Here is a 72089-nt window from a genome sequence, read left to right on the forward strand (position 1 = left end):
TTGTGGGGTTCCTATACTGCCCTGGCATTTTAGGGGCCCTAAACCGTGAGGAGTAGTCTTGAAACCAAATGTCGCAAAATGACCTGTGAAATCCTAAAGGTACTCATTGGACTTTGGGCCCCTTAGCGTACTTAGGGTGTAAAAAAGTGCCACACATGTGGTACCGCCGTACTCAGGAGAAGTAGTATAATGCGTTTTGGGGTGTATTTTTACACATACCCATGCTAAGTGGGAGAAATATCTCTGTAAATGACAATTGTTTGATTTTTTTACACACAATTGTCCATTTACATAGAAATTTCTCCCACCCAGCATGGGTATGTGTAAAAATACACCCCAAAACACATTATACTACTTTTCCTGAGTACGGCGGTACCACATGTGTGACACTTTTTTGCAGCCTAGGTGCGCTAAGGGGCCCAACGTCCTATTCACAGGTCATTTTGAGGCATTTGTTTTCTAGACTACTCCTCGCGGTTTAGGGCCCCTAAAATGCCAGGGCAGTATAGGAACCCCACAATTGACCCCATTTTAGAAAGAAGACACCCCAAGGTATTCTGTTAGGAGTATGGTGAGTTCATAGAAGATTTTATTTTTTGTCAAAAGTTAGCGGAAAGTGACACTTTGTGGAAAAAAACCAATAAAAATCAATTTCCGCTAACTTTCGACAAAAAATAAAATCTTCTATGAACTCGTCATACACCTAACAGAATACCTTGGGGTGTCTTTTTTTTTTAAAATGGGGACACTTGTGGGGTTCCTATACCGCCCTGGCATTTTACGGGCCCAAAACCGTGAGTAGTCTGGAAACCAAATGTCTCAAAATGACTGTTCAGGGGTATAAGCATCTGCAAATTTTGATGACAGGTGGTCTATGAGGGGGCGAATTTTTTGGAACCGGTCATAAGCAGGGTGGCCTTTTAGATGACAGGTTGTATTGGGCCTGATCTGATGGATAGGAGTGCTAGGGGGGTGACAGGAGGTGATTGATGGGTGTCTCAGGGGGTGGTTAGAGGGGAAAATAGATGCAATCAATGCACTGGGGAGGTGATCGGAAGGGGGTCTGAGGGGGATCTGAGGGTTTGGCCGAGTGATCAGGAGCCCACACGGGGCAAATTAGGGCCTGATCTGATGGGTAGGTGTGCTAGGGGGTGACAGGAGGTGATTGATGGGTGTCTCAAGGTGTGATTAGAGGGGGGAATAGATGCAAGCAATGCACTGGCGAGGTGATCAGGGCTGGGGTCTGAGGGCATTCTGAGGGTGTGGGCGGGTGATTGAGTGCCCTAGGGGCAGATAGGGGTCTAATCTGATAGGTAGCAGTGACAGGGGGTGATTGATGGGTAATTAGTGGGTGTTTAGGGTAGAGAACAGATGTAAACACTGCACTTGGGAGGTGATCGGACGTCGGATCTGCGAGCGATCTATTGGTGTGGGTGGGTGATCAGATTGCCCGCAAGGGGCAGGTTAGGGGCTGATTGATGGGTGGCAGTGACAGCGGGTGATTGATGGGTGGCAGTGACAGGGGGTGATTGATGGGTGGCAGTGACAGGGGGTGATTGATGGGTGATTGATAGGTGATTGACAGGTAATCAGTGGGTTATTACAGGGGAGCACAGATGTAAATATTGCACTGGCGAATTGATAAGGGGGGGTCTGAGGGTAATCTGAGCGAGTAGGCGGGTGATTGGGTGCCCGCAAGGGGCAGATTAGGGTCTGATCTGATGGGTAACAGTGACAGGTGGTGATAGGGGGTGATTTATGGGTGATTGATGGGTAATTAGTGGGTGTTTAGAGGAGAGTAAACGCTGCGCTTGGGTGGTGATCTGATGTCGCATCTGCGGGCGATCTATTGGTGTGGGTGGGTAATCAGATTGCCCGCAAGGGGCAGGTTAGGGGCTGATTGTTGGGTGGCAGTGACAGGGGGTGACAGGGGGTGATTGATGGGTGATAGGTGATTGGCAGGTGATTGACAGGTGATCAGTGGGTTATTACAGGGAAGGATAGATGTAAATAATGCCCTGGCGAATTGATAAGGGGGGGTCTGAGGGTAATCTGAGCGTGTAGGCGGGTGATTGGGTGCCCGCAAGGGGCAGATTAGGGTCTGATCTGATAGGTAACAGTGATAGGGGGTGATTGATGGGTAATTAGTGGGTGTTTAGAGAAGATAACAGATGTAAACAATACATTTGGGAGGTAATCTGACGGCGGGTTTGCGGGCGATCTAATGGTGTGGGTGGGTGATCAGATTGCCCGCAAGGGGCAGGTTAGGGGCTGATTGATGGGTGGCAGTGACAGGGGGTGACAGGGGGTGATTGATGGGTGATAGGTGATTGGCAGGTGATTGACAGGTGATCAGTGGGTTATTACAGGGAAGAACAGATGTAATGAATGCACTGGTGAATTGATAAGGGGGGGTCTGAGGGCAATCTGAGCGTGTGGGCGGGTGATTGGGTGCCCGCAAGGGGCAGATTAGGGTCTGATCTGATAGGTAAAAGTGACAGGTGGTGATAGGGGGTGATTGATGGGTGATTGATGGGTAATTAGTGTGTGTTTAGAGGAGAGAATAGATGTAAACAATGGATTTGGGAGGTGATCTGATGTCGGATCTGCGGGCGATCTATTGGTGTGGGGGGGGTGATCAGATTGCCCGCAAGGGGCAGGTTAGGGGCTGATTGATGGGTGGCAGTGACAGGGGGTGATTGATGGGTGATTGACGGGTGATTGACGGGTGATTGACGGGTGATTGACAGGTGATTGACAGGTGATCAGGGGGGATAGATGCATACAGTACATTGGGGGGGGGGTGGTCTGGGGGGGTCTGGGGAGAATCTGGGGGGTTGGGGGGTGATCAGGAGGGAGCAGGGGGCAGGGGGGGGGGGTATTAAAAAAAAATAGCGTTGACAGATAGTGACAGGGAGTGATTGATGGGTGATTAGGGGGGTGATTGGGTGCAAGCAGGGGTCTGGGGGGTGGGCAGGGGGGGGGTCTGATGGGTGCTGTGGGCGATCTGGGGCGGGGGGGGGAGAAAATCAGTGTGCTTGGTGCAGACTAGGGTGGCTGCAGCCTGCCCTGGTGGTCCCTCGGACACTGGGACCACCAGGGCAGGAGGCAGCCTGTATAATACACTTTGTAAACATTACAAAGTGTATTATACACTTTGTATGCGGCGATCGTCGGGTTAACATCCCGCCGGCGCTTCCGTATGGCCGGCGGGATGTTGCGGCGAGCGAGCGGCGACAGGCGGAGGCGGAGGATCGCGTCACGGATGACGCGATCGCTCCGCCCATGCCCAAACAAGGACCGCCGCATTTTGTCAATACGGCGGTCCTTGCGGCGTCTGCTTCCCGGCCGCCATTTGTCTATACGGCGGTCGGGAAGTAGTTAAGAGATCATTTCTCATTTAACACTTCTTAAATTGCATATTTTTCCTCCCTTGCTGACCTCAATGCATTTTTATTTAATTAATATTAATATTCCATTTGCAAAGTGTTTTAAAATTTGAAGAAAAGTATGTGAAACAGAATTGATCAAATTCACTAAACTTGTAAAAAACTGAATTTTCCTATATGCAATACATGGAGTTGCAAAAAGGTAAACATTTGTATTTTTCTTATCCTTTAAAATCTTAATCCAAAACTAATGTTCATTTGACTTACAGTATGTTGCCACTTGCCAACTCCTTTTCAGCCTCTTCCTGGGTATGTTAATTGATCATAGTCATTGGTAGGATCTCAGAGTACTTAAAAATCAAAAGGGGCAATATCCTGCCCACTGCTGCCTTTTCTTATAAAGATAAAGTTTGATAACATAAACTTAAAGCCAAAAGCAATAGTTGTAACAATCATGTGTGACATACCAGGTGGCCCATAATGCAGCTGTCTTCACCTGTCACATGATTGATTTAATATCCCAGCTGCGACTCTAGCCTGCTACGCCAGTTACTGGTTGTATTCAGCATGCCTTCATAATGATGCTAGACCAATAACTAGCCACAGATAACTTGAACATTTTGGCATTAGTATATCCAATGGTGAGAGCTGTACCAATGACTGTAGCAAATCCCATTAGTCTCTACTGAAAAAAGAAACAGCACAAAATCCATTATTATCACTGGCTGTAGATCACTTCAGTGCAATGTATTACAGCCAATTTTTTTTTTTCAAACCTTCTTCTCAAAATATGTAGAAGTAGTAGTGAGAGTCATAGAGCAGAACACAATGCATGTACCACAGTTTTTTCAACTACTGCAGGAAATGTCCAATGGAAAAGAAAGTTCCGCTACACCAGTGGCTGGGTGCAAAAAGATTTCTCCGTTTATTAATACATCAGTGGGTACAAAAAGTTAAAAAAAAGCTCACGCGTATCGGAGCTCATGGCCCCTTAATCATAACTTGCACATTGTATCAATGCTTCAGTTTAAATAGTACAGGACACTCCCACCACACTAAGGGGAGGGAGGTGTGGCCAAAGGCCTTAAAGTGACACATATATATATACACACCACATTAAAAATTGCAAAAAGCAAAGAATATGGAATCACATAAAATCATGTACATATACTACCATACGTAACTGAACTATGTCACATTGTCCAGATGCCCTAAAAACACAGACATGGCAAAGAAAAGCAGGGTCCAAACATGGATGCTGCCATTAACTAAACGATTATGACACTATGGACTAAAGTCGTATGTTAGATTGACATCCATCCTAGAATTCAAACCCTGCGGAATCCTGGTCCCCAATTTCCAAATCCAGAAAGCCTCTCTTTTTCGCAAAACTCTGTACCTGTCACCCCCTCTAGCAGAACACAAAACCCTCTCCACCCCCTGGAAAACAAAGCCCCTCATGTCTCCTTGGTGTGCATGCAAAAAATGCCTGGACACACTGGAGGCCTGGGAGATGTAAGATTTATTCTTGAGGCATCTGGAGGCTCCGTTATAGTGTTCGGAGATGCGTTGGCGTAGAGGTCGTGTGGTACAGCCTATGTACTGTAACCTGCAAATGGTGCAGCCGACAAGATAGACCACATAATTCGTATTGCAATTAATGTATTGCTTAATCGGAAAATTGGTCCCATTAGACGTGGAAACTATCTCGCGGGTCGCACCATGTACGGCGCAGTATCTGCAGGTGTTGTACCCACATTTGAAAGAACCTGTATAGGTCAACCACGTAGGAACCTTTTTCTCTAGACTGGAGAAAAGGCTTGGGGAAAGCTGAGACCCCAGGGTAGGAGCACGACGTGCAGAAAAACCGCAGCCTTGACTCAAAATTTCGTGAAGTTTTGGGTCCGAGTACAGAATGGGTAAATATTTCTTAACAATGTTAACGATTTGGTTGTATTCTAGACTATATGGGGTTGTGAAGGTCAATCCCCTCTTTTTACGTCCCGGTTTGCCATCGGAACCTGTGTGCAGCAAGTCATTGCGGTTTTTGTTAAACACTTGTTTTTTGGCTTTGTTAATTAAACTGCGGTCATAGCCCCTATCCTGAAGCCGCCGCTCCACCAATGCCAACTCACTCTCCATATCCCTAGGATCGGAGCAATTTCTGGCTGCTCTCAATAATTCGCCATAGGGGATCGCCCTCAAGGTATGTTGGGGATGACAACTATTTGCCAAAAGTAAAGAATTGCCGGCACAGGCCTTACGATAAGTTTTGGTGACTATTCTGTTTGATGCAGATGAACCACAGAGGGTCAAATCCAAATAATTGACCTCTGAAGGGTCACTGCAAATAGTGAATGACAGATTAAGGTCATTATTATTGCAATGGGTAAGAAACCGTGTGACAAAGTCCGGGGGGCCCCCCCATATCAACAGCAGATCATCTATGTATCGACCATACTGCAGGAAATAATTCAATAAATACCTAAAATCATAGTCTTAGCCTCATACACAAATTAGACTTAACTTGGCTGAGAGGGACATTTTGGGGCTGCCATAGTTGATAATTTAGCATGTACACAGGTGTCCTCCTGCACTTACTTAAAGATCAAGCACACTGGGGCCCATATGCAATTAACTTTTTCACCTCACTTTTCTCCTAGGACATATTTTCAATCAATTTCTTTTTAAAATAACTTTTCAGCATTTTGTAATCAGGGTTGCTCGGATAGAACTTTTTAATACCCGCTCGGATCCGGATCTGGGTACCCAGATATCTGGATCCAATTCGGGTATCCGTATCCGACCTTGCGGATACCCGAGTGAATTCGGGGATCCGACCAAATGACCCGCGGGTACCCGACCTATTCGGGTATCTGGATAGAAAAAACGGAAGTGCCCTTTAAATAGCTTTAAAAAGGGTTTTCAGGGAAAATGATGCATGTGGCATCATGTTTTTTTAAAGGGAAACACTAATTTATTATTTGGTGCACATAAAATGAAAAAAAAAAAAAAGCTGTCAATTAACATCAGGACTAGGTCCCAGACAGCGGTCGTGCAGCCCACATAGGGCTCGATTTACAAAACGGTGCTAACTTTAGCACTGGCTCTTAGCACGTCTAAACTCAGTTTAAATGTGAGAAGTAGTGATCATGCGCAAAGTACAGCGCGCAAAGTTTTGCACGCGCACTGCACAGAGCACAGGGCGCTCCGCGCGAAGTGCCCACTAAAGTCTATGGGACTTAGCGCGCATAGGACTTTGCGCGCGCAAAACTTTGTGCGTGGTACTTAGCGCGCGATCTGATTGAGAAAACCGGTGCTAACCTACTTAGCACCCTGTTTAGCATGCCTAAAGACTTTGGACGTGCTAAGTAGGTTAGCACCACATAGTAAATCAAGCCCATTGTGTCCAAAGTCCAATCACACAACTGGGACATGACAGTTTTCAGCCCAGACACCTCCAAAAAATGACACTGCAATTGTGTTTTGGGTTGAATATAGGTGGTGGTATCAGCAGCAGTGGCCTGTGGCACCGGGGTGGTGGGAGCCTGCGCCAGCTTGCGTCAGCCTCTTAAACTCCTCATGCTCAACAGCATGTTTTTTGGCCAGATGGGTGATGAAGCTGGAGGTGCCATACTTGTAGAGGTCACAACCTCTGCTCATCTGTAGTTTGCACACATTGCATATGGCAAACTTGCTGTCCAATGAGGGCAGAGTGAAAAACCGCCAGATTGGGGAGGTGAAGATTCCCCTGCGGCCTGAATGGGATGCTGCAGCTTTTCTCCCTGTGGCGGTTGGGGGTTGAGTGGTGCGGCTGGTGGTAGCGGCAGAAGGATGGGGTGGGTCCCACATTCCACGGCCACTGTCTGCAATGCTGATCCTCCATGCCAAACCCACCGACGCATCCTCCTCCTCAGAGTCAGAGCTGACATCCCCATCCTGTGGATGGTAGTCACGGTCCTTCATCCCATCATCAACATCATACACCCCCTCCTCAAAACCCAGAACATCCTCCTCAAACTCCTTGCGGCTAACAGCCCTGAGTTCAATTGTGGCGCCTGGAGTTAAAAGCTCGCTGACTGAGGGTAGGCTGCCCGCTGGGGTCGACACTGACACGGCAGACCTTCTGAGGGTGGCCGTAATGTTGCTCTCTGTCCTCTTGCCCTTGCTGCCCCTCCCCCGGTGGCCGGCGCCAGCAGACATAGTACAACTTATACGTGATGATGTCACCAGATGATGTGGGGTACTTTTACTTTAATTAAATCGGGGTTGGACTTTAAATCAAATCAGCACGGAGTGACAGACCGCAGAGTAGAGGACAGACAGTGCACACTATCTGTCTAACTGTCACACTGACAATGCTCAGCACAGCAGCACTGCAGTAATCTGTAGTAAGCTAACACAGTACTACTCTCTCTAACAACTAACTGCAGCACTAACTAACTATATAATACAATACAATAACACAGTAATCCTATTCCCTAACCTATACTGTCCTGCTGGCCTGCACAGCACACACAGACACAGACAGGACCTAACTGAGTGAATGAAATCAAACAATTACACTAGCTAGCTAAAAAAAAAAATAGAACAATAGTGTAGTGAAGGTGTTTAGCGCTCAAAGCTTTAGGTTTATCACTGTATACAGGCAGCACTTGCTAAGCCAACAGCACTGAAGCAAGACTGTCAGTGACCAGCCAGCCAGCCACACAAGCAAGGACGATCTGTCTCATCATGCCAGCCCTCCTTCAGTGGTGCTCACCGCCAGGTCGTGATCACGCTTACGCGTGGATTCACGACCATTTTGACGCATTCCGCCTCGGACACGAAAATCCGTGAATAGATTTTCAACCACGAAAATCTACTTCGGCTTCGCGTGAATGCGAACAGAAATCTGCATTCACGCTCGTGAAACCCGGCGCTGAAGTCGTGGTTTGCGGAAATGCGTCAAACTATGCGGAAGTGACACATTGCAGGCCAATCAGAGTGCCCCAGCCAGGCCCTAGCAACCAATCACAGGAGGGGAGCTATGCCCTCCCCTCCTGAATATAAAGCGGCGGCCATGATGGAAAAGCTCTGTCCTTGCTAGACTGTGGTGCTGAGAGGATTATCTCCAGGCCATTGTTGTTTGAGCAAGTGCATTTATTGTGTTAAAAACAAAGCGTTTTTTTTGCTAACACTGCTCTTATACTGTACACAGTTAGCTAGTCAGTGAGTGATTGCTGTAGTTAGTTGTAGTCAGTGTAGTGTAGTGGGAGTGTGGGAGTCTAGTGATTATTTAACTGTGTGTAGCGCAGGCAGGTTCAGTGCTGCAGTGTAGTCAGTGTAGTGGGAGTGGGGATTATCTGTGTGTAGTGCAGGCAGGCAGGTTAGTGCAACTGCAGTGTTCACTTGTATATTCCAGTGACAGTTATACACTTGTACTATTTGCAGGCAGCCAGTCACACCGCCGGCGCCGCCACTCTCTGCCAGCGGTGTTCATTCATTCTGTCAGTGACCTTGTGCCGTGCCCAGTGCCCACTGCTCGCTCGCTGGCATATGAGCATCTCATTACACAGTGTGACATCCTTGTGTGCCCACTGCATCCTTCAGTGACCTAGTTGTATATCCAGTGCCCACTGCTGTGCCCACTGCATCCTTCAGTGACCTTGTACTGTGCCCACTGCATCCTTCAGTGACCTAGTTGTATATCCAGTGCCCACTGCTGTGCCCACTGCATCCTTCACTGACCTTGTACTGTGCCCACTGCATCCTTCAGTGACCTTGTACTGTGCCCACTGCATCCTTCAGTGACCTAGTTGTATATCCAGTGCCCACTGCTGTGCCCACTGCATCCTTCAGTGACCTTGTACTGTGCCCACTGCATCCTTCAGTGACCTAGTTGTATATCCAGTGCCCACTGCTGTGCCCACTGCATCCTTCACTGACCTTGTACTGTGCCCACTGCATCCTTCAGTGACCTTGTACTGTGCCCACTGCATCCTTCAGTGACCTAGTTGTATATCCAGTGCCCACTGCTGTGCCCACTGCATCCTTCATTGACCTTGTACTGTGCCCACTGCATCCTTCAGTGACCTAGGTGTATATCCAGTGCCCACTGCTGTGCCCACTGCATCCTTCAGTGACCTTGTACTGTGCCCACTGCATCCTTCAGTGACCTTGTACTGTGCCCACTGCATCCTTCAGTGACCTAGTTGTATATCCAGTGTCCACTGCTGTGCCCACTGCATCCTTCAGTGACCTTGTGCTGTGCCCACTGCATCCTTCAGTGACCTAGTTGTATATCCAGTGCCCACTGCTGTGCCCACTGCATCCTTCAGTGACCTTGTACTGTGCCCACTGCATCCTTCAGTGACCTTGTACTGTGCCCACTGCATCCTTCAGTGACCTTGTACTGTGCCCACTGCATCCAGTGATTCATTACTAGCAACATGTCTGGCAGGGTTTCGCGGGGTGAGAGGAAAGGGAGTTCAATTGCCTCAGCCACTTCTGGGACTGCTCCACGTCCAGGGAGAGGACGCCCAGCTGTACGTGGTCGTGATGCAGCAGAAAGGGGGGCAGCAAAGCCTGGGCCGAGTCAGCGGACCCCATTGTCCAAATATTTTAAAGTTTCTGGTCCCCGTGTGGTGGTTGAGCAAATGGAACCTGACGTACTCATGGACATCATGACTTCCTCCCAGACCTCTACTGTGAGCACCACTCCAAGCAGCAGCAGCTGCAGCAGCCAACGTCCCACGCTTGTTGTGACATCCACCCCAGCACCCACTGGTCAGCAGCCCTCCCAGGATGACAGCGTTCTGTCCCTCAGTCCGGCTTCTGGGAACCTGCTGATGCAAGAAGCTCAGGACTTACTGGGGACTGATGTGGCAGAGATTGAGATCGGGCCACAATCACAAGCGTTGTTGAGTTCTGGTGATGAAGAAGAGGGGTCTGTGTCTGGGGATGTAGGGACAGAAGAGGAGGCAGTGGAGTCAGAGGAAGAGCTGGATTATGAAGATGCTGCTGATGATGACGACGTTGTGGACCCTAACTATGTGCAGCCTGCTGAGTCCGTGGAAGAATGGTCAGAGGCAGAGCAGGATGACGAGTCACCTCGGCCTAGGCAAGGATATCGCCATATGTCAGGCAGGGGCAGGGGCATCGGCAGCAGTGGGCGTGGAGGAAGTAGACAGGACACTGCTTCAGCCGGCACCACCACCATGCAACCCCCGGCAACTACTACCACACATTGTTCCGCTGCACCCTCTGCTAGTGGGGGCCGCAGTAAATTAAAGTCACCAGTGTGGAATTGCTTTGAGGAATGTACTGATGACAAAAGGTATGCGGTGTGCAGGTTATGCAGCAAAAGATTGAGCCGTGGGAAAAGTCTGAGCAAGATGGGTACCTCATCCCTCCAGGGCCACCTGAGAAGCCGCCACTGCCGCGAGTATGCGGACTTTAAGAGGAAGCAGGCACTGCTGGCAGGGGTTCCTGAGAGCAGAAGGCCCACCAGCGCAGCAGCATCATCCCTCCCTCAAGGTCGTGAATCCCCCACAGCAGCAGCAGTAGTAGCATGCAAGCGCTCTTCCACCTCGGCTACTCAGGACACAGACATTGAGGCTGGCAGCCAGTGTTCGTCTCTCTCCTCTGTCTCCCCTGCATCCCAGTGTCGTCAGACCCTGCTGAGCGACACCTTTCAGGGTCTGACCAAGCCTCTGCCTCCAAGCCACAGGCGGATCCGCAAACTAAATGGCTTGCTGGCCCAGGCTATGGCATCACAGCTGCTTCCCTACTCCCTGGTGCAGGAGGGGAGCGCCATGCGGACGCTGCTCCAATTTGGCATCCCCGAGTGGCAAGTCCCCAGTCGCCACTATTTCAGCAGGAGCGCGATCCCAGCACTCCACAAGTTTGCAGTGGAAAACGTGGCCCGTTCCCTGGACTACTCTGTGGGCAAGCGGGTCCACGTGACCATGGACTCGTGGAGTAGCAGATTTGGGACAGGTCGCTACCTGTCCTTTACGGCCCACTGGGTGACACTGATGGAAGGGAGGGAGGACAAGAGCGCATCAGCCCAGCTAGTGGTGCCACCACGCGGGATCAGGGGGGATGCAGAAGGGTCCTGTCACGACACTCCCTCTGCACCCGGAAAGCAAGCCCGCCTCGCCAGCAGCAGCGCCAAGCCTCGGCACTGCCAAGCCCTTTTAAAATTGGTGACCCTGGGGAAGGAGAGGCTTACGGCCACCAACGTCCTGGCCGCCCTCAGGAAGCAGGAGCGGAGGTGGCTGACCCCCAGAGGCCTGGAAGTGGGGTATGTGGCAGCCGATAACGGGGCAAACCTGGTGGCAGCAGTGCAGCAGGGAAACCTCCAGCACATCCCCTGCTTGGCCCACGTGCTCAATCTTGTGGTGCAGCGCTTCTTGCGCACCTACCAGGAGATGAGCGAGCTGCTGCAGGATGCCCGGGCGGTGGTACGCTTTTTCCGCCTGTCAGCCACTGCCTCTGCACTCTTGTCCACCTTACAGCAGCAGTATGGAAGGCCACAACACCGGATGATCATCGACATGCCAGTTCGCTGGAATTCGACTCTGGCCATGTTGGAGCGGCTGTGTCAGCACAGGCTGGCTCTTACGGCCTACATGCTAGACCCAAGTGTCCCCAGCAACCAGCAAGTCCCCATGATTACTGCCACTCAGTGGACACTGATGCAGCAAGTATGCCTGGTGCTGAGTCCCTTCCTGGAGGCAACCAAGATGGTCAGTGAGGAGCGGGCCTCTGTGTGCCAGTGGGTTCCCTTGGTTTGTCTACTGGAGCAGGCAATGGACAATTTAATTGAGCGTGGGGATGAAGCCCTGAGGCAGTTGGAAGAACAGGAGCAGATGGCAGCACAGTCCAGCTCAGAGGAGGGCTCACAGCAGGTAGTGGAAGAGTTGGAGGTCCCTAACCTGAATGAGGAGGAGGAGCAGAGTGCAGCAGGCAGTGTACGTGGATGGTGGTTTGAGGAGGACAATGACATGGCACAGGAAGAGGACAGGCATGCGTTATGGGACAATGGCGAGGATGAGGAAGATCTTGCTGGCAGGGCCCACTTGTTTCCCATGGCTGTGCACATGTTGTGCTGCCTTCGCAGGGACCCCCGGGTGATCCAGATGCGTTCAAGGGAGGACATCTGGATTACCTTGATGCTTGATCCCCGTCTGAAAGGGAAGCTGGGAGACTTAATGACGCCATCCACCACCGAGCAACGCACAAGGGAGTTGAAGGAGGCCCTTGTGCGCAGACTACTGGAAGCATTACCCCAGCCTTCCACCCCCACTGTAACTGCTCTCCCAAGCCAGCAAGAGGTGCCTGCCATTGCCACTAGCAGCACAACAACAACCACCAGCAGCAGCAGCAGCAACTGGCACCCCGGAGACCTGAAGAGCCTAAGCAAAAGCCTGTATGCAGTGCAGCAGCCCAGAACAGAGGTGCCCGCCACAGCATCCACCACCAACCAGCACAAGCAACGACTGACCACCATGGTGTCTGACTATATGGGGTCATCCAGCGGGCTCAATGACACCGACAACCCCGTGGACCCCTTGGAGTACTGGGTCAAGAGACTGGACATCTGGAGCGAGCTTTCCCAGTACGCCCTGGAACTCCTATCCTGCCCTCCTTCCAGTGTCCTCTCAGAGAGATGCTTTAGTGCGGCCGGTGGCGTGGTCACAGAGAAGCGCTCTCGGCTCTCCCACGCCTCTGTGGACAAACTCACCTTCCTGAAAATCAACCAGGCTTGGGTGGAAGGTGAGTTCCTGGCCCCTATTGTCGGACACAGGGGGACATGAAGTGGCTGCTGCATGTGCTGTTGTTAACTATGCCTGCCTTTATAAAGACAGTTACTACCTGCCTAGTGCCTACCTTAGTTAATTTTTTGGTGTTATGGTACTACTACCAGTAAGTTGCCATGGTCCTCCTTCTGAGCTGCTGAACTGACCGCCCGCTTTGTCCTCCTGACTCAGTCGCTACTACACTCTGCGTTCACACTGCCCGGGTCACTGGGTGCATTTAATTTTTTGGCCAGCACTATGACGCTGTGCTGCTACTACTAGCACCAGTATGTTGCCATGGTCCTTCTGTGCTGCTGCTGCTGCTGCTGCTGAACTGAACGCCCGCTTTGTCCTCCTCCTCCTCCTGACTCAGTCGCTACCACGGTACCACCAATGTACTCTGTCTGCGTTATCACTGCCCGGGTCACCGGGTGCATTTAATTTTTTGGCCAGCACTATGACGCTGTGCTGCTACTACTAGCACCAGTATGTTGCCATGGTCCTTCTGTGCTGCTGCTGCTGAACTGAACGCCCGCTTTGTCCTCCTCCTCCTCCTGACTCAGTCGCTACCACGGTACCACCAATGTACTCTGTCTGCGTTATCACTGCCCGGGTCACCGGGTGCATTTAATTTTTTGGCCAGCACTATGACGCTGTGCTGCTACCACTAGCACCAGTATGTTGCCATGGTCCTTCTGTGCTGCTGCTGCTGCTGAACTGAACGCCCGCTTTGTCCTCCTCCTCCTCCTGACTCAGTCGCTACCACGGTACCACCAATGTACTCTGTCTGCGTTATCACTGCCCGGGTCACCGGGTGCATTTAATTTTTTGGCCAGCACTATGACGCTGTGCTGCTACTACTAGCACCAGTATGTTGCCATGGTCCTTCTGTGCTGCTGCTGCTGCTGCTGCTGCTGATCTGAACGCCCGCTTTGTCCTCCTCCTCCTCCTGACTCAGTCGCTACCACGGTACCACCAATGTACTCTGTCTGCGTTATCACTGCCCGGGTCACCGGGTGCATTTAATTTTTTGGCCAGCACTATGACGCTGTGCTGCTACTACTACCACCAGTATGTTGCCATGGTCCTTCTGTGCTGCTGCTGCTGCTGAAATGAACGCCCGCTTTGTCCTCCTCCTCCTGACTCAGTCGCTACCACGGTACCACCAATGTACTCTGCCTGCGTTATCACTGCCCGGGTCACCGGGTGCATTTAATTTTTTGGCCAGCACTATGACGCTGTGCTGCTACTACTAGCACCAGTATGTTGCCATGGTCCTTCTGTGCTGCTGCTGCTGCTGCTGAACTGAACGCCCGCTTTGTCCTCCTCCTCCTCCTCCTGACTGAGTCGCTACCACGGTACCACCAATGTACTCTGTCTGCGTTATCACTGCCCGGGTCACCGGGTGCATTTAATTTTTTGGCCAGCACTATGACGCTGTGCTGCTACTACTAGCACCAGTATGTTGCCATGGTCCTTCTGTGCTGCTGAATTGACCGCCGGCATTGTCCTCCTCCTCCTGACTCACTCGCTTCCACCAATGTACTCTGTCTGCGTTCACACTGCCCGGGTCACCGGGTGCATTTAATTCTTTGGCCAGCACTATGACGCTGTGCTGCTACTACTACTACCAGTATGTTGCCGTGGTCCTTCTGTGCTGCTGAACTGACCGCCCGCATAGTCCTTCTCCTGACTCAGTCGCTACCACCACTGCACTCTGCGTTCACACTGCCCATGTCCACTGACAACTCTGCTGCGATGTCATTGCTAATTGCTGCAAAAAAAAACAAAACAAAAAATTACAAAAACCTCTCTGGGGCCTTTTTGGCGTCAGCCACTCATCCTCCTCCAGCGAACCTTCGCCGCCAAGTGCCATTGGAACTCGCCTTCACCTCTTTGACTGCTTAACGCGTATATCCCTTTTTAAAACCACTTATTACCAATTAATAGCCCCATTTAAAGTGTTGATTTCACTTTAAAATCCATTTTCTCTAGAAAAAAAAATTTGGGGGGAATTTTTTATGTTGAAGTTATGTTGCCCCTTATCACCTCGATAATCCATGCAATTTGGGGGATTGTAGCATGTATGGGGGCTTTGTTATTAACGTTAAAAGAAAATCCGCCTCCGGGCGGGAATCCACGCATGATTACGCCATTCACGGCAGAAAATCCGCGTGGTTGCGTGGACGCGAACGAAAATCCGCATGCGGCGGGGCCGAATGTGGAATTTTTTTTGCAACCACGCGGATTGCCGAATTCGTGGATGAGGCACATCCGAGCACCCCTGCCCTCCTTATTACACAGGGGGGCTGGCCAGGGTTACCTTCTGTGATTGGGTGCCAGGGCTTAGGCTGGGAGGCCTCTGATTGGCTCAATGAGGTCAGGTGGGGCTGGTCAGAGTTCCCCTCTGTGATTGGTTGCTAGGGCTTCTGCTGGGAGCCCTCTGATTGGCTGGGGAGCCCTCTGATTGGCTGGGAGCCCTCTGATTGGCTCAATGACATCATCTCCCTTGTTACAGCACACAGATCCGGATATCCATTGGATATCCGCGGGTACCCAGATTATGTGGCCAGATACCCGCATAGAGCTATCCAGATATTGGCCCAGGTATCTGGATCTGGATCCGACCCGGATAGTGTAAAAATGGTCAGGTACCCGGGTTTACCCGGGTACCCGGATCTGGATGAACATCCCTGTTTGTAATCTAAAATGCACCAAAAATTAAAAAAAAAAGTACTATCAGAATTATTTTGAGTATTTTCTTGTTTGCTGGTAGCTTAAAAGGGATTTTATGACAAGGTGTGAAAATGTCAACTTGGAGAAAAAGTGAATTGCATATGGGCCTGGGTATTTTAGGCACGAGTAATGGATGAGGGCATTATTCCCCTCCTCCAACCACCATAACAACAGTATGTGTCACTCAGTTGTAGTCAGAAGACATGTCTGTATAAGCTTTTGGCCAGAATTGTTGGCTTATGGGCCGAGCCCCAGTCTCTATAGGCGATAGTTGTGGCAAAATTTACAGTTTGAAGCACACATTCATATACTATATTTTCAGAAATTAACCCATTCGCGCTCCGTCGTTTTCACTTGAGAAATGTTCACCTCCCATTCATTAGCCTATAACTTTATCACTACTTATCACAATGAACTGATCTATATCTTGTTTTTTCCGCCACCAATTAGGCTTTCTTTTGGGGTACATTTTGCTAAGAGCCACTTTACTGTAAAAGCATTTTAACAGGAAGAATAAGAAAAAAACGGAAACAATTATTATTTCTCAGTTTTCAGCCATTATAGTTTTAAAATAATACATGCCTCCATAATTAAAAGTCACGTATTGTATTTGCCCATATGTCCCGGTTATTACACCGTTAAAATTATGTCCCTATCACAATGTATGGCGACAATATTTTATTTGGAAATAAAGGTGCATTTTTTCCGTTTTGCATCTATCACTATTTACAAGTTTAAAATAAAAAAAATATAGAAATATATCATCTGTACATTGATATTTAAAAAGTTTAGACCCTTAGGTAAATATTTACATGTTTTTTTTTTATTGTAATGTGTTTTTTTTTTATATATTAAACATTTTAATTGGGTAGTTTTGGGAGGGTGGGAGGTAAACAATAGGCTTAAAATGTAAATGTGTGTTGATTTAAATTTTTTTTTACTTTTGGTTGTAGTATTACTTGTTGGCCACAAGATGGCGGCCATGAGTTTGTTTACATGACGTCACTCTAAGCGTAACACACGCTTAGAGTGACGCATCGGGGAGGGAAGAGCCAGAAAAAGCGAAGCTTCCGAGAGAAGCTGTCGCTTTTTCAGGGGGGGAGAGGAATCAGTGATCAGGCACGCGCGCGATCGGCCGCGGGAGCGCGCGGTAGCGCACATGGTTCCTGGACGTAGTTTCTACGTCCAGGAACCAAAATAGGTTAAAGAACAACTATTAAAGAATCAATTTTTTTGTAACCTCCAGAGGTCTCTCAGAACAGCTTGTGAAAAAAAATGCTTTGTTTATAAGCTGTTTGTAACAATTTTGTGTCGGAATGGGGGAAGGGGGTGCAGAGCTGTACTATGTAGCTAGATTACACTTCTCCCTGGCTGTGAACTATTTACTTTACACTGCTGAGAGAGAGAGAGAGAGAGAGAGAGAGAGAGAGAGAGAGAGAGAGATGATCAGGCACACAGCTGCAGCTGATAATTATTTACACACAATTTGAAGGTATATTTCTGCTTTCTATCATTCTGAACACATTATACTGCTAGTGGGGACTGTCTCTGTATGCTGGATGTGCTGGACACAGCCCTCCATAGTAATGCCCACAGTGATAACTCTTCTCTGTCCTTTTTTTGTTCACACAAATGAAAAGATGAAAAAAAAAAACATTGAATTGCTATTTGCTAGTAATTACTGGAAATATATGTGGCATTTAGAATTTTAGCTAACTTTGATAGTCGTCCTTTAAGGGGAACCTCAAGTGAAAACGAACTTTGTGATAAATAATTGTATCTACCCTCCCATTCCTGAAAATGACTTTTAGATATCCCACAGTTTTATGTTATGTTTAAAAATGTAAAATCAGTGATAGTCTCTACAGTCCTACTGTGTCCCGAGCGGAGAGAAACTGTCATGCAGAGAAAAGGGAATATGAACACAGCATAGGTATTTGCATGCTTGTCACTGTACATATACATGTCTATCTCATCATGTCACATGCCAATTAAGGTTCCCTTTAAGTCCAAATTTACCATCTTCTTTGCAGTTCGTGTTTTAAAAATTCAGGATCCAGAGAGTCAGTTTAGATCCTGATGCATATACCTAATATATAATCCGCTGCCTCTGAAGTAGCAGGTTCTCTGCGAAACGGCTGTAAGGCCAGGATTTATTGCTTGTATGTTTTGAAGGTGTTGGGAGCAAATAAATAGGTGACTTGCAAAGCAACTGGTGCCCGGAGTTTCTACTCTTTTGTTTCCTAAATATAAAAGACTATGCAGAGTAGCCACATTTTTGGGGCTCTGAGCACATGCTAACTGTGAGGATCCGTGTGGCTGCCTGCGCAGGCAGGCAGCCTTTTGACCACTGTTCAGGTCTGCATTCTGCAGGTCTCTGGAAGAGAGACCTTTTGTCAGTTGTGCAGCTTGCTGCTGAGGAATTTGCATACGTATGTCATGCAGATTGCCTAGCCACATCCCTTGTGGGCTTGCTCTATAAAGAGCTATGTTTCCCACAGTAAGTTGCTGGTCATAAAAGTTAGTCCTGTGGAACACTCGCCTGGAGTGTCAGCCTTGCTCTTTGTTTGAAGATTAGCCTAGAGTAATTCCTGGAACTGCACTAAGCAGTTTCCCTAGTGCAGTTAGGATTGCATTATTTGTATTGCCTGTTCTGTCTGTCTGTGGGGTGCTAACCAGAGCAGCGGTTGTTACTGGTAGGCCCCTCTGTTCTGTTGTTGCCTTACTTGGATCACACTCGCTCTGACGGTAAGAGCAGTGGATCGTATCTCTTACGTATTCCTGTTTCCGTGTATCTGTCTTGTCTGCTACGAACGCTTGCTGGAGGCTCGGTGAGGTAACCATTAAGCAAGCGCTCGCGTCCTCTGTTTTATGTTTGTCTGTCGGTGGTTAGTTAGGCGTGCTTGTCCCTGTTGTGCTTATCACGCGGGGTCCGCGCATAAACGCGTGCACTGTTGCGAATGAGTGCGGTGTTCGCGTTTAGTTAGCGTTTGTTATTTTCCTTATCTCCTCATTGTATGATTTGCTGTGCCTTTGCTACTCTCGTGCTCTGCCTTGCTGTAGGCTTGTGTCACCTCTGGCAATCGCCTCTCCCGCAATTGCGTTCCTACTTCATATCTGCTGTTGTGTATGCACCGTCGCGGGTTGGCGACTAGTTTGGTGCACACACATACAATCTGTCCCTTTGCTCAACCTCTTTCAGGGCTATCTTGCCCTGCGTTTCTTCCCTTCAAGCAATTCCTGTCTGGCGTGTGTGGTAGGGCAGAGGAGCTGTTCCTCTGCACTCCACAGCTCCCCCTGTCGACAGGAATTTCCCTCTACAGGTGCATTACACCTTTTGCTGGGTTCCCGCAAATTATACGCTTGTGGAGGATTTCCGCAGTGTCAGCGCACGTCTTGTGCGCTGATCACGGAGAGAATTCCACAATCGTTACACTAACATTTGCATTATAACATTAGGCTAATTTAGCCATACAGCAGTCCACACACATCATGGTGCAGAGGCTAAACTATGGCCAGGTGGGCAAGAGGAGGACATGGCTATGATCAATATCTTGAGACTACCACTAGGGATGCTCACCGCATTCTGCGGAATTCCATTTTTGCATTTCTGGACGGAATTTGTCGGTTCCGTTCTGTCGCATTGGAACAGAATTGCTATATTGTTCCGACAGAATTCTTAAATTGCTATGCGTAATTCCGCCGGAATGCGGATTTTTGTATGCCAATCACAAGGAAGCCCCTTAAAGTGAAAACAACCCGATTTCTGCATGAAAATAGCTATTTCTGCACCAACTAGAGGCTTACAAAAACCAACCAAACGGATTTGTGCATGAAAATCGGAATTATTTCAGCACCAATTACAGTCTTAACAAAAAACAATCAATAGCAACCAGCTCCCTAGCTATCTCAGCTATCCCAACCATTTTCTATAGGTCCCATAGTCTACGTGACACCTCCTGCGGCGCCAAAACGACCACCATGGAACCACCACCAGGTCCCATAGCCTATGCGACACCTCCTCCGGTGCCCCTACGACCACCATGGAACCACCGCCAGGTCCCAAAGCTTACGCGACACCTCCTGCGGTGTCCAAACGACCGTCATGGAACCACCGCCAGGTCCCAAAGCTTACACGACACCTCCTGCGGTGTCCAAACGACCGTCATGGAACCACCGCCAGGTCCCAAAGCTTACACGACACCTCCTGCGGCGCCAAAACCACCACCATGGAACCACCGCCAGGTCCCAAAGCTTACGCGACACATCCTGCGGTGCCAAAACCACCGCCATGGAACCACAGCCAGGTCCCAAAGCTTACGCGACACCTCCTGCGGCGCCAAAACCACCACCATGGAACCACCGCCAGGTCCCAAAGCTTACGCGACACCTCCTGCAGCGCCAAAACCACCGCCATGGAACCACTGCCAGGTCCCAAAGCTTAAGCGACACCTCCTGCAGCGCCAAAACCACCGCCATGGAACCACCGCCAGGTCCCGAAGCTTAAGCGACACCTCCTGCGGCACCAAAATCACCGCCATGGGACCACCACTAGGTTCCATGGCTTAAGCGACACCTCCTGCGGCGTCAAAACCACTACCATGGAACCACCGCTAGGTGCCATGGCTTACGCAACAACTCCTGCAGCTCCAAACCACACTTATAATGACCGGCGTGGAACCCCATGGCTTACGCGACACCTCATGCGGCGTCAAAACCACTGCCATGGAACCACCGGTAGGTCCCATGGCTTAAGCGACACCTCCTGCTGCCCCCCCCAAAAAAAAAAATGACCAGTGGAACAGCCACTAGGTCCCATGGGCTACCATTTAGCATAAGCGAGGTTTCCAATGAACTTCGCCTAACCGCCCCCCAAATCACCCAGTCCCATGCACGCCTCCAGGACTTCTTAAGAGCTGCTCCAACACTATGTAACTCCCTACCTCCACCCATTAGGGCAACCCCCTCCTTCAACATCTTCAAGAAAGCCCTCAAAACTCACCTTTTCCCTCTGGCCTACTACCCCTCACAAGTGCCCTAAACCCACAGTTGAACTCTGGTCCCCTACCTTTCGTGTCCTTACCTCTCCCTCTAGATTGTAAGCCATTGGGCAGGGTCCTCCTCCTTTTGTGTCCTACCTGATCATGCACCTCCATTACTGTGAACCCATGCTATGCATCTGAGTGAACCTAACTTGCCTAATCTCGATGCTCCATCCAGTGACTGACTAAGCATTACCTTGTACTCATACTATGCTGTGTGATCTGGTTTTTCTTGTATTCCTGTATTGTCATATTGCTGTATGTCACCCCTAAATATTGTCTGTAACTTAAACTAATGTCCAGCGCTGCGTAATATGTTGGCGCTTTATAAATACGATAAATAAATAAATAAACAAGGTTTCAATTGCGATTACTTTAATTTTTCTGCCGGAATGCGGAATTCTGCAGAAATTCGCAAAATTCCACGGAAATGTAACGGTTACGGAATTTACCGCTGGCGGAATTCTGGAATTCCAGCGGAACGGAATTTCCTCTTTCCGATCATCCCTAACTACCACACCAGGAAGTCCTCATTTTTAAAATAAGAATTGCAGTGAAAGTGGTATGGCTGCATAGTATGGACTTTGACCCCTAGCTTCGACCGCTTTGAGAACGTATGACATAAACACATTTTAAGCTGACCAAAGAGGGAAGTGTGCAAACTGACAGCAAATGTTTACTATCTAAAAATATGCAGTTCAAGGAATAGGTGACTTGTCTTTATACTAGACAACCGGAAAATATGAAGGCAGTATGTATTTGCGAGTGTGACACTTACACACCGAATGATTGCTCTAATGCAGAAGCTAGCGGCATAATTTCTTCGTAATAGACTGATGAGATTGTGTTTAACTCAGAGGAAGCTAATAAAGGTCAGGGAGTGATTGTTTTAAATAGTACAACAGATAGCAAGAGAAAGGGGAAAATAAAAGCCCATGCATATAAGCATCTTCTAATGCAGCAATCCAAATTCATTTTGGCATTAAAGATAATTAGGTATAATCATATACTGTGCTTCTGATCTACACAGCTCGGGTTTGTAAATCTCTGGCCCTTGCCACTGTCTGCATCTGCCGGAGAGAGAGTATGAGCTCAGAATTTTAAACACCCCAGCGAGCCTGCACTTTTATTTCCAGGCAAAACTGTTATCTCTTTTTTTATATATATCGTGATTTATATATATATATTTTTTTTTTACATCCGTAGTACTCTGCAACACATTTGGATTGCTCTATCCAGCAAAATTGTTCTTTCTTTTATTTTCAAATGCCTTTGCTGACGATTTCAGGGAAGGACCGGTCTCATGTTCATTTTGGTAAAAACACAAGACTTAGTGCAAAATGGCACAAGCAGAAGAACATCGCGGACATTTTAAAGTCGATTTTCTGCTAATCTGAAAGCCATCATTTCGGTAACGGAGCGCTGCCTCATTTTTACTGTACGAGGTAAATCATACGTGCTTGTTCAGATAAGATCTGTTTCAGAGACTGTTGAAATGACATTGCTGCAGGATTTTATTATAGTTACGGGAGTTAATGCATTTGAAATGGGATTTTGTAATTTATTAAATTTATATAAGGCCAAAGTGACAACACACCTGAATATATTTAAAGGACCAATACACCTAAAAACGTAGTCCAGTTTATTTAATCAGCCAAGAAATAATGCTGAAAGGATCATAGCCTCTAACAACTAGTCATGCTGATAAAGGTGGAAATGTAATGATTTATGTTATTATTCATTTATAGCGTGCCACCATCTTTCATGGTGTTGTACAGAAAAAGCCATAAAGATAACTGGGTTGGTTGCCCAAATATATACATTTACTGGCCACTTTATTAGGTACACCATGCTAGTAACAGGTTAGACACACTTTTGCTTTCAGAATTGCCTTAATTCTTAATGACATAGATTCAACTAGACAAGACAAATACTGTAACATTTATATTGCGCTTTTCTCCCGACAGACTCAAAGCCGAGCTGCAGCTGCTAGGGGTACTCTCAGTGGGCAGTAGCAGTGTTAGGGAGGTTATCCTCAGGATTCCTTACTGAAAAGGTGCTAGCTTATTGAACAGGAAGAGCTGGAGATTAAAACCCAGGTCTCCTGTGTCAGAAGCAGAGCCCTTAACCGCTTCACAGTACATGTCAAACTCTGCCCCGTGGGCCAAATCTTGCTCTCAGAGCCATTAAATTTGGCCCTCAAGTTGTTTCCCCACCTTGCATTATGTTTGGTCTACTCTAGACCACCAGGGACGCTATATTGGAGGTGAAGCCCTAGATCACCAGGGAAGCCATATGAGGGAGGCAGGGGGAAGCACTAAATACTAGGGAACTGTATAGGGGAGGGAGTAGGAGGACCACTAGACACCAGAGAACTGTATAGGAGTTGTAGGGGGGCCATTAGACACCAGGGAACTTTATAAGGTGACCGGAAATTGAGGTTGGCCCGTGACTAGGTCTAAATGTTCAATTTCGTCCCACTTTGTATTTGAGTTCGACACCCCTGCGCTACACTATCCAGCCACCAACAGTTATAAACATTCCTGAGACATTTTGGTCCAGGGGCACAGCCAGCATACAAGCAAGCCAAGCCCCCGCTTGGGGCCTCACACTGCGGGAGGGGGGGCTCGCTCTGCTGCTGGTGGAGTGCATACGGGCACTGGGCGGCAGGCTTGCAAGCATCAGATGGAGCGGCGGGGAGAGAGAAGTTCCCACTTACCTTCCTCAATCCTGACAGCTTCTATCTACTTCCTGTCCCGGGGTCTGTCGCTATGGTAACAGCGCCCCCTGTGATGACGTAACCGCATGTCATCACAGGGGGAGCTCTTACCAATGCGATGCATGCTGGGAAAGGCTGAAGATAGAAGCTCTGTGCAGGATCCAGGCAGGTAAGTGGAAACGTATTTCTCCCCACTCCCCCGCCGCTGCGCCCACCCTCTACTGGAGGCATATACCTATCTAAACTATAGTGGGGGCATATACCAATCTAACCTATACTGGGGACATATACCTGTGTATAGAATGTACAGATCACCCCCTCCCCAAGTATGGAAGTCAAATTTGTGTATCATAGCAGATTAACCCCCCCCCACACCCAAGATACAACTCTCCCCCTGGAGAAAGGCAAGTCCTTTAGCAATGCCTGCCCCCTTCATCCTCCGCTGCATCGCCCGTCACCCCAACTTGCTTAATAGACCTCCTGCCATGTCTGCCCTCCTCCTCTCCCATACTGTTCTGTCCATCCAAGCCTGAGCGGCGGCTGCCCACTCCGACATCCCCCTCCTCTGGCGCATACTGCTCTATTCACGCCTGCGTTATGCCTGCCCTCTCCTCCCCACTGTATCCTCTCAGCCAACCTCACTCAGACCTCCTGAAATTACCATCATGATCAAGTGACAGAAGAGCGGCTCACAGTTACTGCGGGTGCGCTTCAAATGCAGGAAGTGACATCTTAGTCACTTCCTGCATTTGTAGCACACCCGCAGTCACTGTGAGCCGCAAGCCTCTCTTCTGTCTCTTGATCGCACTGGTAATTTGAGGAGGTCTGCGTGAGTTTGGCTAATGGAGGACGCATTGGAGAGGAGAGGGCAGGCATAACGTGGGTGCGGATAGAGCAGAATGCGGCAGAGGAGGGAGACGCCGGGGTGGGCAGCAGCCACCGTTCAGGCATTGATGCACAGCAAGGGGGAGAGGCGGGGCAGGCATGGCGCCCATGGCACAGCAGCGCCCATGGCACTAGCCATGTCTTCACCCTTCCAAATACGCCTCTTGAGCAGTCAAATAATTAGGATATGCATTGTGGCAACCAGGACACACAAGTAAAAGACAAAGAAAGACTTCTGGATGCTGGATACAAATTGTGCTACACAGAGAAAAATTAAAAAGTATTAAAAAAGAATGGGGGGGGGGGGTGCTGACCCAACTTTTACATTACTCACAATTCTACTCTGTGGTATCAGTCAATAAATAATACAGATCTTGAAAGATTTAAACTATGTTGATAAGTCTCCAGTCTATCCAGCCACAATAGTAGAGAAGCAATTCTTAAAAGTGGCATGGTGATAGCAGAAAAGCCAACACATGTGCCTCAGTGGCGCTTAGTGCTTGGCTGTTCAAACTGCACTGAAAAATGGCCTGAAGAGACGGATTCTATATCCCCGCAAAACACATCGCCAGAGTGTAAATACAATTTTTGTATTTTTTTTATTAATTCTTTGTCATCTCTGAGGTAAGCCACCACCTTTTTCTTCTTTTATTGCTTTTAACACAGTTTTATTACAACCTAGGCACTTCTTTCCCACTGTTTATACTGTCTTCTTTCCCTTGGAGGGAGGCCTCTAACTGCACTGGTGACCATCCTTTCACCCAAGAGAGAGACCACAACTCAAGAGAGTCCATCTAACCCCAGTGGAGACGGGAGTTCTCCACATACCTTATTGCTTGGTTGCTTACCTAAGTGAGTACCATTTACCTATTCTTGCCAGGGCTGGTTCTAGACTTTTTACTGCCTGAGGCAAACTTGTGATGATGCCCACCCCCCCCTTCCCTATTTGTAATGATTGCATAGCACCCGACTAATTACTCTGCTTCATTTAATGTTCTCAGTCAGCAAGGGAGCATATGCAACAACTTGAGATATATGCTGCAGCTTAGCACAGTAACCCACTGGCTGGCTGCCTGCCTGGCTGGCTGGCTGGCTGCGAGTCTGTGACAAAGAAACTGCTCACCCTCAGCCAGTCAACCTGTCTCCATTTCTCTTCAGTCAGGACAGCACTGCCACCGCCAGTGACGTATCTAGGTAAGACAGCGCCCATGGCAAATACTAAAATTGCGCCCCCCCCCACATACACACACACACACACACAATCAACAACATCCTGCCTAACCTTTTTTGACAGGGTAACTCCTTTACGCAATCAGAACACATGCGCACACACAAATACCAGAATGTAACAGTTACTATGAAATAAATGAGGCTATCCTTCTGATCCTCTGCCTCTAATACTTACAGCAGGGAACATACTTGACTGTTTTCATACGCGTTTTCTGCACAGAACTCCTCATGTTAATCACAGGGCTAGTTCACACTTAACCTCCTTAGCGGTAACCCCGTGTGTGACACGGGGTAAGCCGCCGGAGGGTGCCGCTCAGGCCCTGCTGGGCTGATTTAAATATTTTTTTTTTTCTGTACGCAGCTAGCACTTTGCTAGCTGCGCCAGCACCCCGATCGCTGCCGCCGCGCGCCCGATCGCCGCTATCCGGTGCGGCGCGCGCCCCCCCCCCCAGACCCTGTGCGCTGCCTGGCCAATCAGTGCCAGGCAGCACCGAGGGTTGGATCCGGAGTCCCAATGACGTCCCGACGTCGCTGATGTCGGTGACGTCATCCCGCCCCGTCGCCATGGCGACGGGGGAAGCCCTCCAGGAAATCCCGTTCTTTGAACGGGATTTCCTGATCGAAGGGGGCGGGGGGATGCCGCTGAGCAGCGGCTATCATGTAGCAAGCCCTGGGCTCGCTACAAGGGGGTTAATGTGTTTTTCTTGCACAGAAAAAAACTGACATTCTGTATGATAATTCTGCACATTTTGTGTCAGTTTTCTGTATCAATTACATTAGCTGTTGTGAAAAAAACGCACGTGTTTTTCTGCATAGAAACACACTTGGTGTGCAGGAAATGTACGCAGAAAGACAAGTGTGATTCCTGCCTAAGCCATAGACCCTGAACAAGCATGCAGATCAAATGTCTATAACACATCTGACAAGATTAGCTGCATGCTTGTTTCAGGTGTGTGATTTAGACCCTAGTGACCGGAAAGATCAGGATTTCCATGCAACTGGTATAGTTTAAAAGGAAATACATATGGCAGCCACCACTCTCATATGAATGAAAGCAATGAAACATTTGCAGCAAGATTATGACATAATAAAAGCCTGACAACCTATTAAATATCAGTAGATATATACTGAGCTAGAAATATAATGCATTTTAACTATTGAGGTACACTGTACAAGAGATAAGTTGTTAAAACTGGCCACAGAGATGCCAGCAGGATAATGGTTAAAGTGCAGAGAGTGTCATAAAAAAAAGTAAGTAAACAGAACATTGAGAAAAGGCTGAGGAATGTGTGAATGACAGAGAGGTGAATGAATGGGGGATCCTGTAACCTCCAGAAAAAAAGCATCTGCTGCTATCTCAGGGGACTGAGATGTGATCTGTGGTAGGGAGAGAGGGAAAAGTTCGGAGCTCACCTCTCAATAGCTTCCAATGTAGATATATGACAAAGACTGAGACGGCCAGGCTGCTCGATGATTGTTACTCCCTTAGACTCAGGAATGCTGTCAGCAGCACTGTGCCCCCCCTGCTGTTTGAAGAGGGAGGTCGCCTGGGGCACGTGCCATGCCTGCATCCTTCCAGATACGCGTCTGGCCACCCCCTCCCTTCTGCTGTGCAAGTCAAAGGAAACACTGCTGCTCTCCTGCCTCCCCCCTCCTCACTCACTGTCAGACTCCACACAGCACAACAAGTTGCTTTTCCCCAATGATGACTTCGTTACCTCCCTTGCTCCCCTCACATTTCTCCTCCTACTCTGACTGCATGCTGTAAGTGGAAACATACAGTATAAACATGCTGCCCCTGTAGGCCTGTAATCTCTGCGCCTGATGCAAGTGTTTCACCTTGCTTCATGAGAGAACCGGCTGTGACTCTTGCTCGGTTATTGGTATATACTACACTAGCCAAGCTCCCGTTTTTTCTGTGTTTATTTTTCAAGGTACATCCTATTTTTCATATTGTGCTAATCTCATATCATAGTTAACTTTGTCTGTGTAACTCACACATACACCCAGCCATACAGCCACAGGTCAAGTGCAAACGTATCACTGTCCCCTCCCTACACACATTGTATATAACAATCACCAAAACTGGGGAACATACAAATTAGGCATGCATTTGATTTTTTTTTTTTTTTAAATGGGCATGTACAAATTTATGGATACTAAAATATCTTTAATTTTACCAATATTCCACCATCACCTTCATTCTTACTCTCACACTAACTTTCTGCTAAAACGGCCTTACACTAACCTCTCCTACCTACCTACACCAAAAACGAACCTACCCCTACCTACACTTATAAATCCTCTACTACCTGTACACAAAATGTGTGCACCTTCGACTTCTTTTTAAACCCCCCTGCAGCTACTTATATTGCAGGCTATGGAGGCACCCAAGTTCCCAGTCACACTTTTCACCCAAATTGCTAATTCACCAAAACTAATTAGCATTGTGGTCTATGAAAGAACCAATATATTACATGTGCCTGTGCTCCAAAACTCCATGCTTCACCGTTAGCTAATGCAGGTGGGAAAAATAAGTGTCACAGGATCCCTCTCTGTTCAGTCAATTACTCCTGTGGGGAGATGAACATAGCTAAGCAGTCTTTACTTTATCCTGGCTGTTTGCTTGTTTGTTTTATGGGTAATTTATAGTTACCTGCAAATTAAAACAGAAAGGCAATTGTTAAAAAAATTAACTTATAAAAAAGAGCAACCTTAATAACTACAGCATTTTTAAAATAAAAAAATGAAATTGTACTGAAAAGAAAAAGAATATGGAAAAATATCCTCTGAAAGAGAAAAAAAAAAGCTTTTGAAAACAGGTCAAGCTGTGGGCTTATGAATGTTTCTTGCAGTCAGTCAAGATGAGTATCTGAATTCACAATGTGTTAAATTGTTGGCTAATATCCGTTTTTTCTGAGGGAGAAAACAAATGAATTTAAATGTCTGCCATTTTTATTGAAGCTAAATTATTTATAATGGTTAAATTTTAAACAAGCGCCATATACGCTTTACATTACATCTCTGCATTATTCATAACAAGTTAAATTCTACAAACATCATCAAAATGCAGTCAGGATGTATTTCTTCTGCAAATCACTCGGGGTTTCCCTGTGTGGGTGAATTTCCATAACAGAAAAATGCAGTGAAAAGTTGCTGTTGAAATCCAAGGGCAACATTTTAGCCTATCCTTCCTCTTTTCATTTACCACATAAAAGACATACTAAAAAAATGAGAGATAAAATCAGATGATATATAATACACCATCTGGAGTTGAATTACATCCAACTGAGCAATGTGATTGTTCCAGAGACATTTTCCAGCAGCACCAGAAAGGAATTTTGTGTTCATCTTCTTAAATTCTGTTTATCCTGCCTTGTTAAACCCAGGGCTCTGTTTATGGAGATCCAGCAGACCTAGATAGATATATTCTAAAGTGAATCCACTGCCACTGGCAATTCTCAGTACATGATCAAAATGCTTGCAGGTATTTGCAAAAATGTGATCGTGAATGACTGTGTGTGGATGATTAGAGATGTTAATGAATGCTTTGGTCGGTCTAGGTTTTGAATCTTGAGTGACAGCTCTGTCCATGAGTAAGTGATATTTTGAGCTCTGGCATTGTTGACAATGCCCTGCTTCACTGCAGGCTTGTACTGATCCATATGGCTCTGCAGGTGGTGGCAGTGGTGTAACTACAATTCATGCCCCCCTGCAAAAATTTGATGGCCCCCCAATGCTCACACCCCTTTCCTTGCCTCCCGTTGGTGCCCTCCATGGCCTTGGGGTCCAACTCACAAGGTTCATAAATCAAGTATGGCCATAAGTGACATAGATAGATATTATGGGGCCTCATTGCAAAATTCTCATGGGGCCATCATATCTAGGCGCTCTTGAGCAATGCTACCTGCCCCTACCCTATGAATATGTGTTGATTGGCCAATTTTCATTCTCATGCAATGCATTCCGTGTATAGTCCATGAGCACTGAGACAACATTAGAGAGTGGAGCAACAAAGAAAAGTTAATACTGAACACATCAAGTACCATCTGGCACCCCCTCTTCTCCAGGGCCCCATAGCAGTTGCTATGGCTGCTATTACTATTGCTACAACCCTGATGACCCTCATGATCTTCACACTCATAACAAGTGTAGTCACAAAAACACCTCATCTGAAGTATAGTTCCCTGCATCAGAGGAAGGGAAGGTTGGTAGTTGGGGCCCCCTGAAGCTCTGGGCCCCCTGCAATTGCAGGTGCTGCTCCCCTCTAGTTACACCCCTGCCTGATGGGTATGGTACTTGATAGGACTTTCCATGGTGTGTGAATGCAAGTAGTTGGATGTTTCAGTTCCCTTGTGGGGGTCTTTCACGATCAGTACTGACTGGGTTCCTCCTGGGAGCTGTTAATGTCATAGCTGTATGTTAATCCAAGTTTCATAGATATGCACTTAATAGATATAAGGTGACACCAATGTTTAATAAAACCTATGTAACACAGATGAATAGAGTTACCCTTTAACATTAGACTCAGATTTTTCTACTGCTGACATGCTTTAGCCAAGAGCTAATACTGTGTGTGAATTCTTATCTTTCAGGAATGTGTAACAGACATGTTGCGCCTGGCACTGCAAACCTCCCACCGTAGGATGTTTCCATTCCCACAAGCTGAAATCTTGGAAGTATCCTTGAGAGAATGGACTACGTGCTAGAGACAATACCAGGTGCTAGGCTATGGGAAATCTCCACCCTTCTGTGCAAAGAAGAAAAAACTCTCGGAGACATGCATTTATTATTGGACAAGTAAAATTACATCATGCCTACGTACTTTGGGGTATAAGAGCCAATGCACGGCGGAAGTGAAGCCAGAAACCTTAACTGCCTGAATCCTTTCACTAGGCTTACTTGGTTTCCCGCATGTATACATGTGATATTTTTGAATAAAGCCATATCTTGTTTTTCTTTTCATCTCCTGACGTATTTTTGAAATCTTGGTGCATTGGTAAGAAAGTGACATCCACATTATGGTCCTTCGAAGCGGGATCGATTCTGTTTCGCCTGGGGTACATCTCTGAAATATGGGGGTGATGATCCCAGTCATCCCAACAAAATAAGTCCTCCAGGGTGAAAAATTCCCTGTAAACAGGGGCAAATTTTCAGAGTACTATACCCAGACGGGACGGAACTCGAATCCAAGAACCAGGATTTCAGGAGATGCTTTGAAGAGCAGAGGGCTTTACTTTTTTTGGTGTGTTTGTGTGTGAATGTGTGGCCGGCCACGGATTGAGCGGATTACATTGATTGTCAACACTGAGAGCTATCAAGGTGCATCAAAAAAGTAAGTAGATATTTGATTTTATTCAAGTACTGCATGGCGGTTCAGATAGCTGGGGATACCTGTGATCTGTAAAAAAGCTGACAATTTTACCAATTGTCAGTCGTGGTATCTGCGAGGTGGAATAGATCCTCAGTGACCGGATGAGGAGAAACAGCGGATACCACGCAATAGCTAGTGTTGGGCGAACAGTGTTCGCCACTGTTCGGGTTCTGCAGAACATCACCCTGTTCGGGTGATGTTCGAGTTCGGCCGAACACCTGACGGTGCTCGGCCAAACCGTTCGGCCATATGGCCGAACTAAGAGCGCATGGCCGAACGTTCCCCGAACGTTCGGCTAGCGCTGTGATTGGCCGAACGGGTCACGTGGTTCGGACCCGAACGCGCTCTAATTGGCCGAACTGTCACGTGGTTCGGGTAAATAAATACCCGAACCACGTCATATCTCCGCCATTTGTCTGTGGGTTTAGCTTTGGGTAGGCAGGCAGGGTAGTTCGCGCTCCAGCCACGCTAGCCAGGGTCCCCCCTGTCATTGTGTCACTGCTGGGAACAGTAGTACACCGCTTGCTCAGCCACACTATATAGCATTCTGTTTACTGCCACTCTGTGTACCTCGCTCAGCCACACTATATAGCATTCTGTTTACTGCCACTCTGTGTCTGCTGGGAATAGTAGTACACCGCTTGCTCAGCCACACTATATAGCATTCTGTTTACTGCCACTCTGTGTACCTCGCTCAGCCACACTATATAGCATTCTGTTTACTGCCACTCTGTGTCTGCTGGGAATAGTGGTACACCGCTCGCTCAGCCACACTATATAGCATTCTGTTCACTGTTCTGTGTCTGCTTGGAATAGTGGTACACCGCTCGCTCAGCCACACTATATAGCATTCTGTTTACTGTTCTGTGTCTGCTGGGAATAGTGGTACACCGCTCGCTCAGCCACACTATATAGCATTCTGTTTACTGTTCTGTGTCTGCTGGGAATAGTGGTACACCGCTCGCTCAGCCACACTATATAGCATTCTGTTCACTGTTCTGTGTCTGCTGGGAATAGTGGTACACCGCTCGCTCAGCCACACTATATAGCATTCTGTTCACTGTTCTGTGTCTGCTGGGAATAGTGGTACACCGCTCGCTCAGCCACACTATATAGCATTCTGTTTACTGTTCTGTGTCTGCTGGGAATAGTGGTACACCGCTCGCTCATCCACACTATATAGCATTCTGTTCACTGTTCTGTGTCTGCTGGGAATAGTGGTACACCGCTCGCTCAGCCACACTATATAGCATTCTGTTCACTGTTCTGTGTCTGCTGGGAATAGTGGTACACCGCTCGCTCAGCCACACTATATAGCATTCTGTTCACTGTTCTGTGTCTGCTGGGAATAGTGGTACACCGCTCGCTCAGCCACACTATATAGCATTCTGTTTACTGTTCTGTGTCTGCTGGGAATAGTGGTACACCGCTCGCTCAGCCACACTATATAGCATTCTGTTTACTGTTCTGTGTCTGCTGGGAATAGTGGTACACCGCTCGCTCAGCCACACTATATAGCATTCTGTTTACTGTTCTGTGTCTGCTGGGAACAGTAGTACACCGCTCGCTCAGCCAGAGTATATAGCATTGTGTTTACTGCCACTCTGTGTACACCGCTCAGCCAGACTATATACCATTGTTTACTGACACTCTGTGTACACCGCTCAGCCAGACTATATACCATTGTTTACTGACACTCTGTGTACACCGCTCAGCCAGACTATATACCATTGTTTACTGCCACTCTGATTCTGCTGGGAACAGTAGTACACCGCTCGCTCAGCCAGACTATATACCATTGTTTACTGACACTCTGTGTACACCGCTCAGCCAGACTATATACCATTGTTTACTGCCACTCTGATTCTGCTGGGAACAGTAGTACACCGCTCGCTCAGCCAGACTATATACCATTGTTTACTGACACTATATAGCAGACTATATAGCATTGTGTGTACACCGCTCAGCCAGACTATATACCATTGTTTACTGACACTCTGTGTACACCGCTCAGCCAGACTATATACCATTGTTTACTGCCACTCTGATTCTGCTGGGAACAGTAGTACACCGCTCGCTCAGCCAGACTATATACCATTGTTTACTGACACTCTGTGTACACCGCTCAGCCAGACTATATACCATTGTTTACTGCCACTCTGATTCTGCTGGGAACAGTAGTACACCGCTCGCTCAGCCAGACTATATAGCATTGTGTTTACTGCCACTCTGTGTACACCGCTCAGCCACACTATATAGCATTGCGTACTCTGCCAGTCAGTGTGTATATTGCTGGGATCAGTAATACTCCACTCACCGTCAACCACTATATGAGCTCAACATGAGTTCCCCAGAGACCTCCGCTGTGAGCAGCACTCCCAACAACAGCAACAGCCAACGCCCCACGCAAGCTATAACATCCACCCCAGCAGCCAGTGGTCAGCAGCAGCCCTCCCCGGAGGAGAACGTTGTGTCCATCAGTCCGTCGCCAGAGCGATTAATGAGGGCTGCCATTGAGGAGATGATGGGGCCTGATGTGGAGGAGGAGGTCTGGCTCAGGCCAGCATCCCAAGTTAATGTTGAGGACGATGAGGGGTCTGTGTCTGGGGATGTTGGGGTGGCAGAGGTGGTGGGTGGGTCAGACTCAGGAGAAGAGTTGTATGATGAGGATGATGATCGGGACCATCTGTATGTGCCTCAGAGTCCGACCCCGGAAAACATGTTGTATCGTGTGTTTAGGTACTAAAATCTGCGTTCCCTCCCAGTAGTGTTGGGCGAACAGTGTTTGCCACTGTTCGGGTTCTGCAGAACATCACCCTGTTCGGGGTGACTATATAGCAGACTATATAGCATTGTGTTTAATGCCACTCTGTGTACACGGCTCAGCCACACTATATAGCATTGTGTTTACTTCCACTCTGTGTCTGCTGGGAACAGTAGTACACCGCTCACCCGCCACTGTATAGCATTGTGCTCTGTGTCACTGCTGACAATAGTGGTACACCGCTCACCCACCACTGTATAGCATTTCTGTACTGCCACTGTACTGCTGCCAGTCAGCGTGTACTTTAAGGATAAGTGAAATGAGGAAGAAATCCGGTGAAAGAGGGAGGGGCAAGGGAAGAGGTGTTTCCCCTGACGGTTCACGTACAGGCCACAGGGGAGCACCCAAGAAAACCCACTCAATACTGCCCATGTTGTCCAGGACAACAACCCTCACAGATCCAAAAGAACAGGACCAGATAATTACTTGGATGACCTCTCAAGCGTCCAGCAGTGGGTTAAGCAGCACCAGCACATCACGCACGAGGTCCGAGTCCTCAGCCAGTTAAAGTCTGGGCTTTCTTTGAAGACTGCACTGAGGATGTTACCATGGCGATTTGCAAGGTGTGCAAGACCCGCCTGAGCAGGGGGAAAAGTATTAACAACCTCTCCACCACCAGCATGAGCCGCCACATTCTATCCAAACATCCCACTCTGTGGGCAAACGCGGCAGGACAGGGTACCACCAGCAACACTGCCTCCCTTGGGTTCACCAGACTCACCACCAGACCCGCCTCAGCAGCAGCAGTAGCCCAGCCATTGCGTGGTTCACAACATTCACAAACATCAGACGATGCTGACACTGTCACTTTCCGGACTAGTGCTCTTGAGGTCTCCCAGTGTTCATCAAACACAACAACCAACAGCCCTTCGGTGTGCAGCGCTACGGTTGAGTTGTCTGTCTCTGAGATGTTTGAGCACAAGAGGAAATTGCCAGCAAATGACCCCCGGGCCGTGGCAGTAACAGCCAGCCAGCATAGCCAAGCTTCTGGCCTGCGAAATGCTGCCATATCGAGTGGTGGAGACAAACAGCTTCAAGGGCATGATGTCAGTGGCCATCCCACGTTACGTGGTTCCCAGCCGCTACCACTTTGCGCGCTCTGCAGTGCCTGAGTTGCATGAGCACGTGGTCAGCTAAATAACCCGAAGCTTGAAGAATGCCGTTGCCTGCAAGGTTCACCTCACCACTGACACCTGGACGAGTGCGTTCGGCCAGGGTCGATACATCTCCCTTACCGCGCACTGGGTGAACCTTGTGGAGCCTGGCAGCGATTCCTCACCTGCTACGGCGCGGGTGTTGCCCACGCCGCAAACAGCTGGATAACAACAGCAGCACCTACCTCTCTGACTCCTTCTCCTCCAACGCATCTCAAAGCTGTACCTCATCCGGAAATGCTAACCCAGCACCAGCAGCAGTAGGATCGTGGAAGCAGTGCAGCACAGTTGTTGGCATGCGTCAGCAAGCGTTGCTGAAGCTGATCTGCCTTGGGGATAAGCAGCACACAGGGGAGGAAATTTGGAGGGGAATAAAGGAACAGACGGATTTGTGGCTGGCACCGCTGGACCTGAAACCGGGCATGAAGCTAGACACCTGGCACGAACTGGCAATGTACGCAATAGAGGTGCTGGCTTGCCCGGCAGCCAGCGTTATGTCGGAACGCTGTTTCAGTGCTGCCGGAGGCATCATCACAGATCGGCGTATCCGCCTCTCCACAGAAAATGCAGACCGTCTGACTCAAATTAAAATGAATCAATCCTGGATTGGAAACGACTACGCAACACTCCTGGACCCCAACCAAGTAACATGACCGATGAACATCTGGGATGGTTTAGCGTTTCCGGTCCCTGTTTATTGAACCTCTCATCTGTATTACATTTATGACTGCATGGCGGCAAAAAGCATTGCTGCTATATCCGCACGCTTTTTGTCCTCATGCAAGGCCTGGGTTGTTGTGTCTCACAAAGCGTGGCCTTCTCCTCCTGCGCCTCCTCCTGTTCCATCACGTGTGCTGCTGCTGCTGCTGCTGGGTTACCGTTGCCGGTCCCTGTTTATGGAACCTCTTATCTTTATTACATTTATGACTACATGGCGGTACAAAGCATGCTATCCGCACGCTTTTTGTCCTCATGCAAGGCCTGGGTTGTTGTGTCTCACAAAGCGTGGCCTTCTCCTCCTGCGCCTCCTCCTGTTCCATCACGTGTGCTGCTGCTGCTGCTGCTGCTGCTGCTGGGTTACCGTTGCCGGTCCCTGTTTATGGAACCTCTTATCTTTATTACATTTATGACTACATGGCGGTACAAAGCATGCTATCCGCACGCTTTTTGTCCTCATGCAAGGCCTGGGTTGTTGTGTCTCACAAAGCGTGGCCTTCTCCTCCTGCGCCTCCTCCTGTTCCATCACGTGTGCTGCTGCTGGGTTAGCGTTGCCGCGTGGTCCCTGTTTATTGAACCACTTATCTTTATTACATTTATGACTGCATGGTGGTACAAAGCATGCTATCCGCACGCTTCTTGTCCTCATGCAAGGCCTGGGTTGTTGTGTCTCAAAGCGTGGCCTTCTCCTCCTGCGCCACCCTCCTCCTGTTCCATCACGTGTGCTGCTGCTGGGTTAGCATTACCGGTCCCTTTTCCTGGAACCTCTTATATGTATTACATTTATGACTGCATGCCGACAAAAAGCATGTTACCTGTGCAAAGAAAACAGACATTTCCCGCATTTAAAAGACAGTTTTCCCTTTGAAACTTTAAAATCGATTTTCTCAAAAACTATAAGCTCTTTTTGCTAAATTTTTTTTCCTCTTGTACCCACTCCCAAGGTGCACATACCCTGTAAATTTGGGGTATGTAGCATGTAAGGAGGCTTTACAAACCACAAAAGTTCGGGTCCCCATTGACTTCCATTATGTTCGGAGTTCGGGTCGAACACCCGAACATCGCGGCCATGTTCGGCCTGTTCGGCCCGAACCCGAACATCTAGATGTTCGCCCAACACTAGCAATAGCCACAGGGCAAATGTAATCCCAGGGCTCAAGTGCAAGCCGAATTTAATCCAGGGCTACAACAGCCGGGTTGGATTCAGGGCTTAAGTGCAAGCCGGGTAATAGCCGTGGTTATCATCACTGATTTGCTAGGCTGGGTAGTAATTCTCGCAAAGCGCGCCCGAGTTACAGCGGCATTCAGTGAAGCGTACTATTCAGCAAGTCGGCCCCAGCACAGTATCGGTACACTGGGGGGCAGCGGCGGCTGAGCAGTTATATCATAGGAAACAGATCACAGGTGCCCCGGAATAGAATTGTCAGGCAGGATGGGGCAAAATGCAACTAAAGCTCAACTTCTCCGTGCAACGGATGATGAACTTCTCATGCACCGTAAAGACCCCCGCTTGACAGAGAAATGCGAGGTCTGGCATGAGATGTTCAAATTCCCGGGCCATTTGCACCCAAAACAATGCAGGGCATTGATAAAGGCTATAGAGGAGAGAAGTAAAGGGAAATTGACTTTGCAGAATAAATATGGTTTGCAATTGGCGAGAGAATGGTGAGATGAAGCTGACAAGCGTAAGAGGGAACTGTACTCCTTTTATTTTGGAAAGAAAGCGAGTGATTTGGAAGGGGAATATGGTCACAGCGTGACTATACAGGATGTTGAAAGTGAAAGTGATAGTGACAGTGGAGATGTGCATGGAGCTGGAGCAGCACAAAGGCTGAGGCAGAGATCCCAATCCCCTCAGCGGGCTCCAGATCACAAGTCAGGACTTTCAGCCCACACCTCAAGTACAGGAAACATCAGTGAGCCCACTAAGTCCAAACCTGTTAATAGACAAACTGAGGTGACAACGTCTGATAGACAGTTGCGGGAACGAAGAACCTCAGGAACCCGAGGCAGAGCATCCTCAGTCTCGGGCATCAAACAGGAGGTTGATCAGTTAGCTGTGACAACGGGAGATCTGAGAGTAAGTGCAAATAGTGAAGAACAGCCATCTCAGACCCCGCCGAAATATACCAACATTTACCCACCGCTTCCACACCCTCAACTTCCTTCCTATAATCCAGGTGCCATCTTTATGCACCCGATGGCAGCCATGTCACAGCTCCCGGGTTCTGCCCTATTACCTTACCCATCTTCCACCACATTGCGACAGCCAGCAGTGACCATTTCAGTGCCTACTGAAAAGTGCAACCCTGAACCCGCAATGCAAATGCCTATGATAGAGCTCCCAAACGGAGCAGGGCAAACCATACATGTTTACAGACCCTGGACAGAGGACGACATGTTGAATGCAATTAAGACTATACCTAGCCCGAGAGAGGATGTGGTTGAATGTGTTAAACAACTGACTGAGTTGAGGCGGAGTTTTAAGCTGACTGCCACTGAATGTGAGAGAGTTGTGAGAAGAGTCTGTGGTACTGGATGGGTTAATATCGAGGGTAATTGGAGTGCATGGGGGCCTGGACGACTTGCGACTGACCCGCCAGCAGAGTTGGGTTGGGAAAGCACAACCTTAACCACCAGGTGGGATGAATTGATCCAACGAATGATAACATTTTATAAAATCACCCCAGATTTTACCAAGCTTTCTACAATTTCCCAGAAAGCAAACGAAAGTGTGGATGATCTGGTTGCACGGGTCATGGATGCTTTTGAAAAATACAGTGGGTTGCAGAAACCTGCAGTGCTTGATGGCACTACACCATGGGAACAACAGCTCAAAGCACAGATTGATAGGGCTTTAAAGGAAGAATTACAGTGGACAATCCATAAACATTTGATTACATGGCGTACGTGCAGTGTGACAGAATTTTTGGAGTATGCCAGGCATGCAGAGAAAATTCTGATAGAAAAAAAGAAGCGGGGACAGAAGAGACATCCTGCTGCGGCAGCCTCCTATTCCTTGTCCACCTACAACCAGGGCATGGGAGAGGAGGGTGCATACAGCGGAGATGTCTCGCGTCCCCGTCCCCGTCCACGTAGATTTGTGCGTGACTATGCAGGAAAACGAGAAAGAGGGGAATGTTTCATTTGTGGAAAGCGGGATCACATTGCACGAGACTGCCCAGAGAACACGGCCAATCAAACCAAGCAACAAACCCAGTCTGCATGACTAAGCAGGGAAGAGTTGAGCCGTGACACTATTGTGATTGAGATTGATTATGCTGACACAAAAAAGCCTGAAATCCTCTTGTCTGTATCGAGTGTTAGAATCAAGTTTTTGGTTGACACTGGTGCATGTAGGTCAGTCCTTGGGACTGGTTTAAATATCCCGTGGGAAAGGTTGGGTACAGTTGTAACACGAAATGCCGGTGGTGGGTTTGAAGTGTCCCCAACCACTAAACCATTGCAGGTTTTAGATGAAAAGTCAGGCAGAGCTGTGTTTTGCAGTTTCATAATCTCTGCAAGGTGCCCAATTAATCTGTGTGGCAGAGACTTGATTGGTGATTTAAAGTTGACTATTGCTCCCGGTCCAGAGTCACTGCAGATCCATCGTGCTCCTATGGCAGACGCACCTGACGTGCATTGGTACGGTATTATTCTGCCAAATTCACTCCTGAACTGGATGCAGCAGGATGCCGGTCCGGCTGATACATTTCAGGAGGTAGTATGTGTGGCACACGTCACCACACATTACATAGCAAATGGACGCAGGGATTTGGACTATGAGCAAAAGTACCCGATGAGGAGAAAAGTCTGTGTAGAGATTACCGGACTATGGGAGAATGCAGAAGGTTATGTTCTGTATGAGGTTTCAATCCCAGGCTGGGACAGTGTTGAGACAGACGGCATCCTGCAGGATGAGCTGTTTGCTGTCCCGAACTCCGCCCCTCATGCTTCACTGTACAAACCGAAGTGGGGACGTTGGGACACGGCCGGGATTCTATTGAACAAGTGGAAAGAAGAAGGTGGTGAGGGCATTTACTGCCCACGCCACCTTAAGACCACGGGAATGCTGATACACCTGACTAAACGACCTGAAGAATCTGACAATGTTGACTTTGCAGATGCGTCCTGACATGAGTTGTCCAGTGTCCCAGACAAGCTGTGGGCACAATCTGACACTGATGTGGGTCTGATAAAAAACTCAGAGGAGGTCATTGTAGTTGCTAAAGGTGCATACCGGCCATATAAAAAACAGTATCCACTTAAACCTGATATGGTTGCCGGCATTGAGCCCATCATACTTGGTTTCCTAGAGAAGGGTGTGCTCATACCTTGTGACTCGTCCCCCTGTAACACGCCCATTTTTCCCCTGTCCAAACCTAACTTTACAGAATACCGTCTAGTTCATGACCTTAAAGCGGTAAATGAAGCAATTGTGCCACGAGCTCCAGTGGTTCCCGATCCCAACACAATTCTAAATGAGATCACCCCAAGCTGTCAAGTTTTCAGCATAGTCGATTTAAAAAATGCTTTTTTTTCTATAAAACTTCATCCTGACAGCAGATTTTGGTTCGCTTTTACGTTTAAAGGTAAAAGATACACATACTCGAGACTCCCGCAAGGATACTGTGAAAGTCCGGCGATCTTTTCAGAAGAGATAAATAGGTCTCTAGAATCTTTCCCTGTCCCTGATGATTGCAGACTCCTCATTTATGTCGATTATTTGTGTATAGGTGCTCCAGATGAGAAGAGGTGTCTGCAACTCACAGTGCAACTGCTCTGTTTCTTAGCAGAACAGGGCCACAAGGCCTCACGTAAAAAACTACAGTTCTGTCAGCCCACTGTTAAATATTTAGGACAACTCATTTCAGGTGCAGGACGTACTATTGAGGATACGCGGGTACGAGCTATCCAAGATATACCAAAACCTGTGACAAAGAAAGACATGATGACGTTCCTCGGGACCCTTAACTACTGCAGGGCCTGGATTATCCATTGCTCAGCACTGGTTAAGCCTTTGTTCAATGCCATCCACATTGACCCAATGGCAATGACTGACAAAGTCACCTGGACAGATGACTTGACTATGGCATTTCAGAGGTGTAAGTCTGCGCTGCAAGATCCCCTGGTTTTAGCCTTCCCTGATTACACGAAGGTTTTTAAACTGTATGTTGATTGCAAAGATAAATGCATGACAGCTGTGATGACACAAACTTGGGGAGACAAACAGAGGCTGCTAGGTTTTTATTCTAAGCCTTTGGATCAGGTTGCATGTGCTTTGCCGTCTTGTGTACAATCTGTTATTGCTGCTGCGATGGCTGTCGACATAACGGCCACCCTGGTCCTCTACCATTCACTAGAGGTTCTTGTTCCCCACGCAGTGCATGCTCTTTTGTTGCAGGATAAAATGACGTTACTTACTCCTGCCCGTCACTTGTATTGCACTGCCACGTTGCTGGGTCAGCCTCACCTTACAGTGAAACGCTGTACCACACTCAACCCAGCAACTTTACTCCCGACCCCCGCTGCAGAGGGTGATGAGCCTCAGCATGATTGTGTCACAGAGTCACAAAAGGTCTTTCTACCCAGAGAAGACCTGAAGTCCGAACCAATACCCGAAAGTACACTCGTCTTTGTCGATGGCTCTGCCTCCAAAGATGCCTTAGGAGTGAACAGAGTGGGATATGCTGTTGTTACCCTGGATGCTGTTTTGGAGTCTGGTCCCTTACCAATCTCCTACTCCGCACAAGCTGCAGAGATTCATGCACTCACTCGAGCCTGTGAGTTGCACGAGGGTGAAGTTCTCACTGTTTACACTGACAGCCAGTATGCGTTCTCTGCTTGTCATACCTACGCTGCACAGTGGAGGAACCGTGGCATGTTAACTGCGGCTGGGAAACCAGTCCGCCATAAAGACTTATTGCAACAGCTCCTTGATAGTGTACTGCTGCCCTCGCAGGTAGCTGTGGTAAAATGCATGGCACACATGCGTGATGACTCTGACGTTACCCGTGGCAACAATCTTGCAGATGCTGAGGCGAAATTGGCGGCGCTGCGCCCTCTCCCAACTTCTGACCCATCCCATCCCATCCCTTCTGCCCACCACAGCTGCCGCCTCCCCTTCACTCCCTGACACTGATCCCCCTCTGCCATCAGCCCCCTCCCCTCTCATCATTCCATCCTCTGCAGCGATCACCACTGATCTCTTAGTGGAATTCCAGAGCAATGCACCAGCAGCTGAAAAGTCTCAGTGGGGAAGAGCACATGCAACTGTTAATGATAGCGGCCTCCTCTGTGTCAATGATGCCTTATGCCTTCCCAGACTTCTGTACAGATTATTGGCTCTTGTGTTACATGGGGTCACCCATGTCTCAACGGGTGGTATGATGGCTACAGCCACCAAATATTTTTACTGTCCGGGCATAAGCACCTTTTTTAAGAAGTTTGTCTCACAATGCACTGTATGTGCCCAGCACAACACAGGAAAGGGATTAAAGCCACCTATTGGTAAAACACCTACACCACATTACCCCTTTCATACTATTGCACTGGATTACATTGAACTCACCCCTGCAGAGGGAAAGAAATATGCTCTAGTGGTGCTAGATATATTCTCGGGGTGGGTGGAAGTCTTTCCCACTGCAAAAGCTGATGCACTCACAGTTGCAAAAGCGCTGACAAGAGATATTATTCCAAGATGGGGCATACCAGAAAAAATCATCAGTGACAATGGTAGCCATTTTGTGAATGATATCATTAAACAGTTGACAGTTACTTTGTGCATAAACGTTAGGCACCATTGTAGTTATCACCCACAGTCAGCAGGAGCTGTGGAAAGAACAAATGGTACAATTAAAAACAAACTTACTAAAGCTATGGCGGAAACAGGGAAGAGTTGGATATGGTGTTTACCCTTGGTATTGTTAAGTATGAGAACAGTGACAGTGAAAGGCAAGTTGTCACCATATGAAATTGTGTTTGGCAGGTCCTACAGAATCCCGGCTTTTGATGTAATCTGGGATCCCCCTGAGGAGTGGGAACTTGCAGACTACTTAAGACGCACCTGTAAACAAAGATCTCATGTACCGGGGAACCCTCCAAAAGAGCCGGATGTAAGTGAGGATCTCCTTGTAAATATAGGAGATTGGATCTGGGTCAAAATTATTAAAAGAAAACATTGGAACACCCCACGGTGGGAGGGTCCTTACCAGGTGTTGCTGGCCACACCCACAGCGGTCAGAATAGCCGAAAAAAGTTCGTGGATACATTTAACTCACTGCAAAAGGGCACCCATTCCTGGTTCAGGGACAGAATAGACAGCATCCTGTGACGGGAGGTGTAAGCTCCTGGGCCCTGGAGTGTGAGGAACATTTGCCTGAGCTCCAGTCAAGACAACGTCACAGCGGGTGGAGGGAATATTAGAGATTTTCCTCCATTCAAAGCGGGCACAAGCCCTGAACAGGATGACTGAGGAGCTAGATTAGGGAGAGTTGGGGGCCCGTTTAATTCTCAGAGTTCGTGTTTTAAAAAAAAAAAAAACAGAAATGGGGATCTTGGATACAGGATACTTTAACACTCCAAGTGGAAAGGGAGTCATTATTTCTATACTTTTCATTGGGACATTGTGGATAGTGTTAGAAGCCCTAGAGCATTTCCAAACACCTCCTTCAGCCTTTCCACAAACTGATAATGTAACTCACAACCGACCAAGGGTTAAACGGGATGCCATAAATATAGGACTGATGCGAAGAGGACAGGTTGCTGTAACAAGAGAACACCAGAGCTTAGTGTTCTGGTATAATTCTTCACAAGTACAAGTGGCGACTTACACCTTTGACTACTGCCAGGTTGTGCAACGTTGTAATTGGCACTGCAGCCTTTATGAAAAAGGACAATTTTTTATTTGCGTGACTGATGACCATTGGGGGTATAAATGTAGTTCTTGGGAAGCAGCTGCCTGGAACACAGGTACTGACTGGGGATATAGACCTGATCCTGCCATGACTCGGGTGGACAGAAATGGGGTGCCCCTTCGCTCAAGGATGACCTTAACAACAGCTGGGGGAGCCTGTATGCCCGGAAAACAAATAGATAGTTCCCAGCGCCTGACCCTGAATATAGAAAACCCAAGCCCTGGAGATGCAGGAACATATGTGATAGGCATGCATGTCCCAGGGTATACAGGGGGGCCTCTGGGGAAGTTTTCGCTCAGGGACATGTACAAAAACCCTGAGTTTAGAGTCATGGAGCATGAGGATCAGGAACCTTGGGTACAGGCCCTGGCTAACCCTACATTTGAGGAGACCATTGCCATGGAGACAGGATATTCAGATACTAACATGTGGCTTGAATGGATGAGGTACACAGCCAAACAAAACAATATGTCAGATTGTTATGTATGTGCAGGAGCAAGGCCAGGCCACACCTTGGCACTGTGCCACTTCCCCTTCCAGAAGGGGGTGAGAAATGTTTTCTGTCACTCTATAGGAGTAAGGGTCAAACCCCGGCCACAACAGATCCACTCTGTAAAATGTGGATTGACCGATACCCATTGAAGGAAGGTACCCCTGATCAAATTGACCACTCAGCAACTGTGTACAAGGGAAACTATACCTGTTATAACAGTACGAATTCAGGTGGAGTAGATGTGGGTGAATTTCCCCCTGGTTACTGTGCTGTAATGAAACAAGCAGACCCTTTCCTACTATTTCATCAGACACACTCCCTTGGTGATATCTACTGGTTGTGCGGTGATCTTAAATTACGCCCTAGATTGCCACCAGTGTGGAAAGGTCACTGTGCACTGGCCAAACTCATTATGCCCATACATATGTTTAGAGAAAGTGACCAAGATTTTGAAAAAGAAGCCCACAAGATCTTTAACCAGTTCACCCCCAAGGGTTTTTATCCTAACGGACCAGAGCAATTTTCAGTTGTCAGCGCTCCTCCCTTTTATTCCCTAATAACTTTATTACTACTTATCACAAGAAAATGATCTATACCTCGTTTTTTTCGCCACCAATTAGGCTTTCTGTGGATAGTACATTTTGCTAAGAATTTTTTTATTCTAAATGCATTTTAATGAGAAAAACTGAGAAATAATGATTTTTTTTCTTTTTTTTTCTGTGTTCAGCCTTTATAGTTTTAAAATTAAACATTCTCCTGTGGATAAAACAAACATGTTTTATTTGCCCAGTGGTCCCGATAATTAAACCGTTTAGATTATGTCCCTACCACAATGTATGGCGACAGTATATTATTTTGAAATATAAGTGGTTATTTTTCTGTTTGTTCTGGCCATAATTACAAGCCCCTATGTAATAAATTAAAATTAATTTTCCCCCATAAAATATAGAATAAAAAAAGCTGAGTCTCTAAGGCAACTATTTATTTATTTTTTTTAAGCTGATTTTTTTTTTTTACAAGTGTTTTTTTTGGGGGGGAGGGTTGGAAGTGTAATTTTATTAATGATGTGTATATACTTGAAAATGTATGTATTTTGTAAGTGTAATATACTTTTTGGCCACAAGATGGCGCTGGTGAACACTCATAGGACGTGTTCACTTTTTTTTTTTTTTTTACACACTTTATTAAACTGTTACATTTCCTGTTTATGTGAATGGACGTAGCCGCTGTTTGCTGTCACGTCCATTCACTCCAGGCACTGCGATTGGGTAGAGGACTGTTCAGTCCTCTTCCCCAATCGCCCAGCACGGGATCCCGACGGTAATGGCGGCGGTAGCGGCGGACACACGGCGGTAGCAGCGGCGGGAATGCGCGACGTATTAAAACGTCATGTTGCTGTTAATAGCGGTAAGCATGACGTTTTAATACGTTAGGATGGCGGTAAATGGTTAAGAGAGAACTTAAAGGTAACCTGGACCCACATGTCTATTTGGATGCAATAGGTGTCCCCAGAGGGGTTCCAGATGAATTTAAGGCCAGAAACCCAGTGTGGGCAGGGTTTGAGTCTTTAATTCCACAGATCACTATTAACAAAAACGTGGAGTGGATAAACTACATATATTACAATCAGCAAAGATTTGTAAATTTCACACGTGATGCTCTGCAGGGCATAGTTAATGAGTTAGGCCCAAACTCCAAAATGACATTTCAGAACAGAATGAGTCTGGACATGATGCTTGCTGAGAAAGGAGGAGTTTGCAAATTTCTGGGACTGGGCGGGGCCTGCTGTACCTACATTCCCAGTGAAACTGGCTCTGATGGACGGGTGACAGAAGCTTTGAGGAAACTGACTGACCTATCAGACGAGTTAAAAAGAAACTCTGGTGTATCAGATTCCTTTACAAAATGGTTCAATGACTGGTTTGGAGACTGGAAGGGTTTCCTAAAAAATGTTGGTACCATGATACTTATTGTGATACTCATGTTCAGTTTTTTTGCTTGTTGTGTCACACCCCTGGCCAGGAAATACATGGGCAGTTTCATAAAGCAGAAAACTGATGCAGCCATGTTTTCATTTCAACATGAGGAATACAATGACAGTGAGGAGGAGGATAGCTTTATGGGAAAGCACAAATTCCCAAAAATTGACTTCTCAGTTGTGTAGATTGTTTGATATCAGATAAGATAGTACACTAGAAGCATTAGGCGTCAAATAAATACATATATATATATTGTAATGCTACAAGGCTACAAAGAAAGCAACTGCTAGCTTCCATTACTTAAGAAGTGTTTCAAGTCTATGTAGTTAAACCCCTTGCCACCTTATACGTATATATGTGCAACAGGGGGGTATGTTAATGTCATAGCTGTATGTTAATCCAAGTTTCATAGATATGCACTTAATAGATATAAGGTGACACCAATGTTTAATAAAACCTATGTAACACAGATGAATAGAGTTACCCTTTAACATTAGACTCAGATTTTTCTACTGCTGACATGCTTTAGCCAAGAGCTAATACTGTGTGTGAATTCTTATCTTTCAGGAATGTGTAACAGACATGTTGCGCCTGGCACTGCAAACCTCCCACCGTAGGATGTTTCCATTCCCACAAGCTGAAATCTTGGAAGTATCCTTGAGAGAATGGACTACGTGCTAGAGACAATACCAGGTGCTAGGCTATGGGAAATCTCCACCCTTCTGTGCAAAGAAGAAAAAACTCTCGGAGACATGCATTTATTATTGGACAAGTAAAATTACATCATGCCTACGTACTTTGGGGTATAAGAGCCAATGCACGGCGGAAGTGAAGCCAGAAACCTTAACTGCCTGAATCCTTTCACTAGGCTTACTTGGTTTCCCGCATGTATACATGTGATATTTTTGAATAAAGCCATATCTTGTTTTTCTTTTCATCTCCTGACGTATTTTTGAAATCTTGGTGCATTAGTAAGAAAGTGACATCCACAGAGCACAGCACTCAGCAGGCTTCCCCCTAAAGAAGGGCACTGCTGTTAGTTCCATTATCTTTAGCCAGTAGATGAGGACCATGTCAGAGCAAGATGCTGTCCAGTTCCAGCTCTTCATGCTCTTGACTTGATGTTTTGATATATATATTAGAATAGCTTGTCCTCTACTGCCAGTAATTTTGTACAATACACGCTGTGCACAATCTCTACACTTTGAACAAATACGTCTATATTACTAAGGAAGGCATTTAGATGGGATTCTGTGGATGATCTATCTATCTGTTCCAATTTCTCCTTATGAAAAAAATGAGATTCTCAGTTATATATGCATTATGTGACTATTAAACCACACATATTCTACTTTCATTTTTCTATGATTAGATCACAGTGGTTTGTCCTACGGCTTTTTGCTGGACAACTCATGAAATATCGTATTCTATACCTCTCCGTACTATGCTGCAAAGCTGAACAATTCTGTTTTCTGTCACCTTGAATATATGTGCAATTCCGTCCTGCTATCTGGAGCTGTCAGAAGGGTTGTGTGCACAGGCTGTTATTAACTGTCACATGACAAAGAATGGTTATGACTGCCACCTTGCCACAACATACTGCAAATTTCCAAACAATTCTTTCTTGTTGAAGGTGAGATTAAAAAACATTGGGATGATTCTGAGACAAAACAGAAAGGGAAAAAGCTGCTCTTACAAAGCCGAATGAATTAAAGGCGTCAAACACTATCCCTTGCACCTGTTTCCACCAGCTGCCAGTCAGAGTGGGTTATTTTCCAAGAGGCATCTTCCATTAAGAAACAGAGCGGGGAGAAAATCTGTCAAAGGCAGGTCTACTTTTGCCAGATGGAATGTTGTGCTACGAGGCAAAGGTGGCATTTTGGAAACACTGATGAGAATCAATTGCACTCACTGCCGATTGGCTAGAAAAGTTGAACTATGCAAATTATGTATAATCTCTTACATATCAGAGAAGTCCTTCGGCACAATGTTTGATGATTAAAACTTACCTCATAAAAAGTAAAAAAAAAAGTCAAGTGACACCTTGTAAAAGAAATATATACTTTTGTTTGGAGTCTGAAAGCCTCACAACTTGTACAATATTGAAATAAAGATGGATAGTTTAACTTACCTGGGGCTTCTTCCAGATACCTGCGGTCCTTCTGGTCTCTCACAGTCTTTCTGCTGTGCTCTGATCAGCAGATATGCTCCTCTGAAAGCTGCATGCGTGCCCCACCCTTGCTGATCAGGCTCCCATGGTTGGGTGCCTTTTGCACTAATGCAGTTCATAAAAATTGCAACTGCACATGCGCTGAATGCTCCCTGCAAGGAGGCACTCAGCTGCGGCACAGTGGCTGACTGGAACATAGTGGAACAACAGAGAGAGATCAGAATGTCATGCAGTTGGAAAACAGAGGCGCCAGTAGTGCCGGATGAAACAGTTTAAAAGGGAGGTAGAGGTGGACGTACCTCCAGGTAGTAGGACACTGAATGTGGATTTAAAAAAAAATGTTCACAATGACAAAAATACAGGTATTGCTGTGTTTTTGTGATTGTCCACAACAAAGAGATGTTTTTTTGAAATCCAAACATCCAGTGTCCTACAACCTAGAGGTAAGTCCACCTCTACCTCCCTTTTAAACTGTTTTTAATGAATTTTATCCTGCACTGTTTTCCAATTGTGTGGCATAGTAACATCCACCCTTGGTGGGGTGGTGGTGGTGGGGGTGGGGGGGGGGGTGCACGCCGTACTTTTTTCCCTTTAAAGTTAGATTTCACTACACCACAGGCGTCGAACTCCAGGCCTGGAGGGCCAGATCCATGCCAGTGTTTAGGATGGACTGAGAATGATGGACCACACCTTTACTGATTCAGACCCATCCAGTGGCGTAGCTAAGGAGCTGTGGGCCCTGATGCAAGTTTTACATTGGGGCCCCCCAAGCACTCTATACATAACAATTGATACGGCGCACCAAAACCTGCCAATGGCAACTACAGTGTCAGAGGTGCAAGAAGGGAATGGGGAGCAGACAGTTTGTTAATGATTACCACTATTCAAAGTTTCTATAGAAGTGATTATTATGATCACAGGACCAATAGAGAGCTAATACTGCAGTTGAGGGAGGGCCCCTCGGGGCCCCTTTGGCCCAAGGGCCCCCGATGCGGTTGCAACCTCTGCACCCCCTGTTGCTACGCCCCTGGACCCATCAATAAATTTGAGCTGTGTCCAAAATGTGTGAGGACCTTGGCTCTCGAAGGACCGATTTGACATCCCTGCACTACACTAAAAATAAATTATATGGTACCTTGTCTTATTGCACATATGTTTTTCAATATATGCTGAACAAAAATGATACTTTATATCAAGGACAGCATGAAAATATTTTTTAAAATACATGCAGGACTAACCAAATACTGTACATATAGATCCATGGACATAACATGGCAAACTGCAAAATATTTTCCACGTATGGCTTTTAAATGTATGCCAAGCTTATACCTGGCAGTTTCCTTGGATTTTTTCATGTTATTTATGCACTACAGGGGTATAGTAGAGGCTTCACTAAGCAATATTCTCCACCTCTTATATGACATATATAAATGTGATGGATGGTTCAATCTGCTGTTGTCCCCCTAAATCTAAAATACTAGTGTAAAGGGAATACCATTTTTTCCTGTCTATTTTTGTTTTATTTATGTCTTAGTTTGATTACAAAAAATTAGGTTTTTAAAATATTTTTCTTTTAATCATGAAATTATTTAGCATTACAAGTGGCTGTCTGACATTTAATTTGACATCCACCTGCTGATTTTACTGTCAAGCTTCGTAATTTATATTTTTATGGTAATGCAAAGATCCAGCTAGCTTAAAGCTGGTAACAGATATCAGCATAAATATAACCAGCATAGGATTTAAATATTGGCATAAAAAATACTAGAGCAACACTCAGGAGATCAATTACACAAACACACAAGCACACACACACACACACACACACACACACACACACACACACACACACACACACACACACACACACACACACACACACACACACACACACACACACACACACACACACACACACACACACACACACACACACACACACACACACACACACACACACACACACACACACACACACACACACACACACACACACACACACACACACACACACACACACTATACACTATACACTATACACACACACATTTTTTTTTCTCCTTTTCTACAAAAATGGACCAGCCACACCAGAAACCGGGAGGTAGGGTGAAAAGAAAAGAACTTTGTTGAACCCAAGAGTTGATTTAACATACTTTTAATGTGTTACTGTACTTATACATACAGTAAGTGTCCGTCAAATGTTTTAAAATTGAATCCTGATCAATAATAAAATTTGCTTTCAGTATTGATCTGACTCCCTCTAGCTTTTTAAAGGATAACTGAGTCAGAGTAAATTGTTAGAATAGGAGTGTGCAAGCGATAGGCCCGACAGCATGCATCATTTATTGCGCTCCCATGGCCAGGAGTGCTCTGCACATGTGATCAATTATGTGCACCGCCGACCTGGAAACAGGTTTTGATTGCTCTTGTGAGAGAATGGATGGGGACAGAGGTGAACAGGGGGAGCCGTGGGCATGAGGACTGCTCTCTATATATGCCTCTTCCCCTCATTCTAACAATCTTCTTTGCCTCGGTTATCCTTTAAGATACTAAGTAGTGATGTTTGAATTTTTTTGCACAAATGAAAATGTATGGGCATGAGAAAACTAATTTTCACTTAGATGCATTGAAATCTATAGTCATGAGAAAAAAACATTTTTGTGAAATAAGTTTACCGTATACAGTATACTTGCGTATAAGTTGAAATTTTCAGCACATAAAATGTTCTGAAAAAGTCCTTCCCCCTCCGACTTATATGTGAGTCACTGTGGGGCATGGGGAGCAGAATGACTGTTCAGAGTGTACCCGGTATGTGAAACATGAAAGAATGTGCAGTGCCAATGTTTCTGCTGTGTCTGTGCCACTCCACAACATGGTGAGTGTGGCAGCGTGCAGTACAAGACTATCTGTGCCAACTGGCTTATGGAATGCTTCAAGCAGCAGTGCGTCAGCACGAGTGTTTTCCAATGAGTGTTTTCCAATGAGTATTGGAAAACACATTTTCCAAAAAGTGCATATTGTGAAAAATACATTATAGTTATAATTTTAAGTCAAATGAAAATGAAAATGTGAGCTACTGAGATATCACCCCACTGTGTATACAGTATGTTCTTGTTACAGTAAACTCTTATAGCACAATTATAAGTATTTGGGAGTAATGCCTGGTATAGTAAACACTGGTATATTAGAACTTCTGTTTTAGTAAACCTGTTTTATGGCCCCTGCGGTATTCTGTATCCCGCTATAGTAGAAAGTGGGCAGGCGCATGCATCATATGTCAGTCAGAGACCCATTAAAGTGGTCAGTGGGTCAGCAACCATTTGTAGCCTGCTCGCTGTTTGGGCACTACTTTGGGCTTGCAAGGATTACCTCAAAAGCCCCAGCCGGTGAGGCCAGTGCTTCCTATATAAGCTACTGCCTGATTACTGAGTGAATTTCCTGTCATCTGTGACTTGCTTGTGCATGGCTGCAATACTGCAGTATCATCAGCAAAGAAATGTGGACAGAGGAGCACACTATCAGTACTTTATCTGCATTAACTGGTGGAACCTATGCTTCCTGTGCAAGCTGTTGTATGTCTATTGCATGCAAATCACTGCATATTGAGCACTGTGCATTTTGATCTAGCTTAAACATTGTCTGTGCTCACTTGCTGAAGCATTGAACATAAAAAAATGGCTCCTGATTATTGACTGGATTAAGATACAGTACTATAGTTCACTTTATGTGCTTGAGTATGACAATTTATGGTATAGTAAACTTCTGATATAGTAAGCAGGGGCATAACAATAGACCCTGCAACGGATGCATCCGCAGCAGGGCCCAGAAGCAGCATAGGGCCCCATGGGGGGGAGAAGTTTCTTTTCTCTGTCCTGAGAGACTGACTACTAATGGCACAGAGAGAAAAAAAACGTTTTGCTCTCTGCACAAATGTTCTAATGACTGCCTCTGCTCAGCCACTGATAAGGAATCATACAAAGTGTTGCAGACAAACATTTGCAGACAGCCCCTATTCAGTGTGCAGCAGGCTTTTGTGTACAGCGCTGTGAAGAAACGCGGAAAAGCCGCCGCATGGACGCAAGCTGAGGCGGCTGTTTCCGCAGCTGGCATAGCGGAACGCGGAGAAACTGCCGCGTCTGACGCGGCGGTTTGTACGCATAGGCCTGCCTCTCTCAGTAAGGTGGGATGCGGAGGAAACGCCGCACGCTCAGACAGCGTGGCGGCGGATTCCGCATCCCATACAGCTACAACATTACAACACATGACTGGTGTGGCTGGGACTGATAGTCCACACTGGTTTAGGAGGACGCATGCGCGCGCAGAGAGGCAGGGCTTTTATGACAGTCAGAGGAAGGTCAGCTGACCAGGCCGGTCAGCTGACAAGTGCAGCAGCTTTCATTGGTCCAGCACTTAAGGGAGGTGCTGGAGAGCACTGATGTATATATACTGGGTACTGGGCATTCCTCTGGCATCTGGCGTTGCGATCACTACGTGGTAGCACTCAGACCTGCCTGTATTTATGTTCTAGCATAGTTTCCAAAGGTGTTGACGGCCAAGGATCTCACGTCTTAGCGTTAGGAAATTTTACTGTATTATTTGTTATGACCTTCTGCCTGCCTTACTATTCCTTTGATCTCTGATTCTGTACCTTGCTATTTCTGATAACCTGTTGCCAAACTCTGCTTGTTCCTGAACTCTGTATCTGCCTCCTGATTCTGTACCCTGATATTCTGATACTCCGTTGCCGAACCCTGCCTGTTCATTGGATTCCGTATCTGTCTCCTGAATCTGTATCTTACCTGTCTGTGTGTTAACGACCTGGCTTGCCCGACCTCGAGAACTAGCCTTACTGTTAGAGGCAGTTCCCAGATCTGTTAGTGACACTCCCTCATTGGTGTCACTCTCACTCTGTCCTTCCTCTCTCTGCTTAGCTCCTCCCCCCGGAGAGTCTAGGCCACGGAAGGTACTTACTTCTGTGTGAACTCAAAGTATTACTGTTGCATTTACACTCACTCGTTGCTCAGGTGTCCAGAGGTTAGAATATATATCTGATTATTGGTGATACTGCAGATCATCAATAATCGGGTATATTCTGCATTGTCGGTGATACTGCAGTTCACCGGTAATCAGACACTCTCTGTGTTACACCGATCGTTACAAGCGCCCAGTCCCCAACCTCTCTACCCCTCCCCAAGTGCTGTGTACTGTAGTGATGCTGGAGAAGTCTGCAGAGCAAGTTCTGCTCCATCAGAGATGGACAGAGTGAGTGGAATAAGCTGAGGCTGGGAGCGCACTCGTCTGTCGGTTTTCTGTTTGTATTTTCTGCACACTATGTGTATCTGTATGTGTGTTATCATAGAAGCTAAAGTAATTGATAGAGAAAATCTGTGCAGTGCTTCACTGTTGTCAGTTTTTATCTGCATGGGGAAAACACATTCAGGTGTGCACTAGCCAATTGAGTAACATTGGTTCTTAGTTTACCTGTGCAGAAAGCAGGGGGGGAGGGGGCCCCATCCAAAGTTTTGCAGGGGGGCTCAGTGATTTCTAGTTACACCCCTGATAGTAAACTACTTTTTCTGGTCCCTTGGAGTCTACTATGAAGGGATTTTACACTAGCACGTTATTAATTTTTTCAAGATTCTTTTATTTCTACAAAAAAAGTTAACAATAAGAAATAGTTAATAGGTAGAAGGGTATCAAACATTCCACAGGCAGCAATTAACCATTTCAGGGCCACCGGCTTTTTTTACACTTTCCCCTCCCTCCCCCCGGCTTCAGCTTATGACAGCGGATCACTTCTGCGGCAACAGAGGGGAAAGCCGTGTCCCTAGTGCAGTGCTGCCTTAGATCGCAGCGCTGTACATGGTAATTCGATGGCTCCGCTCCGCCTACCAAGCAGGAGATGCGCGGGCAGTGCGAATGCGATCTCCTGCAAAACGAAGTCCCAGGACTTTACGCCGATTAGCGTTAGGCGGTCCAGGGGCTGACACCGCGGCCAAGCCCATCGGCGTGACGCGGTCGGCAAGCAGTTAATATGGCGAAAAAGCAGTAATACAAACATCAATAAGTGATCCAATTACACCCAAAATATTAGTTGGCTAAAAACATTAACATACAATGTAGAAACAGTATGACCAAGCCCAGAGAAGCCCCAGATAGACGGATAAACACATGAAAGTATAACTGTGAATCATGTATCTATAATTCAACCTTATACAGATGGTTGCGTAATAGATGAGTGCCCTTGGGCCAGCTAAGGATCTCACACCAACCGGCCTAATTCCGTATATGGTATAATCAAGGGTAACTAAGGTGGAGGCGATGTCCTCCCTGGGGAGGAAAGATAGGACAGAGGTAGAAGAGGTCAAGAGAAATGTTAAATAGAAGGATAGAAAGAAGAGGAGAGGCTGGAGTCTGTGAGGCCCAGTGACCCCCCCAGTGAAAATATATAGTGTAGCGGGGGTGTCTCAGCACCTTGCAGGAAAAAAATATAGGAGACAAATACGGGAGCCCAATAGTGTAGTATATTAGTATGCAATTGAAAAAAGGAATTTCAATAAATTACTACTCACAAAAGGAGGTTGCAAGGGCAACCAACCGTAGGAAGCAGGTGGAGACCATAAACCCGACTCCACTCGGGGTAGTCCCAGCCGGGACCTGGATGTGGTCGCTCTCCTTGAAAAAGTAGGGACAGGTGTCCACTGTGGGGCACCCACAGGTGGTCTGTCACCACCCCTCAAACACAGATTGTTTGGGGGTATAGCTATGCACAATTGAAGGTAAAGAGGCGCCCTGGTTGAAATAAAAGCATCTAAAAACAGCTTAAAATCGAGGAAATGATATGAGGTGGCTTACCTCAATAACGAAATCCTTGTATATGACAAAAGATTTTTATTTAGCACAGGCAACGCGCTTCGCGGGTCCAAGCCCGCTTCATCAGGCCAATAAAAGTGCCAAATGAACAAGTCGATATGGCAAAGGGAGCCTCTCTAGATGCTTTTATTTCAACCAGGGCGCCTCTTTACCTTCAATTGTGCCCCCAGTGAAAAGAATCTCTATAAAAACAGTGGTAGCCAAGAGGCAACCCCCCTTATGATCCCTCCCACTCACCAACAGCGCTGCTCAGCAAGATTTCGGATATCCGAGTTACCCAGATAATCCGAACTTTTTCCACTATCCGAACTTTGAATAGCAATTTGGATATTTTTAAAAATCCGAATAGACTCTCCGAGCAAACTCAGATTTCCCATCGAAAATCCGAAATCCGGGCGGATAGTTAGTTCAGATATCCGAGCAGAAGCCAAAATCACCTTCAATGGCAAACATTCCTGTTGATGGCAGTCAGGCCAAGAGAGAGAGAGAGAGATTTTTTACCTTCCAAACCGTTTTGGAAGCATTTTAAAGGCCACTTCCGGTTTTCAATCCGGATATCCGAATCCGACCGGATATTGGGTTTGGATATCCGATTCTACTCGGATACTCAAAAGTTTGGATTCGGATATCCGATTCGGATCCGGATATCTGGGTATCCGAATCCGAATCTATTCGGACTTTAAAAAGGGGTATCCGAGCACCACTACTCACCAAGATAAATGCTGCACTATAGTACACAAGCACTTTAACCACTTAAGGACTGCAACCCCTTAAGGACCAGACACTTTTTTTTTTCCATTTAGACCACTGCAGCTTTAACGGTTTATTGCTCAGTCATACAACCTACTATCTAAATGCACTAATACAGCTTTCTTTTGGTGCTATTTGATTGCTGCTGTGATTTTTAGTTTTTCTTATATTCATCAAAAAAGACATGAATTTTGTCAAAAAAATGATTTTTTTTTTACTTTCTGTGCTGACATTTTTACATTTTTGTCTAAATTTATTGTGCTACATGTCTTTGATCAATAAATAGACATTTATTGGATTTTTTTTGTTTGGTTAAAAGTTATAGCGTTTACAAACTATGGTGCAAATGATGGGTGATCAGTGGGTGATTAAAGGGGAGAACAGATGTAAATAATGCACTGAGGAGGTGATCAGGGGGGGGGGGGGGTATGAGGGCGATCTGAGGGTGTGGGCGGGTGTTTGGGTGCCTGTAAGGGGCAGATTAGGGTCTGACCTGATGGGTAGCAGTGACAGGTGGTGACAGGGGGTGACAGGGTGGTTGATAGGTGATCAGGGTGTGATTAAAGGGGAGAATAGATGCAAGCAATGCACTGGCGAGGTGATCGGGGGGGGGGGGTCTGAGGGTTATCTGAGGGTGTGGGCTGGTGATTGGGTGCCCGCAAGGGGCAGATACGGGGCTGATCTGATGGGTATGATGGATAGCAGTGACAGGTGGTGACAGGGGGTGATTGATTGGTGATTGATGGGTGATCAGTGGGTGATTAGAGGGGAGAACAGATGTACACAATGCACTTGGGAAGTGATCTGAGGGCGGGTCTGCGGGCAATCTGAGGGTGTGGGCAGGTGATCAGGTGCCCGCAAGGGGCAGGTTAGGGTCTGATCTGATGGGTGGCAGTGACAGGTGGTGACAGGGGGTGATTGATGGGTGATCAGTGGGTGATTACAGGGGAGAATAGATGTATACAGTACACTAGGGAGTCTGGGGGGGGGGTCTGGGGGGGATCTGAGGGTGTGGGGGGTGATCAGGAGCCCCCAGGGGGCAGTTTAGGACCTAATCTATAGGATAGCATTGACAGATAGTGACAGGGGGTGATTGATGGGTGATTAGGGGGTGTGTGGGTGTAAACAGTGGTCTGAGGGGGTGATCGGGGGGGGGGGGGTGTCTGAGGGGTGCTGTGGGCGATCAGGGGGCAGGGGGGAGGATCAGTGTTTGTGTGTGACTACATGCACAGCTGCCTCCTCCCCTGGTGGTCCCTCGATCACTGGGACCACCAGGGCAGGAGGCAGCCTGTATAATACACTTTGTATACATTACAAAGTGTATTATACACTTTGTACGCAGCAGATCGGGGGTTAACAACCCGCCGGCACTGCTAATTGGCCGGCAGGTTGACGTCGCTGGTTGGTGGAGCCTACGGAGCCTATTGCCGGCAGATGCGCGCGCATCTATGCGCGATCTCCGGCTAATTAGTCCCCCAGGTGCCGCCGCCAATCAGCGTTACACGGTCCTGGGGGTGCCACTTTGCCAACGCCTATTGGTAGTGGGCCGTTGACAAGTGGTTAAAATAACTTTTTATGATACAATAAAAAATTGCACCTGAGGGGGCAAAGCCAGTTTTTCATGTTTTTTTTTTTTTTTACTTGCATTTGAAAAACACATTAGAGTCTGACATGCCTTAGTGACCCACTGAACCACATTCTGTGATAAGAAAGTTTAAAGAATTAAAATGTTAATAAAATAGTACATTATTGTCAATTCAGTATGCCCTATGTTCATTGCATCAACTGCAATCTTATCAGTTAGTTCTTGAGTGAAAAAGAAGAAGATTGACATTTAATCCTTTTAGTAACTTGGCAAAAAAATGTTTTATTAGTTTTATGCTGTGTTTAAAGTTTTACACCAAAGATGACATTTGAGTTCAATACAACTTTAATTGACCAATAAATAACAACAACATCTCCATTATTCCTATATCTTCTATAGAGAAGATCAAGAAATAGTCAATAATAAATACAAATACAGATCCATGTAAACTGTGGGCTTTTGTAGTATAAAATGTAAATATAGGTAGTCCCTGAATTATGAATACTCGACTTATGAATGACATGTCATTATTAACTGCCTGAAAATGTGACATTTAATTTTGTGGCAAGAAGTGCCCTTTTTAAAAAAGACCTGGGGCTTGATTCACAAAGCGGTGCTAACCTACTTAGCACGTCTAAAGTCTTTAGACGCGCTAACCAGGGTGCTAAGTAGGTTAGCACCGGATTTCTCAATCAGATCGTGCGCTAACTTTGCGCGCGTAAACTTTTACGCGCGCAAAGTTTTACGCGCGCTAAGTCCCATAGGCTTTAATGGGCACTTTGCGCGGTGCGCCCTGTGCTCTGTGCAGTACGCGCATAAAGTTTTACGCGCATAAAGTTTTGCGCGCGTAAAGTTTTATGCGCGAAAAGCTTGTTTAGACGTGCTAAGGGGGTTTTCACAGGCGTGCTAACAGTTAGCACCGCTTTGTGAATCAAGCCCCTTGTGTTTTTTAAGAAAATATAATTTTAAAAATACATCAGAAAAAAAAAAGAAAAAAATTTGGTAAAATTACGTTTTGCTGTAGTATACTGAGGGCACAGGTGGACAGAGTTTACACAGTGGTGGGACAGAGGGGGACATTAAAGGCATGGGGAACAGAGGTGACCAAGAGTGGGACACCGGAGACACAGGGGAGCATAGAGGCGGTATGGGGTACAGATATGTCACAGTGTTTCAACTTCAGAATGGATGGATTCAGGTTAAGAATTAATCTATATTCCCTATTTTGTTTGTTAGCTGGGGACTACATGCATAGGCAAACGCAAAGGGAGGATTACAGCTGCCCAGAATCCCCCTCAGACCAGGTCCGGTGCAGTGTCTGGGGACAGGAACAAGTTGAGATACCAGAATATCTGCAGGTATCCTGTAGCTCACAGCCCCACCCCCTTCCTTTCCCTGCTACAGTTGACTTTGGATGGAGCAGCAGCGTGAGCAGGTGTACAGAGCATGGAGCAGCAGCGTGTGTACAGGGCATGGAGCAGCAGTGTGTGTACAGAGCATGAAGCAGCAGCGTGTATACAGGGCGTGGAGCAGCAGTGTGTGTACAGAGCATGGAGCAGCAGCGTATGCACAGAGCATGGAGCAGTAGCATATATACAGAGCATAGTGCAGCTAGGGAACTTAACAGAGTCAGGTATGAGCACAGCCCGGTGCCCTGCTGTGTAAATGCTTCACTTTCCCCTTCATTACCAATGTCAGCTGTCCTCAATATTATCTGTATCCAAACTGTTCCTGATCAATCCCGTTGTCAATCGGGGGCAGATCGGACATCTATGAAATAATTGTCAGATTCTGTCAGATGGAATGGATGTCCTACCATATTGTTATACTGTATTATGCGTGGCTGAGGGAGACCTTTCAGGAATCCCCCCCCCCCCCCCTTGAAAGTCCTGGGTTTGCCCCTGACATGTATACAAAAATGTTAATATGTCACTTATGATAAAACTTTAACAATTTCACATTCTTTTGAAATAACACCCTTAAAATCATTTGAAAACATTTGATGTGAGTGAGGCTACATTTTGTCTAACTAATATTATGCATGCAAATGTGAAGACTGCATGCTTGTATGCATATTGCATATGCTGTATGTGTACTGGTGGATCTTATTTTTTTTTTTACTATTTTGTCCCATGTGATAGGATGGTATTGTGACTGCTCCAGGAGTAGAGATGGCCCGAACGGTTCGCCGGTGAACTTCCGGAGTTCACGATCGCGGAAAACTGAAAACTTCTCCGGAAGTTCCGTTTGCCCACATAGTGCATCATGAGGGTCAACTTTGACCCTCTACATCACAGTCAGCAGGCACATTGTAGATAATCAGGCTACACTCCCTCCTGGAGCCACTCCCCCCCTTATAAAAGGCAGGCAGCGTCAGGCATTGGACTCACTCGTGTGCCTTCATTAATTAGAGAAGGGAAAGCTGCTGCAGACTCTCAAAGGGAAAGCTTAGGTAGGCTCTTGTAGGCTTCTTAGCTTGCTCCTTGCTGATTCTTATTGCTGAAAAAGCACCCCTCAACAGCTCTTTTGAGATCTAATCTTGTTCTTGTGATCAATTTTGTGTGTGTGTGTGTGTGTGTGTGTGTGTGTGTGAGTCCCACTGAATTCAAAAGATAAACACACCCTTGTCTCTCACCTGGAAAACTACCAAAATGCGATCACCAAGAAAAAATCCTTCTACCTATCACAGGAGATCGCAAAGGCCGCCAACAGACCAGCCCAACTATTCCGCACAGTTGATAGACTGTAATCCATCCTGTCTAAAACCTACTATAACTCCCTCAAAGGAGCTATGTGAGAAATTTGCGTGCTACTTTGCTGACAAAGTATCCTCCATTCGGTCTCTCATTCAATCCACAGCACCCAAGACTCATGCAACTCCTGGAAATAGCTGCAAAAACAACCTAACACCCTGGACTGACTTCAAAAGTATTAGTGAGGAAGAGATCTCAGACATCCTCCGGCGCCTCCGCCAGACAACCTGCGACCTGGACCCTGGACCAACTAAACATATGCTGAAATGCCCTGACCTGCTTGGTCCAGCATTTCACAAAATAGTATATTGCTCTCTACAAGCAGGGAGGTTTCCTACCTCTCTAAAGAAGGAATCATCAAGCCCCTTCTTAAAAAACCTTCCATGGATCCAGATGCTATGAGCAGCTACAGACCTGTCTCCAACCTCCCCTTCTTAGGTAAAGTTATTGAAAAGGCTGTCTATCTGCAACTTGAAACCTGGCTGTCAGTAAACAACATCCTGGACCCTCTACAATCTGGCTTTAAGAAACACCACAGCTGTGAAACAGCCCTCATCCAAGTCTGCAACGATCTGCTCATGGCAAGGGACAGAGGGGAATGCTCCATCCTAATCCTGTTGGATCTCTCAGCGGCTTTTGATACAGTTGACCATGAAATCCTGCTTAACAGACTGCAGGAGTACTGTGGCATCAGTGGATCAGTCCTCCAGTGGTTCAGATCATTCCTGACTGACAGAACACAGAGAGTATCCCTAGGACCCATAATGTCCAAACCTGCACCTCTACAATTCGGAGTGCCACAAGGATCAATCCTATCCCCTCTGCTGTTTGCAATCTACATGTTGCCACTCGGCACACTTATCCAACGACATGGCCTGACGTACCACTGCTACACCGATGACACACAGCTATACCTGTCCTTCAAACCTGATGGAACAGACCCTACCCCAAAAATAAACTCTTGCTTAGCTGAGCTACAGGCATGGAAGAATGATAACTGGTTGAAACTGAATGCTGACAAAACTGAGGTCCTGTTTGTCCAAAGTCAGTGCCCGCCATCAAAACAGCTCTATCCTAAAGCAACACCAATCAGGATTGGGAATTCAGACATAAACAGCTCCAACTTTGTGCGCAGCCTTGGCGTACTAATCGATGGGGAATTGAGTTTCAGAAACCAAATTTCATCTGTAGTTAAATCCTCCTTCTTTCATCTGAAGAATATTGCAAAGATTAAACATCTGATTCCCCCAGAGGATCTTCCAACCCTAGTCCACGCCTTCATCACATCACGTCTGGACTACTGCAATGCCCTTTATGTTGGCCTCCCCAAAAAGGACCTGCGTCGCCTGCAATTAGTGCAGAATTCTGCTGCCAGATTGCTAACAAACCAGCCTCGCCACTGTCATATTACACCGATCCTTCGCTCACTGCACTGGCTACCAGTAGAATGGAGAATACTCTTCAAGATTGGACTGCTGACATTCAAATCCCTGCACAGTCTAGGCCCTGGATACATGAAGGACTTGCTGAAGCTGCACCACACCTCTCACAACCTCAGATCAGCAAGTTCTGTAAACTTGGTCACTCCCAGAGTGCACCTCAAAAAATCTGGAGTTAGAGCCTTCTGCCATGCTGCCCCTACTCTCTGGAACTCCCTACCACACCCAGTAAAGACAGCACCATCCCTGGAGCTATTCAAATCCAGACTGAAAAGCCACCTGTTTAGCCTGGCATTTCCAAATTTATAAAATGTCTTCCTCTGTACTACAATGGTCTGAGCCATGCTTATGCGCTTTGAGTCCCACGGGAGAAAAGCGCTTTACAAATGTTATTTGTTGTTGTTGTTGTTGTTGTGTTGCATAGACAGCCTTGGTAATTCCTACTGTGTGTGCCACTGCCAGGCCCAGCACATTCAGTGACTACCTGTGTGTGTAACAGATGCACATTGTAATACCCATCATTGCATATACCTACCTCTTGTTCACTTCAGTCGTTGCACCCACCTACCAACATGAGTGCACGCAGTGTCACTGTGCCTGTCCGGTACCTGTCTGTGTGTGACAGGTGCACATTTGTAATACCAGTCATTACATAATTGTTTACAGTACCTGTGTGACCGTACGCTGTGTAATATACCACTCCGAGCATACCTGTTAACTGCACCTGTGTGACAGCTGCACATTACATTGTAATACCAGTCACTACATACCTTTCACTGCATCTGTGACTGCACATTGTATTATACCTGGCAGTCAGTGCATACCTTTTTCACTTGAATGGATGGCAGACTTGCCCTCCATAACAGATTCTCGTTACAGGTAGTAAAGTCGATTAGTGTCATATACAGCAGGGCCTCGAAAGTCCTCCTGTATTGTTATTTTTTGTCACTACCTCGGGACTTGCATGCCATGCCTGCTGCCTTCTTTGGATGTGTGGTGGTAGCCGTTTCTCAGGCTCCAAATCTTGACCGGAATCAAACCCTGACTCCCCGGCCGTATGCTTTCTTTAACAATGGTAGAGAAAGAACCATCGACAGTATGATCAGCGATAAACTACTGGGTGCGCAGGCTTGACCTGTGGCCAGAGCTGTCACAATTTGCAATGCAACTTCTGTCTTGCCCTACCTCAAGCGTCCTGTCTGAAAGGACCTTCAGCGCAGCTGGAGGCATTGTCACTGAGAAGAGAAGTTGCCTAAGTCACAAAAGTGTTCAGTACCTGACCTTTATCAAAATGAATGATGGATCCCGGAAGGCTACTGCCCACCCGAAGACTAAGTCAGTCCCCACACACAGCATCTCTGCCTGCACGCCATGTGACTGCCTTCCCCAAGACTAAGTCGCTCCCCACACAGCACCTCTGCCCGCAGGCCACTTGACTGCCTTCTCCGCCACCACCAACAGGGTCCAGGACTCCAGGTGGATTCCTGAATTTTCGCTATACTAATTTTTCTGGTGCGTGTACATGCCTGACTAATTTTTCTGGCTACACTGCAGCTGCAACAACAAAACAAAAGGCATGGACATGTGCCAATTCCCCTTCGTGATCATTACCTTGCCGCGGTGAAGGAGCTTGCGTATCACAATGAAGGAATGACCGCCTGCTATATCCGTATCTCGGGGGGGGGGGGGGACATCGAAGATAATAAGGTCGTTGCTTCATTGTGGACAGACTAAATTTGATCAGCTGGACAGTCACTGTTGTTCTATCATTGAGCTACCACAGCCGGGCAACGGCATGGGCTTGAAAACCGCCACAGCCTGCACTCTCGCCATGGTGCAGTCCAGCACGGCTGTCACTACACAAACAGCTGTTTGCGGTGTGTTACACAGTGAGTTTGGTGTGTCAGTGTGAAGCAGTACTCTAATTACACTCCCAGATTGATGCATACACATGCAAGATGTTTTAAAGCACTTTAGGCCTGCAATTTTGCATTCAATGTGATTTCTGCCCTTAAAACACTGATTTGCGTCCAATCCAGATTTTTCCCTGGGACTTTTGGCGTGTATCCCACTCCGCCATGCCCCCCTCCAGATATTAGACCCCTTGAAACATCTTTTCCATCACTTTTGTGGCCAGCATAATTTTTTCTAGTTTTCAAAGTTCGCCTCCCCATTGAAGTCTATTGCCGTCCACGAAAGTTCGTGCCAACCGAACTTTCGCGGAAGTTCGCGAACCGAAAATTGGAAGTTCGGGCCATCTCTATCCAGGAGTCAGATCAAACCTCTACTATCATTCTGTCACTAAAGGAAAACAGGAGCACAGGTCTCCTGACCTCATTTACTCAGTAAGAAGTGCTCAGAGAACACTTTCTTGGGTATAGGTGGGTGCAGTAAATGAAGATGTGTAAACATGAAAGATCCTGTTAATTTGTCTCCTTCCATATCAGGCATCCTGACACTCCTCAGCCATCCTGGATAACAAGTATGTCAGCAAGGAAAGGAATACAGAGGCAAGTGGCAATATCAAAGACGAGGACTTATATTGCGCTTTTCTCCTGGTGGACTCAAAGCACCAGAGCTGCAGCCACTAGGACACACTCTATAGGCAGTTGCAGTGGTAGGGAGACTTGCCTAAAGTGTCCTACTGAATAGGTGCTGGCTTACTGAACAGGCAGAGCCGAGATTCAAACCCTGGTCTCCTGTGTCAGAGGCAGAGCCCTTAACCAGTAAACTATCCAGCCACATATCAGCATTTATGATCATGAAGTACCCCTGTGGCAGGTGAGAGAGGTTGAATAGCAACTAGTGTTGGGCGAACACCTGGATGTTCGGGTTCGGGCCGAACAGGCCGAACATGGGCCAGATGTTCGGCATGTTCGGCCCGAACGCCGAACTCAATGGAAGTCAATGGGACCCCCGAACATGCCCATTTTGGGGGCCCTATGGGGTCGCAGGCATAAGGGGGGAGCATGCCCCGATCGCGGGGGGGGGGGTATGAAATTCCCCCCACCCCCTCCGCTAGCGCTCCCCCCTCTGCCCGCTTCCCCATAAAAAAAGTTTAAGGCAAGTTAAATAGTACTTGGTGGCTGGCCTGGCACTGGCAGTGGAGTGAGGAGGAGTCCGAGCAGCAGAGTGACGCGTTGAGGCCGGGCAGCGGGCGGTTCAGCGGTAGTACCCTTGTGGTACTTCCGCCCTTTCTCTGACCTCACGTCCTCTACGTGATGACGCATACGAGGGTACGCGTGACGCGTACCCTCGTATGCAGAGGACGTGAGGTCAGAGAAAGGGCGGAAGTACCACAAGGGTACTACCGCTGAACCGCCCGCTGCCCGGCCTCAACGCGTCACTCTGCTACTCGGACTCCTCCTCCTCCTCACTCCACTGCCAGTGCCAGCCACCAAGTACTATTTAACTTGCCTTAAACTTTTGTATGGGGAAGCGGGCAGAGGGGGGAGCGCTAGCGGAGGGGGTGGGGGGAATTTCCGTCCCCCCCGCGATCGGGGCATGCTCCCCCCTTATGCCTGCGACCCCATAGGGGGGTCGTATTGCGGCATGTTCGGGCGAACAGGGCCCTGTTCGGCCGAACAGGGGCCCTGTTCGGCCCTGTTCGGCGGCCATTCAGTAGTTCGGGACGAACCCGAACTTAAAAGGCCGAACACCATCAGGTGTTCGGCCGAACTCGAACATCACCTGAACAGGGTGATGTTCTGCAGAACCCGAACAGTGGCGAACACTGTTCGCCCAACACTAATAGCAACTCAGATTACTCCGAAACTTGGCTCAGAGGTTGAATATTCTGTTTCAAACCTACAGTGGCTGCCCCATTGCCTGCTATTTATATGCCCACCCATAGCCGCCAGACGCTATTTATATGGGTGCCTATGGCACATATAATTTGCAATTTTTTGGCAGATATGCAGCAGGTTGTTGACGGGTATCCGGGGGATTGGAGGTGGTTAGGCATCGGGAAGTCTCTGTGTGAGAATCGGGTTAGGTTTAGCTGCAGTAAAATATCTGCGTCAATTAATGATATTTCACTATTGTAATTAGCGCTGTAAGAGTAGAATATCGGTAAATGTATAAATATTCGACTATCGGCTATTTCTGGACCCTTTTTTCCTGTACGCCTCAATATGTACAACATTGCCAATGGTGCTCTTCTGTTATACAGCAGAGTATTATCATCTAATCTATGTTGTTTAAACAATATCCATCACTTGGCTCCTATAAAGCTAAATACCATCAGATTAATTAAACATCTAGTGACCCTGTGCATCCAAATTAAGTAATTTATATTTGGTAACCTTAATGACTCCCCCTTTTGCTGTTCAGAAAGGGGTGGTTCACATCTCATCTCAAGACATGAGGCAGTACAATGAATTCAACGCTTTAGTGCTTTTGATAGAAATAATGGAGAGATGTGGAAGGCTAAACAAAAGGAACATTGGGGGTTTACAATGTGTTTTCTTTAGTGTCTAATGCAAGACATTATGGAACAAGGCCATACTGGAGTTGAGACTTTCTTGACAGGTGATAAAAGTAATAAATATATAATCTATAGTACACATTTACTATGCTTCACCCAGCTGTCAGCCTTACTATTGATTATAGCACAGATTTTTACAGAAAAAGTGACACGGCAATAACAGATGACATATAGTGGCTGTGCGATGATGCTGAATTACTCAACTCTAAATTTATGTAGGTTCTTCTGTCACCCCTAAGCACTATAGACTTATAGTAATCTATATGTGTGCATAAATGAAATAGGGGGCTAATTTTCTGTATCCAAGTTTCATTTATCCTTCCTGTGTAACTTTCTGTTTAGCAAGAGATGTTAGTGCAATTGGTAGAGATCAATCAAAATGAGTGTACCAGAGATCACAATATCTAAAGAATATATATTTACCTGGGGCTTCCTCCAGCCCCATAAACATGTGTAAGTCCCAGAGGGACAAGTACCGGGTAAATATATATTCTTTAGATTTTGTGATCTCTGGTTTACTTTAAAGAGACATTAACTAATTTGTATGGAGAAAACAAAAAGGTAAAAATATCTAATACCCAATGTTGAAGGTCACATTTCATATGTTAAATCATTTATTAAAGGGACTCCGAGCAGTGCAGAAACTAGGGAAAGATGCATATCATTTTAAAGCTCTCTTTCTCCTCTTTCCAATGATATATAAACCGCCACCCTACGCCTTTTAGTTTTCGCTATTTTCACGATTGAAATTGCCGCGGCTGCGATTTCGATCGCGAAAATAGAGAAAACTAAAAGGCGTAGGGCGACGATTTAGGGGTCCTCAGAAAGAGGAAAAAGAGAGCTTTAAAATGATATCCATCTTTCCATAGTTACATTGTATTACACAGGGCGACTTTTTCTGCTGAATGGAGCTGCTGACTTTGAGAAAAAGTCGCCCTGTGTAATACAATGTAACTATGGAAAGATGGATATCATTTTAAAGCTCTCTTTCTCCTCTTTCTGACGACCCCTAAATCGTCGCCCTACGCAGCCGCGGCAATTTTAATCGCGAAAATAGCGAAAACTAAAAGGCGTAGGGTGGCGGTTTATATATCATTGGAAAGAGGAGAAAGAGAGCTTTAAAATGATATGCATCTTTCCATAGTTTTTTCACTGCTCGGAGTCCCTTTAAAGTGGAGTGAATAGAGTTGAGCCGAAATTTTCGAAATTTCGCATTACTATAATTACGCATGCGAAATTACGGTAGCGTAATTGCCATTAAAATCGTAATTGAAAATACCATAAGCGTAATTTTCAACGCGTAATTTCGCATTTCGTTCATGCCGTAATTTCGCATTAAACGCTACCGTAATTTCGCGTTAAACCGTAACGCTCCGTATAATATAAAAAAGCCGCCGACTTTAAGGGTTAATAGCAAAGCCCCCTTAAATGCTAAGAGCCTCAAATTTGGAGAATATATTAAGGAGATCAGGAGGAATAAGAGGAATTTTTTTTTTCAAAAAGACCTTATAGTTTTTGAGAAAATCAATGTTAAAGTTTCAAAGTAAAAATGTATACATTTAAAAACCCGCCGACTTTAACGGTTAATAGCAAAGCCTGCTTAAAGTTTAGGAACACCAAATTCCTAGGGTATATTAAGGGGATCAGTGGGAATAAGAGGAAACATTTTTTTTTTCAAAAAGACCTTATAGTTTTTGAGAAAATGGATTTTTAAGTTTCAAGGGCAAAAATGTCTTTTAAATGCGGAAAATGTCAGGTTTTTTTGCACAGGTAACAATAGTGTATTATTTTCATAGATTCCCCCAAGTGGGAAGAGTTTTACTTACTTCGTTCTGAGTGTGGGAAATATAAAAAAAAAACGACGTGGGGTCCCCCCTCCCAGACCTCTTTAACCCCTTGTCCCCCATGCAGGCTGGGATAGCCAGAATGCGGAGCACCGGCCGCGTGGGGCTCCGCACCCTGACTATACCAGCCCGCATGGTCCATGGATTGGGGGGTCTCGGAAGGGGAGGGGCAGCCAAGCTTTCCCCTCCCCCTCCGAGCCCTTGTCCAATTCAAGGACAAGGGGCTCTTCTCCACCTCCGATGGGCGGTGGAGGTGGAGGCCGCGATTTCCTGGGGGGGGGTTCATGGTGGAATCTGGGAGTCCCCTTTAAAAAGGGGTCCCTGAGATGCCCACCCCCCCTCCCAGGAGAAATGAGCATAGAGGTACTTGTACCCCTTACCCATTTCCTTTAAGAGTTAAAAGTAAATAAACACACAAACACTTAGAAAAAGTATTTTAATTGAACAAAAAACATGACCACGAAAAAAGTCCTTTAATATTCTTAATTAACCATTAATACTTACCTGTCCCTTTAAATAAATGATCCCACGCAATATCCTCGGAAATGTTCTATCAGTTACAATGTAACAAAGTTATTACAATGTAACAACTTTGTTACATTGTAACTACGCCGCACCCGACGTCACTCGCCGCTCAGCCGCCGCACGGACCCGACAGAGCTCTGAGCTATATAGCTCAGAGCTCTCTAAGCATCTTTGTATTTGGGCTCCAAGGAGCCCCATTGGTCCTTAGCAGACCAATGGGGTTCCTTCTGATTTGAAGGAACCCCATTGGTCTTCTAAGGACCAATGGGGCTCCTTGGAGCCCAAATACAAAGATGCTTAGAGAGCTCTGAGCTATATAGCTCAGAGCTCTGTCGGGTCCGTGCAGGACGCTAAGTCCCCGCCGGCTCCGCTGCCCTCCCCGCCTCTCCCACATGTCACCCACATGTGGGTGACATGTGGGTGACAGATGTGGATGGGGTGGACAACGGGAGCTGCGGGGACTTAGCGTCCTGCACGGACGCGTAATTGCTGCGGCGGCTGAGCGGCGAGTGACGTCGGGTGCGGCGTAGTTACAATGTAACAAAGTTGTTACATTGTAATAACTTTGTTACATTGTAACTGATAGAACATTTCCAAGGATATTGCGTGGGATCATTTATTTAAAGGGACAGGTAAGTAGTATTGGTTAATTAAGAATATTAAAGGACTTTTTTCGTGGTTATGTTTTTTGTTCAATTAAAATACTTTTTCTAAGTGTTTGTGTGTTTATTTACTTTTAACTCTTAAAGGAAATGGGTAAGGGGTACAAATACCTCTATACTCATTTCTCCTGGGAGGGGGGGTGGGCATCTGGGGGACCCCTTTTTAAAGGGGACTCCCAGATTCCACCATGAACCCCCCCCCCCCCCAGGAATCGCGGCCTCCACCTCCACCGCCCATCGGAGGTGGAGAAGAGCCCCTTGTCCTTGAATTGGACAAGGGCTCGGAGGGGGAGGGGAAAGCTTGGCTGCCCCTCCCCTTCCGAAACCCCTCAATCCATGGACCATGCAGGCTGGTATAGTCAGGAGCCCCACGCGGCCGGTGCTCCGCATTCTGGCTATCCCAGCCTGCATGGGGGACAAGGGGTTAAAGAGGTCTGGGAGGGGGGACCCCACGTCGTTTTTTTTTTATATTTCCCACACTCAGAACGAAGTAAGTAAAACTCTTCCCACTTGGGGGAATCTATGAAAATAATACAGTATTGTTACCTGTGCAAAAAAAATGACATTTTCCGCATTTGAAAGACATTTTTGCCCTTGAAACTTAAAAATCGATTTTCTCTAAAACTATAAGGTCTTTTTGAAAAAAATGTTTTCCTCTTATTCCCACTGATCCCCTTAATATACCCTAGGAATTTGGTGTTCCTAAACTTTAAGCAGGCTTTGCTATTAACCGTTAAAGTCGGAGGGTTTTTAAATGTATACATTTTTACTTTGAAACTTTAACATCGATTTTCTCAAAAACTATAAGGTCTTTTTGAAAAAATGTTTTTCCTCTTATTCCTCCTGATCTCCTTAATATATTCTCCAAATTTGAGGCTCTTAGCATTTAAGGGGGCTTTGCTATTAACCCTTAAAGTCGGCGGCTACCTAACATTGATCCATGCGTCAACTTTTCCGCTTGGGAGCATGGCCATACGCATTAATTTCGTAATACCCACTGTAATGCGAAAATTACGCGAAAAATTACGCTTACGCGAAATTTCGCAAAATCCTAATTCATTACGATTATGTACTTAAGGCCATAATCGTAATTACACTAATTACGCGAAATTTCGCGAAATCGTAATTACGTCATTACGCTCATCTCTAGGAGTGAACGATTTTAAATTTTAGTTTCCTTGTTGTCACTAAAATTGAGGTGTAACTAGTGATAAGACAATAGTTACAGTATTTTAGCCCAGCTGTTCACCTGCCAAAAGAATGAATTCTGAAAATTCTACCATTTAAAAATATCTGTACTATATTTTTATGTTCGCTTTATTTATTATATATAGACCAACATATTTTTCCATTTGGCATATATGAAATACTAATTAAAGGGGGTCTGAAGTGAAAATAAATGTATGATACAATGGATTGCATGTGTAGTACAGCAGCTAAGCAATAGTATATAAGTAGCAAAGATATGAGTCTCATAGTGTTTCCAGTAGAGGAAGAGTTCAGAAACTTCAGTTTTTATCTATACAAAAGAGCTTCTCTGAGCTCTCTGGACAAACTTGGACTGCTACAGTGTTATTTTCTTAGGCACTTATAATCAAATAAATAGTGAAAGGCAACTTCAGATAATATTTTACAGCAGGGAAGTTCATAGGGTCAATAGCTCTGCTCTGTTTCATAGTTTAAAATGCAGAGTGTAGTGTATAAACTGCAAATATTAGAGAATGATACAATGGTATAAAAAAGCTATTTAACGGAAAATGAAAACGTGAAACTCTTGTGCTACTAATATTCTATTAATTATCTATACTAGACATACAATTCATTAGATCATACATTTTTTTTCCTGCTTTAGTATCACTTGAAATGTACAATAAAGCTATCCTGGAGGTACCCAGATAACAATATTTAAAATAAGAGGAAAGTATTGCACTTACCTCTCAAAAATGACCTAAGTCAAATATATTAATGGGAATTTACTTGCACGTAAGTGACGTAACATTGTTTTACAGGTCTGGCCAACTTCATCAGGTATCATGCCTGGAAGGGTGTCATACCATGAGTGTACAATACACATATCAAGACAAAACATAAAACATATTTGAAAAAGTCAATACTTCAAAAACCTAAATAGTATCATATAAAATGGTATAGTATAATTTGTAAGAGAAAACAAAACAAATTACCTTTAAATGGGGGATAAAAAGGGAGGTAAAAAACAAAACAAAAAACTTTACGAAGACATTTATTAAAGAGACTCTGTAACAAAATTTTCATCCTTATTTCTTCTATCCTATACGTTCCTATGCCTGTTCTGCAGCCTTTCCTACTTGCGCAGTGGATGTGTTATCTCTGTTATATGATCTAATCTTCTCTCCTCTGTCGGCTCTGTCGGGCTCAGGCACTCAGGCTGGAATGTGCTGTGCTGCTTGTGATTGGATAGAAGCTATACACACCCTCTCCAGGTGCCCTGCAAGCTCTGTGTGACTCACACACTCTGCTTACTTGAGCCTATCACAAGCTTTTAGCAGCCATGTCTTTTGTTTGTAAACACTGCCTAAAACTGGTAATTACAAGCCAGGTTTGCAGCAGAGAGTGGCAGAAACAGCACATGGGGGAAGAACATAATGAGAACATAATGAATAGAATGGTATGCTTTTTATTGTAAGAATTTTAGAGTACAGATTCTCTTTAAGTTTACCTAGTTAAATATTATGTGAAGATTTTGGAAGGGAAAATATGCAACAGAATGCAAAATTTGC

Source organism: Hyperolius riggenbachi, chromosome 9 (genome assembly GCF_040937935.1).
Source record: "Hyperolius riggenbachi isolate aHypRig1 chromosome 9, aHypRig1.pri, whole genome shotgun sequence".
Lineage (NCBI taxonomy): Eukaryota > Metazoa > Chordata > Amphibia > Anura > Hyperoliidae > Hyperolius > Hyperolius riggenbachi.